Source organism: Fukomys damarensis, unplaced genomic scaffold (genome assembly GCF_012274545.1).
Source record: "Fukomys damarensis isolate Sample0158 unplaced genomic scaffold, DMR_v1.0_HiC HiC_scaffold_37, whole genome shotgun sequence".
In the NCBI taxonomy this organism is placed as follows: domain Eukaryota; kingdom Metazoa; phylum Chordata; class Mammalia; order Rodentia; family Bathyergidae; genus Fukomys; species Fukomys damarensis.
The window spans coordinates 71438458-71510546 of record NW_022900949.1 but is presented as its reverse complement, the minus strand read 5'-3'; the positions used below and the strand labels follow the sequence as shown (position 1 = coordinate 71510546).

At 35.1% G+C, this 72089-nt stretch overlaps 1 protein-coding gene and 1 pseudogene across 2 annotated transcripts; both read right to left on the bottom strand.

Annotated features, from left to right (window-relative positions):
* Window positions 1–18820: 18820 nt before the first annotated feature.
* Window positions 18821–40300, bottom strand: Plscr5 (phospholipid scramblase family member 5). Of its 2 annotated transcripts, none has more exons than XM_033759691.1 (9): window positions 40153–40300; window positions 36463–36590; window positions 34775–34960; window positions 31828–32009; window positions 26991–27033; window positions 25891–26111; window positions 23654–23815; window positions 21664–21825; window positions 18821–18883 (listed from the first exon to the last, which is right to left on the bottom strand). In XM_033759691.1, the coding sequence occupies exons 3-9, from the start codon at window positions 34785–34787 to the stop codon at window positions 18845–18847; spliced, it is 822 nt and encodes a 273-aa protein (XP_033615582.1). In that variant the 5' UTR covers window positions 34788–34960; window positions 36463–36590; window positions 40153–40300; the 3' UTR covers window positions 18821–18844. The 2 variants fall into 2 exon arrangements, with proteins under 2 accessions (XP_033615582.1, XP_019063177.1); XM_019207632.2 differs by having other exon boundaries at window positions 31864–32009.
* Window positions 40301–43717: 3417 nt separating this feature from the next.
* Window positions 43718–43877, bottom strand: LOC117284559 (annotated as a pseudogene).
* Window positions 43878–72089: the final 28212 nt, after the last annotated feature.

Genomic DNA, 72089 nt, shown 5'->3' with positions numbered 1-72089 from the left:
CCTTTCCAGTGAGCAGATGGGGAAACTGTTTTTTGGATTCTAAGGTGGAGCATTTTTATTTTGCTTTTGTTTGTTTGTTTGAAAGAGTCTTGCTGAAAGAGGCTTACTCACAGAGATTTTCCTGCCTCAGCGTCTAGAGTGCTGATATATTTTTTCTCATTAAGTTTATTGGTCCATTTTAGGTATACAGTACAGTTACATTCATCATTGGGATCTTGTACCTTTACATGACAGGTCTTGGTTCTCAAATTTTTCCCCTTATCCCTGACATCCCTTCACCCCCTCCTCCCTTCCCTATTTATAAATACTTTATTTCCATTTTTTCATTTTCTCATTTTTTTTCCTTTTCCACCTCACCCCATGAAGAATGGCTGCTATCAAGAAATCAACCAATAACAAATGTTGGTGGGGTTGTGGGGAGAAAGGAACCCTTCTCATTGTTGGTGGGAGTGCAGACTGGTGCAACCACTATGGAAATCAATATGGATATACCTCAAAGAACTAGATTTAGAGGTTCCATTTGACCCAGCCATCCCTCTCCTGTATCTTTCCAAAAGAATTAAAAGAATCATATCACAATGATATACACACCTATGTTTATAGCAGCACAGTTTGTAATAGCTAAAACTTGGAAACAGTCCATTTTCCCATCAGTTGGAGACTGGATAAAGAAGATGTGGTTTTTCTATAAAATGGAATACTACTCAGCCATACAGTGCTGATATTACAGATGTGCACTATCATACCTGGTAAAGTAGAGCTTTACTCAATATATACAATAAACATCACAATAATGCCACTTAACTCACCTCAAACAATTAATTAAATGGGCTTATTGCTCAAATAAAAATATGACAATTAAAATTAAAAATACAGAATATAGAAAATAGTTTATACATATCTATTTCTGTATCTATCAAATATATTTATTGTTCAGATTTTTAAAAAAGGCATATAAAGTAGTAAAAATGCATACAGATTACAAAATAGTGTTCTATATTATGCCTGATCCTACTTTGGAATAGTTAATATTCAAATTTTCATGTTTAGTCTTCCAGAATTTAAATTAAAAATAGCTTTTTTACTGTATAAGTAATTATTTTTGTTTTCTAAAAAATTCATAATAGCATTCTTTAAAAAAATTACCATGCTTCTGCCAGGAATTTCACAGTGTTGCTCCTGCCTGCCTACCTTGCAAGCACAAGGTCCTGAGTTTGATCCCCGGTAAAGAAAAAAAAATGCTTTTAATTTATATTCAGTATAATGTATAATATTGTCAACTTTTTTTTTGTAACAGAGATTGAACTCAGGACTTTGCACTTGCATGGCAGGTAGCTGCCCCACAGAGATAATACTCACCCCATATATTGTATTTTTTATCTTTTCTTCTTCCTTCCTAATCCTCATTTATTTGGCTATCTTGATTTCAAAAGAGAGAATTTCATTATTTTTTAAAAAAATTTTTATGTCAGATGGTTTTACTTTTTACTTTTAATTTTATTGGTATGACATAGATATACATAATGATGACATTCATCATAGGGAATTTGTACCTGTAAGTGAGGTATCTTGATTCCTCTTTTATATAAACAATTATCAATAATTCACAATTGATGGACATTTTGATTCTCCTTTTCGTTTATTGTGAATATTAAACCAATGGTGTGACAAGCACCCCAAACACACATCTTTCAAAGCTTTAGCTGTTGTGTCTACAAGATAAATTTTAGGAAACAAAATTGTTTGCTCAACATTTACGTATAATGCACTTTTAATTTTTCCATTTTTAGTGAACTTTTGTTCATGTGTTTTGTATGTTTTATTTTAAAAGTTATCCTGTGTATCTGTGGAAGCTTTTTCTTTATTATGCATGATCCCAGTGTCTTATTTCACGTTGCATCAGTTTTTGCCCAATTGTCTTAGTTTATGTTATGTTTTGCATAAGAAAGTATGTTGATTTTCCTGAGCATTATGGTTTTACTTTTATATTTTTGTGTTATGGATGGCTTGCAATCATATTTTACTTTTTAAGTGATTTTATTAAGTAACAATATTTTCTCACATTGCTATTTTCACCTGCTCAGTAGGGTTTTAAGAAGTAAAATAATTAATGATCACAGTAAAGAATACTGAAGATGCATAGTCACAAGTGTTAAAACTACTCCATGAAGTCATCACAGGCTCATTTTCCTTCTCTTTGTGAGTTGCCATACTTAGTGTATTGGCTTGTTGTTAAATCACTGCTATTTTTCCAGGTAGCAAATTATGTTGCCATGAAAAAGTGGGGAGAAAAATAGATCCAGAACATTTTTTTTTTCAGATAAGTAAAGGCTTTACTGGATGCCCCAGCAAATTAAAGATTATGTTTTATTGACAAGTCATGACTTACTTGGGGCCCTGTAAGTGCAACATAGTTATGAAAGCAATTAGTTTTAGAATAGACTTAGGTCTATTGAGTAGACCTATATTCTACCTGTCAGTCTTATAAACATGTATCTAAAAATATTTTATATAGCTTGTAGATGATTGGTTTCCTGTTTCTGCCATCACAAATGGGAAATTTAAACTTTTCATATTTTTCTTTTTTCTCTTTCTCTGTAATGTAGACAGAGACCACATATTTAGCTTGTGTATGGATAATATTGGCAGTGGGTAGCTAGGAAATATAAGTACCAAACTAAAGTGAATTGTCCACATTGCCCAACAATTTCATTATCAGTGTTTATTAAATTAACTACTCACTGAATAAATAAATATTCACTGAAGCAACACTTAGCATGTTGCTTTGAAAATACCCTTTTATCATAAACTAACTCACTGACTGGATAAAGAAGATGTGTTTTTTCTATAAAATGGAATACTACTCAGCCACAAAGAATGAGAAATTAGAGTCATTCGTAGGAAAATGGATACATATTGAGGATATACTCCTAAGTGAAATAAATAACTCACACATGTGTAAATACCGAATAGTTTCTCTGGTGTGAAAAACTATAATGGTATATAAGATTCTAATGATATAATTGACAAAAGTGTAGGGGAAGTGGGAAGGGTAGGGGAAAGGTAATAAAGGAAAAGAAAAAAAACATGAGAAAATTAAAAAAATGGAAATAAAGTATTTGTAAATAGGGAAGGGAGGAGGGGGTGAAGGGAGGGCAGGGATAACGGGAAAAAATGAGAACCAAGACCTGTCATGTAAAGGTACAAGATCCCAATGATGAATGTAACTGTACTGTATACCTAAAATCTACCAATAAACTCAATGAGAAAAAAACAAAACAAAACAAAATTAACTCTCCATACAGAATGAGTCATCATATCTCTGGACTTTACCCTCTAGAGTTTGTTTCTTTTAATTACTATTGAGAACTAAAATGTTTTAGTTCTTCCAGTTCTTTTATATGCATTCTGGGAAGTTTTGAAGCCAATAGCTCACCTGTGGTACTGGGACTTGGTTGCTAAGAATTATGAAGATATATATCCTTATACTTGATTGTATATCTATTTCTTCACTGGATTTTGTAAACTAAACCCCCTAGCTAGAACAGAGTATTTTAGGGCTTCCTGACTAACAAATTCAGAAAAAGCCCCAGGGAGGAGTTGTTTTGTTTTCAGAAGAAATGTAAGTTCTGCTCAGAATCGGGATCAATCACATGGTTTCCTCAGAGTTAGACTTAGGAACTTCATGTCTCCGTCAAATACTTGAAATTCTACTGTGAGGCACGTAAATTAGCACCTGCTTGTGAAAGTATACTTTATGCATTTAAAACATTTTGAAGTTGGCACGTATCCTACTGTCATACTTCTAAGTGGATATCTAAAGAAAATTAGTATGGCTTCTAGGTGATTTGCATACTTGTGCTTCTGCTATAGCAAATAAAAAATTATCTTTTTCTAATTTTCTTTCCTTCTGTCTCTCTGTCTCTGTCTCTCTCTCACACACTCACATGTGCCATGTAATTTTTGCTTTTACATGTGGATCATGGTTCTGAACACTTACTCAAATTCATTTGCTTTTCTTTTGCAGGTATGAAATCTCTCATCTTGTCTGATTTTCTATTCTATCTGCCATCTGACTAATTTTATTTTAAGAAGAGAGAATTCTCTTTTCTGGGTGAAACATAATTTATTAGGCAATTTGCCATTGCCAAACATTTTATACAGGTGTATAAAGTCATTTCATCAAAACTCTTGTAGAGTAAGAAAACCCCTGTGGACATAGAGTGAATCATATAATTTGTAATTTGTATATTTTTCATTTTCTAACCCTCCAGTACATGGAGGCTGTACCTAGTCATCTCCAACGTTAGGGATAACTGAAACCCTTTATTTTTCTTATGAGGGCTAACTTAGCTCAGTTTATGGAAGTGTTTTGATGTACTCTGAAGAATTCTAAAAATAGAAGATATTGTCACTATTGTTATTGTCTATTTGCAATCTTTCAGTTCATTTGAAACATGGGCTAAAGTGAATAAATTAGAGATATTCACACAGATCTCAGAGTGACATAAAATTACTGCAAATGGCTCAGGGTATTGGAAAGATTACACAAATAAACCAGAGCTCAATTATTGAAGTTTTAGAATGACAAATTTGGGATGCACACTCAATAATAAAATGTATGTTATTTTGTCAATATTAGAGAGTAAATTGTTAATGACATTGCTTCTACATTAGAATTAGTAGGCAAATATTTATAGGCAATTTTAAAATAAAGTAGACGAGGGAGGGCCCTAAAGATTTGGTTTGGAATGAATCTTGGAAGTTCATATTAAAAGTATTTACCCATGTGATTTAAAAATTTAACCTACTTTAAAAATCACCTATTCAGGAAAAAGTTGATTTCTCTACCTTTTATACCACTGTTCCTTTGTTATTACTCTGTACCATGATTTGTATATTCTATTTATCATGATTTTGTGTTCTTACAATATTATTGTCTTGAAAACCTATTTAAACATGGTGAGGTGTTTATATTCAAGGTCAGACCTGCTCAGTCTTGCTTGACGATCTTAGATCACCAAAACAAGACGAGATCTGACTCCATTGTGCCTGTCATCTTAGTGATCCAGCTCTGACACACAAATGAACAAAGTAATTTTCTGTGTAGTTTTACATAACTTTCAATTTTTAGTGAAGATTGTTTAGTTCTTCAAAGGCAGATAGGAAATCAGCTTTGGAAATCAGTTTTCAGTTATATTCTTGATTTTTATGATTGTTTTTATTTTGCTCATTGTTAAGCCAGTGTTGCTTGGCTTGTGTGGAAAAATAATGTATGTGTGCACTAAATTGATTGAGATTGCTTTGTATCTATTCATTAAAAAGTAATTACAAAACTTTTTGTGGAGTGCAGCAAAAAGAAGTCTCTTTCTTGATTGAAAAGAGAAATGACACAAATATTTCCTACGTATAAAATGAATCTATTTTCTCTCCTAAATTACAGCGAGGACAACGTGAATGCTCCATACAAATTTTATTTTCATGAATCTCTTGCTAAGAATATCCAGTGCTGGTCATAATGTGAGGTATTGCTGCCATCTGCAGCTTGAGAAGCTTATTAAAAAGCACATAGGACAGATGCAGCCCTGGATTTTAAACAACCCCCTTATGTAAAAATTAAAAAACTTGGAACTATGATCTAAGTGCTAAAATCCTGATATATTTATTAATTGGTTATGCTAAAATTATTTTTTGAGAAGATCATGAAAATGGTAGACTAAAATGGCCTTTATTTACATGCAGAATCAAGAAATATTTTCCAAATTGCTTTTTTTGGACTGCATTTTAAGAAGTTATTCCTATATAATTTAAGCTTTTTCAAGAGAATTTTTTAGATTTACATATGTCTGCTACTTGAATATTACAAAGATCTCCATAGAAATACTATAGAAAAACACTGTCAGAAGATGAAAGATTCTTAAATTAATGGATATGTGTTGCTTTTCCAATTGGAATGGTCTATAACACTGATGAGAATGCTAACCATTACAGGTCTCAAAGGAATGAAGACAAGACACCTCTTCCCTGGACCTTCATAGTCTCATTCTATATATTTTAAAGTTCTTTTCCCTCTTCCATTGCCTGCCCATTTATATTCTTATACTTGAAGGTAGATTAAAAAAAATCTAACAACTTCCTGCAAAACCAGGCAGGTTACATGATCTTTTTGAGCACCAATTTTTTACCTCATGCTTTTGACCTTATAAAAATAGTTTTGAGTGTTACTGTCTTAATTACTTTCTTCTCACTGAGATGCAATACCCAACACCCACAGTGGAAAGGAGGAAATTTTTATTGTGGCTTACAGTTTGTAAAGGTTTCAGTCCATAGCTGGCTGGCTTCAACACAGTGCAGCATGGAAGAAGGGCAGAGCATGCTCATGGCGTGGTAGGTGAAATGCAGAGAGAGATCAAAGGAGGAGGAAAAGAGGCGGACCCTTCCAGGGAACGCCCCCACTCACCCACCTGCTCCAACCAAGATTCACCTCCCATAGCGAAATCATTAGCTATAAATCATATTTAGCTATGAACTCATCAAGTGGACTAATCTACTAATAAGTGTCATACTCCCATAATTCAATAACCTCAAGAAAGCCTCACCAATGTGCACATGAGGTTTTTGAAGGGTATCTATGTATAAACTGTAAGTTACATTAAAATTAGATGAGAAATTTGTAAAACAAGTCTAGCCTGGAGTCTCGTGATGTTCATTAATGTTAGCTTTTGTATAGTTATAAAACAAATAATTTTATTATGTTGCAGGTGCTTCAAGAAAAACATCAATTTGTAATTGTCATCATCTTTTATAGTTCCATTGTAATTGATGTTTAAAATCCAGATATCTGTAATTAAATGGAAAATTCTGAGAAAATCCATTTTAATGTTGTTATTACAATGATGCTAATCTTTTTTTTTTTCAGGTCCTTGTGCAGGCAGCCAGCAGAACCACTGAGCTAAATCCCTGGCTATAATGATACTAATCTTGGAAGCTAGTTATAAAATAGTGTCTTCCTCAGAAAACCCATTTTATTTTTTTCCTTTAATAAGATATTAATCAACTTATTTTTTCTTTAAAAATATGTACACTGCATGAATATTTCAAATTCAATTATTTAAATCTCTAAAGTCTACATCTAATCTAGTCAGGAGAAATCACAACACACGTCACTACTTACAATATTTACTTGGTTTTAATGATTAAAAACATTACAGAATGTAAAGTACTCTAAGATTCCATTTGAATTTGTCTAAGAATTTTTATTAAAAAGGCTTGTTTTTCTGAACTAAGCCACAAATTCCAAAGCAAAATATAGTGAGAAAGGATAAAAGTCAAAATTTATGGAAAAGAAAAAATTGTTTAATGCCAGAAGTAAAAATATAATGAAAATATTTTCATTCCCACTTATTTTTATCAATTACAGACATTCTTATGTCTTAGAACTACAAAAAAGGAAAACATATAAGTTGTGAAGATAATCAAAGATTATGTGATTTTTAAATTCTCATTTTGCTAATACAATATAGCAAACCTAAAAATGTATGTACATAAATCTTGAGTCAGGGTTTGAGTGAACTTCTATATATTCTGTCTGGGCTATAATTTGATTCTTCAGATCTTCTTTTTTTGAGTTTTTTTTTTTGAGACAGGGTCTCACTATGTAGTTGAGACTGACCTGGAACTCACTATGTAGCCCAGGCTGGTCTTGAACCCACAGTGATCCTCCTGCCTCAGCCTCCTGAGTGCTGGGATTACAGGAGTGTGGCCCTATGCCTGGCTGATTCTTCTGATCTTCTATAAGAATCTTTTATATAGGAAATATTGGTGATTTAACTAATACATTTTAACTTCTTTCTTTCAAGATATTATAGATTGGGAAGGACATTTAGTTTTACCTCACCCAATACTTGTTGGTTCACTCATGCGCACTTTCTAATTTTCAAGCCAGTTTCTAAATTTCTGAAAGCTCCAGAGGATGCTTTGGTGAGGTACAAACAAAGCACATAAATACAGAAGATTATCATTTGAATAATGAGGTAACACTGTTAACTCTAGCATACTGGAAACACAGCTGAATAGGAAGGGATATTCTTCAAAGGTATGGTGTCCTTGGTCAAGAGGAGAGCCTAATTAATCTCTTAAGTATTTTTTAATGTCAGGGGGTCTTCATATTTTTGGTGCTAACTATTGTGTTTCTCACTTCCATGCCTTTTTTTTTTTCTGCTGTCCTCTTGAGGTGAAATATTCACCCTGACACATTTTTCACAAAGACACATTCAACTCATATGTTGTTGACCTACTCCATCAGGCTTCTAAAATCTCATTCTAAGTGGCATTGAATGCTTCCTCTTTTGTGCTTTTGTGGTATTTTTAAAAACATAGCACCTGTAATAAAGACCTGTTTTGCATCTGACACTGCAATCTTTCATTGCACCTCTTTGGTGAGTGGCATGGCTACAGCTTCAGTTTCCCGAACACATAATAGGACTGAATAGAAACTGGGGCTTTATCTTTGAGTGCTTAGTATCCCTTATGTACCACACTCAACCAAGTGCCAGCTATTTCCAGTCTTTTTCCTTAACTTCCCTTGGAGGACTCTATGTGATCTTGCTCCTGATGCTTTTCTTACTGTATTGCTTCTCTCTTCTCTCTTACTACAGTCACACAAGCTTCCCGTGTTTCTGATGTTTCTCAAACTTGTCCAGCACACTCTTGACTCAGACTTTGACCGCGGTTTTCCAATTGCCTAGACTATTCTTTTCCCAAATACTTTTTATGTCTTTCTTACTTCTTTTTTCTGGTTTATGCTTAAATGTAACAACAACTCTGTTTTTCTCTATTTCTTTATCCTGCATGATTTTTCTTCATGTGTTTGGGAATATAAAATTCTTAACCTCCCAGAAGAGAACTAATTGTTAACTCAGTGTAATAATTACACTTCTGTAATCAATCAATGATTGTTTGCATGAACACGTACTCTCCTAAAGATAAACAGCAACATTTTTTTCACAATTTTTTTCCTGAAAATTAAATAATCTGCAGCAGCTTCAGTGAAAGGAACAGATTTCTGAGAGTTGGCCAACCAAAAACAGTCTTACTCTGTTAAACATGTTTACATAGCTGAAGTCTGCCAAAGTCTACACTCTGGCTTATAAATGTCACATTTTCCCAAAATACTGTGTATGTTCTCACAAGCCCAGCTCTCCTTGGCTTGAGGAAGCAATAAATTCAGCTCAAGTGTGTCAGTACGTATGCTCGTATATGTTACATTATATCGTTCTGTTGTTTTATTATCTATCTCTATCAGATAGATATAAACTTCATAAAGTCAAGTATCTGTTGTTTTTTTTATTGCTGTGACCTAACGTTCATGTTGGTATGTGCCATGCATGCTGCATGCACTCCACAAATATTTGTTGAAAGAAGTATGAGAAAAGGAGCAATGTATTGCTGCATGTAGTATTTCCAGCCCCTAAAATAAATGATAGGTCTTAGAAGTAGTTCCATAAAGTATTAATTAAATAAAGGAATAGAAATACATGTAAGAGATCTATTGCACAACATGTGACTGTAGTGAAGGAATGCTTTGTATTCTTGAAAATTTCTGGCAATAGATTCTAGTATTGTCATCAAAAAAAATTATAAGTACACGACATATGTTCATATGCCTGAGTTAGGCATTTTACGATGTGTATTTGAAAACATCACATGTAGATGATAAATGCATAAAATATTTGTCACTTAAAAATGGATGATGGGCTAGGGATGCAGCTCAGTCACTGACAAAGTGTTTGTCTACCATATGTTTGATCCTCAGCACTACATATATAAATAAGCAAAAAATAAATCAACAATCCTTTGCTTATGTATTTAAATTATAGGTAACCTTGAAACAATGACAAATTATTTGAATCTCTATGGGCTCATGTAGTTCACATAAACTCATCTGTCTCTTTAGAAATATACTAGGTAAAGAGATGCCTACCTGTATTTTTAATATATCCTTTTTAAAGATCTAAATGTATTAAAAATGAGGGCTAGGGATTTAGTTCAGTGGCACTGTGCCTGCCTCACAAGTGCAAGGATCTGAGTTCAATCCCTGGTACCAAAAAACAAAAACAAAAAAACAAAAAATAAGAAAACAGGAATGTGTATAAAATTGGACGTTCTGATAATTTATTTAAATATTTTTTAAAAGCTCCAAAATAGTTGTCATATTAAAATGAACAGTTAGAAATGGTGTTTTGTTTTTATACTTCTTGCTCCACAGCGAATGTTCAAGCTAATTTTTCGGTGGGGGGAGTTGAAACAAGGTCTTACAATGTAGTCCAGGCTGGCCTTAAACTCACTATGTAGCCTAGGCTGGCTTTGATCTTGTGGCAATCCTCCTACCTCAGCCTCCTGAATGCTGGGATTACAGGTGTGTGCTACCAGTGTGCCTGGATGTTCAAGCTAATCTTTTTTTTTTTTTTTTTATTGAGTTTATTGGTACATTTAGGGATACAGTACAGTTACATTCATTGTTGGGATTCAAGCTAATCTTAATAGTCAACTCAGCTATCTATACTCAAAGATTCCTGGACAGATGTTAGTCTCATGGGCTGTTACACTCACCAGTGGATCAATCCATTGATGTTCCTATCCAAATGTGTTGCTGAGAGGAGGGCCCAGCTGGAGGTGGGTCTTGGAGGGTGCATCTCACACTGGCCTTCTTCTCGAGTACTCTGCTTCCTAGCTGCCATAAAGCAATCAGCTTTGCTCTGCAGTGCCCATCCACCATATTCTTTCTGCCTTGGAACAGGCCCACCATACACTGAACCCTCTGAAAGTATGAGCCAAACCAAATCACTCCTCCATTAAATTGTGGGTATAAGGTATTTGGTCCCAGCAGTGGGAAAGCTTATTTAATACAAAGCAGTTGTACCAGACAAGCGGGGTCATTTCTGTGACTGCATTTGACCATATTGTTCAGAAGCATTTGGAGCTGGTTCTACAAGAGGAACCTGAAAACCTCTGGGAGGTTTTCCTGGAGAAAGCCTAGAAAGCTGTAAGCAGAGCTTGTTGGGTGGCTGTGGTAGGACCTCAGAAGACCAGAAAGTTGATAGGAATGAGAATAGTTAAAGCCGTGCTCATGAGATCTCTAGGAACAAAGACTTTTGGGGATTGGACTAGAGATGTGAATGTAACTCTCTGGGAAAACATCTTACCTATCTCTGATTATGTCTTGTCTTAGAAAGAGTACAGTGGCTCACCAGTGCCCACGCAGTGGAGTGCAGACCCCTTGAGCCAGCACTGCATCATGATGATGATTTTTCTCCTCTCTATGTTTCCAGCATCGTGGTCCCCAGTGCCACCAGTCCCTAAGCATGCCCCTGTTTACCTCGTTCTTCTCTGCTCGTGAAGTTTCCTTCACCTTCATCTCTAGCAAGCACAGAGGTTCTTGACCTCTAAAGCCTGCATTCCCCATGTTCCTTAATCCTCAGAGTCATAATCTCTTTTCCTTTTCTACTTCTGTAGCTTCTCCCCCAAATTGGTCCAAATCTAACTTGTATCACAGGGAGCAGCATGCGCAGTGGAAATGAGCACAAGGAACACATCCAATTCAGGATGTGAGTTTGAATCGGAGCCTCACCAGAGGTGGTTACTTAAAGGCTCTACACATATAGTCTTCTCTCTGTGAAGTGGCTCTTAGAATATTAACCTCACACAATTGTGAGTAGTGCATGCAGTAATTGGACAAAGTATCTGGCAGATAGTAAGTCCTCAGAAAATACTGGTTTCACTTATTTCCTTGCCCAAGGTATTGTAAATGCCTTCAGAGCAGCTACTGTGTTTCATTCACCGTTGTGAATTTTCATACCCCTAACATAGTGAGTTACTCTAGATAAATATTCAATAAATTGAATTAAAAAACTTATCTAAATGTTATCCATGTACTAAAACTTTGTGTGAAGCTGAATTTAAAGGCAGCAGACTAATTGATCTGGTGGAGAAAATTTCAATACTTAATATTTTAGGTATGCGTATTGCTGTCTGCATTCAGTTAGATTTCGAGTGAGAATCATGAGCAAAAACAGTGGATCAGAAGTTTTGAAGAAAACTTGTTTTAGGACAGAAGCATCTGAAATATTTGAGCAAAAACAGATGAGGTTGCTAAAGACATTAACACCATTAAACAGCGTTTTGTTTTGGGTGTAGATGCCCTCCCAAAGCCTCTGTGGTCATAGGCTGGATCTAGAGTGTGTCAAGCTGGAATTGATTCATATGCAGTGCTAGGCTCAAGGGCACTAGGATTAAGGACGTGAGTTTCATCTGCCCTTAGTCTGAGTAAGATAAAAAGGGCAGAAAGATGCCGTTAAACTCCACTGTTGCTTCTGCTGCTTTGTATCTTATGCAGGCATTGTCCACAAGTGGACGGCTGCGGCATTACAGCCCCTTTCCAGGACATCCCTGAAGGACAGTGGTGAAGGGAGATCACCGTGGGCAGAACTTCGGGCAATGCACCTGGTAGCACATTTTGCCTGGAAGGAGAAATGGCCAGATGTGTGACTGTATACTGATATACGGGCTGTAGCCAATAGTCTGGCCAGATGGTAAGGAACTTGCAAGAAACATAATTGGAAAACTGGTGGCAAGGATATTTGGAGTAGAGGCATATGGGCATACCATGGAAAAATATATTTCCCACATGACTGCTCACCAAAAGGTGACCTCAGCAGAAGGCTATAACAATCAAGTAGATAAGAAAATTTGTTCTGTGGATAGTGTCCGACCTCCTTCTTCAGCCACCCCTGCCATTGCCCAATGGGCCAATGAACAGAGTGACCATGGTGGCGGGGATGGAGGTATGCCCGGACTCAGCAACACAGACTAACACTTACCAGAGCTGCTCTGGCTATAGCTGCTGCTGGATGCCCACTATGCCAGCAGCAGAGACCAACACTGAGTCCTTGATATGGCGCCACTGTCCAGGGTGAGCACCCTGTGACCTGGTGGCAAGTTGATTATAATGGACCCCTTTCATCACGGAAGGGACTGCGCTTTGTCCTGACTGGCATAGACATGCATTCCAGATATGGATTTGCCTTTCCTGCATGTAATGCGTCTGTGGACTGACAGAATGCCTTATCCACCATCATGGAATTCCACATAGCATTGTTTCTGACCAAGGAAAACATTTTACAGCTAAATAAGTGAGGCTCATGCTTGTGGAATTCACTCGTCTTACCATGTTCCTCTATCTAAAAGTGGCTGGATTAATAGAAAGGTGGAATGGTCTTTTGAAGCCACAGTTACAGTGCCAGTTAGGTGGCAACAGCTTGCAGGGATGAGGCAAAGTTCTTTAAAAAAGCTGTATATGCTTTGAATCAGCATCCACTATATGGTACTGTGTCTCCCATAACCAGGATTCATGGGTCCAGAAATTAAGGGGTGGAAATGGGAATGGTACCACTTCCCATTACCCCCAGTGACCAGCAAAATTTTTTCTTTCTGTCCCCAAAACCTTATGTTCTACTCGCTTGGAAGTCTTAGTTCCAGATGGGGAAAGATTTCCCCAGGAAGCACAACACTGACACCATTGAACCGGAAACTAAGACTTCCCCTGGTCCTTTTGAGCTCCTCATGCCTCTGAGGAAACAAGCTAAAAAGGGAGTCACAGTGTTGTCAGAGATGATTGACCCAGACTATTAGGTGAAATTGGACTCCACGATGAAGGAGAGGAAGAATATACTTGGAGTGCAGGAGACTCCTTAGGGCACCTCTTAGTATTACTATGCTCTGTTATTTATGTAAACGGAAAACTACAACCACCTAATCCAGGAAAAATAATAACTGGTCCAGACCCTTCACGAATGAGGGAATGGGTCACTCCAGCAGGGAAAGAACAAAGACAGGTGGAGGTGCTTCTGAAGGCCAAGGGAATACTGAATGGGTAGTAGAAGGTAGTGGTAAATACCAGCTATGACCCCATGATCAGCTACAGAAACAAGGATTGTAATTGTACTATTTCTCTTCTAATACTGGTTCTTAAGGACTGTTAAACCTGTTATCATGTTCAAGTTATGAGATGTTAGGAGTAAGCATTACCCAAAGAAACTTGCCTGCCATTCTTGGGAGGGAATTAGTGTGTTTCCATTTGTACACAGAATGGTTATAGCGCGTTAGGCATAATTGGGAACTCATCTTTGTTCTGGTTGCCAAGTTGACAAAGGGTGGATTGTGGTGGTTGAGCAATTGCATCAACTTGAGAGGTTTGGCTAAGAGAAGCTTAGCTAAATTGGCTTGGCAATTCCACACCTTAGGGTGTGGGAGACCCCTCCTTGCCCGATTGTTAAAGAGGGGAAATAAAGAAGGAGGCAGCTACTTTCGTTCCTTTGGAGGAACTCGTGTTTGCCTTGGATATCATCCGTGCCTTCTGCTTCAGACTCTCTAGCCTCCCTGCATAGAGGCTTCAACCTTCTAGCACAGACTCTTCAGCCCTCCAGCTTCCATCGCAGACCCACTGACCTCCTGATACAGAGCCCCACAGGACACTGCAGTCAGCTCCACACCTGAATCTTTTGGTCTCCAGTGTGCAGACAGAGCCCCTTGACTCTTCCTCATCCAAACCTATGGGTGGCTATTGTAAGCTAATCTTGTAAATTCTCATATATCTCTATATATCTTGTATTATATCTGTTTCTCTAATAAATACTGACTGATAGAAAAAGTAACCCATTCTTTAAACTGAGGCAAGAAGAAAGATGCCTTGAGGGCAACTCAGGAATCAGCAAATTCTTACCATCACAGGCCTCAAGGGAGCAAACATGTTAACCCTTCATTAGAGATGAGAGAGCTTTAACCCCTTGCTCACGGAGGGCCACTGAGAAATTGGTTCTCTAGGATTCATTTCTCCACACTCAGACATCCAGGAGTTCAGAGGCCACTGGAGCCATAGCTCTTGTTGGTGCGGCTTTTGCTCATGCTGGTAGCAGGACTTGGCATTATTCACATGATGCTAGTCATACAGGCAGGAAGAATGTGAGAGTTATAGAGTCAGCCGGGTGTGTTGGTACATAATTACAGTCTCAGCACTCTGAGAGGCTGAAGCTATAGGATTTTAAGTTCAAGTCCAGCCTGGGCAAACAAGCAACTTAGCAAGACCCTGTCTTAATGTAAAGTAAAATAAAATAATAAAATTAAATAAAGTGGATGGGGAATACAGCTCCATACAAATGGCTGGAGTTCAATCCCCAGTAGCACACACGTGAGTGTGCGTGTGCACACACACACACACACACACACACACACACCCCAGAAATAAGGTCAAAGGAAGTGCAGTGTTCCTCAAGAGGGAAGCGTATGAAGGTGTGGGAATGAAGCCAAAGGTGCAATGGAGACCCAAGGAATTCAAAGGTGCCAGGAACCTGGAACAATTTTATGGCTGCAGCCTATGAGCACAGCTAGCTCAAGAGAAGCTACCTGAATGGCTGCTGGCACGGCCATGGGGTGGGGTAGCCCCAGCCCCCTGGACCTCACACCTTACAAACACGTGCCCTGGGATTCTGAATATGCAGCTACAGGACTGAATGCTTTGCCCTGCTGGGTTTGGTCTTCTGTTGGTGTCTTTTCTATCCCCCTGTTTCTTTCTTTTGGAATAGGGATATTTATATTGTGCCATTATATCTGGGATATTTGTAACAAGTTTTTATTTTTATAGGTCATTCAATTTAGTTTGTCACTAGTCTCAGAGGAGACTTCAATGTAGAATTTTGAGCTATGTTTAACTGTTGAGACTTTTGGGAAGGCATCATCATCATATTTTTGGTTGTACTCTGGATAGTTATGTTAGGTGGAATTGTGACCTAGTTAACTTGTTTATTTCATAGTCTAGTACATTTTAACAAGATCTGATTAGTTATCAAGTCACCAAGGGTTGAACTTGTGTCAGTTAATCTTAATTGCCACCTTGACAAGAATAAGAGACCCTGGAAAAATGATTTGACCATGGAGCACTATACACATCAGTGGATTAATGTGGTGTTAAGAGGTTAGGCCTAATTGGAAGGGTCACTGGGGATATGCCTTCGTGGGGGTGCATCTCTCACTGGCTTTCTTTTCTTGTGCCCTGTTTTCTTGCTACCATGAAATGAATTTGCTCCACTGTGCCTTCCCATCATGATATTCCTGCCATAGAGTTAAACCTCAAAACCTGTCAGCCAAATTAAACCACTTCTCCTTTAAATTATGCATTTCAAGTTTTTTTTTTCCAGTATTGGGAAAGCTGACTAAAGTGAAAGTCTTAGCTGTAGCTGTTTTGACATTGGTTAGAGGAATCTTTCATGTTAGAAATAAAAAAATAAAAGACAATCAGGAGATACGAAAGCAGAATCAACTTTAGGAAAAAGAATTTGGGACATGAAGAAGAGGTACAGATTGAAGAGAGGAAAATAGTTTCCTAGGTAGTCTTCAACCAACTGCCTAATTTTCCTTTATCATTTCATTTTCATATTCTACCACAAGTTCTAAAAGCACAGTGCCTGGAATTTATTAAGTTACCCAGAAAAGTTAGTTATTGACTCAATCTGTTTGTGCTTATATAGCAAAGCATCCAAGAATGGGAAATTCAAAAAGAATAGAAATGTATTTCTCATGTTTTGCAAGATGGGAAGTCCAAAATCAAGGCACAGCAATATTGGTACCTGATAAGAAGCAAAGTCTCCACTTCCAAGATGATGCTGATTTTATAAGTACTACATACTCTTGAGGGGAAAACTGTACAAAAGTAGAAGGGGTTACAAGTACGATACAAGGTATTAAATCTGCACTCAAGAGTACCACTCAATGATCAAATCATTTGTAGAATTCCTATCTATACTGTTACAAGGTAATTAATTTTAGCATGAGTTTTAGAAGGAATCAAAACTCAAAGTATAGCAACAATTTTCCTCCATTTTATTAGTTAATACCCATCAGCTATAAAATGTCATTTCCTTAAATGGTTGCCAATGAGTATAAACCACACATACTTTCTTTGAAATAAACTAAAGAAACAGGGAAAAATTGCTGACTCCCTACAACAGTGTCCCTTAGTATAGATAGTATGGGAATCCTGAAAGACTACAAGTGTGAGGTTGCAGGGCCAGCAAACAGCAAAGCTGAACTCAAGATGGCATCTATTACACACAGGGCTTATGTTCCTTTCCATGGCTGCATGCTGGCATGCAGATCACTGAAGGGATCATAATATGACTTGGAGATAAGTTGTGTGATGTGTGTAACGTGGTTATTGTTGGTGGCCACTATCTAAACAATTTTGCCTAAGTGAAAGTTCTTTTATGGTTGACTGAGGTTACTCATATTTTCTACATTACAACGAATGAGGTTGTCATGAAAAAGTGAAGGCATAAAGTAAACACAAAGAATGTTTACGAAAGTGAACTAGAAAATAGGAAAGAGGCTCTGTTCTGTTCCACCTTTATACAGTATAAGATCCTTACATCAGAACCCAGAAGTAAACTGATCTTGTGGCCTACTTGGGGTAATATAATTACCACATGCAGTGTTATTTCCAGGAGATGATTGGTTCCTAATATCAAACAATTGACTTGTAGAGCCTAAATGACTGCTTAAAAGAGATCGTTTACCAAATTTTGAAAAAGGAAATAATTATTCTCATTCATGAAAAAGAACCTTCATCTTGTGTGAGCTTTGGAAACATGTAGACAACTAGGGTATAGTAACTGGGAGCACTCCCAAAATAGTAAAAGGTAGAGAGAATTAATTTAATTTGTTGTGCTGTTTTATTTCCACATTTCTCTCAGGGATTCAGGTTTTTGTTTGCTTGTTGTTAAGGCCTAGAATTTTTCAATTTTTTTTATCTTCAGAGTGTTAGATACCTTACTGGGCTAAAATTTCCTTATGATTAGGTAAAATTCTTTGTAAATAACACTGCTTTTACTAATTTAGAAGTCTGTGTATGATTATTGAAACCTCTGGCATGAGTGGCTATTTAAGTGCACTTTTCTTTGTAAATATTAATTAACTCAGACAAAACTACAGAATTAGGTTATAGACTTTCAAGATCAGTATAGGAGGTTACAAAAGAGAACAAACTATGAAATTTATACATGTACATAGGGAAGTAACTTTTCTTAAAAATGTGTGTGAGAAGTTGTTGCAAAATTACATTGACAAAAACCACAATTTTTTAATGTTATGATCTTTAAATAAAGAAGTGTGCTCCCTGACACTAGAATTAATTGAAAATATCAATCTTAACTCTCATAAACATACTATTTACTCAACCTTTAACTTTTCTAATATAAAGTGCAACATCTCACTACAATAAGAAAATTAATAAACAAATTCAGAAGGGACTGCTTTTGGAAAAAAGCATTTTAGAAATTCAGTCCTCTTGATTAGTAACCACCCTTAGTACCAGGAAAGCTTCAAAGTCTTCTCTACACATTGGATTTTCATCAGTGATACTGCAAGCCCTAGTTCTCATCTTTCATGCTTACCATTGCAATAACTTCAAAAGGATAAAATGAAAGGATGGTAATCTCTCAAAGAAACCTCGTGTTCAGGCCAGTAATTGTGTATTTAGCTGTCATGCATTCACAACTATATAATTACCTCATTATATTATGCTTTAATAAATATTATGATTAACATTTATTACAAAAACTAATACTCAAACTATTCAGAAATGAAATCCAGAGCCCAAGGGATATCTAGAAGAAAATGAAAAGGAATTAGATAGCGTCAAATATAGACATCTTGAAAGGGAAAGAGATCATTTAAATTTGCCTTTTACTTACTGAAACACGTTCTGCATATTTTATTATTTCTGGCATCTTCCTTGTTATAATCCAGCTAGTGAATGTTCAAAGAACATAAAGTCCTACAAATAAATAAACTGAATATGAGTGCATTTACAAAAAGGGAGCAATTAGGATCAAGAATCTGACATGTAAGCTTTGATTATATAAAGTAATTATATTTCCCAGTGGTGTTCCAGCAACATCTCATCAGTAGAAGAAAAAGTGAAAAATTTCAAGAGTTATGACATGTATGTGTTAAAATTTCTCAGTATTAGTAACTCAGTTATCTTACCTAAACAAGACCATGATTATTAATAAAAATTTGGGGTGATCAAAACTGCAGAATTAGGTTATAGACTTTCAAGATCAGTATAGGAGGTTATAATAGAGAATAAACTATAAAATTTATACACACACATAGGGAAGTAATTTTTCTTTAAAATGTATGTGAGAAGCTGTTGCAAAATTATATTGACAAAAACCACAATTTTTTAATGTCATGATCTTTAAATAAAGAAATGTGTGTGTGTCATTAATTATTCTCCATGTATATGCTTCTCCTTTAGGTCCTGAAGTTTAAAATTCATCCTCTAAAAGGACTGAGATGTGATTGGATCAGTATTTCTGAAATTTATGTGGCAGGTAGGACTCACTTAGACCTTTTGTTCACACACCGGCTCTGATGCCTCTTGCCCAGGGGCAGAGATTTTTGCCTTTGAACAAGATTCCAAGATAATTTACACCACACTATGAGCAGAACCTAAATCAACATTTATTAGACATAACATTTGTCAATCTTTCAGTGATTACAAATGAAAAACAGGGAAATATACTTGCTCAGGAGAATCCATATTTAGAAATCTTCTGGAAAGTCAGTAAATTTAGTAAATCTTAAAATTTACTACTAAAGAATTGGGTGTGGTGGCTCATGCCTGTAATCCCAACACTTGGGAGGCTGAGGCAGGATGATCACTGTGAGTTTGAGACGAGCCTGGGCTACACAGTGAGTTCCAGGTCAGTCTCAACTATATAATGAGACCCTGTCTCAAAAACAAAAACAAAACAAATCAAAAACAAAAACAAAAAAACTACTAAAGAAAAATAAATAAGGTTTGAGACACAGCAAATGTAGTACTGTTTTTGAGAGCATATGTTTGTCATCAAACTTTTACAAAAAGTAGGTGAGTAGATCACAGTAGATGATCTGTTTTTGACAATTTCTTTTGTTTTGAGACAAGGTCTCCCTGTAGCTCAGGCTGGCCTTGAACTCATTCTGTAGTCCAGGTTGTCTTCAAATTCTCAGTGATTCTAATAAGTGCTGGGATTACAGACATGCACCACTATGCCCGTGTAATTTTTAATATGAAAATTATATGTGAGCATTAACCAGAAAGTTCTAATGAAGGTCTTGGAAAAGGGCTGTGTGTGTGTGTGTGTGTGTGTGTGTGTGTGTGTGTGTGTATTTGGAGAGGTTGGTTGAAGTGCAGAATGATCAAAAGTGGGGAGAGTAATCAGGAAGTGATAAATTAAATTATGGATAGAGAAATGGATAGAGAAAATGAGAAAGAGAACAAATATTAGTTGACAGGTAAGGGTGACTGGTTTTATTTGTAAATTGGTTTTATTTATAAATGACAATAAAATTGAGCTGAGTAAATAATAAGTATAAAAATATAGCACTTTTTAACATTCACATATTAATTTTACCTTTTACCAATGATAGGGAATCAGGAAGCTAGGCTAATTCTTCTTAGCCCTGAAGAAATCATTATAGTAGGTGCAGGTCTCTATTTCTGTACTGAACTCTGAATGTTCATCAGTGAAATGATTAGGGCATTCTTTTCAGTTAATAATATTTTTCCACTGAGTCTTTAGAGGGGACTCAGTCAGCAGGTCTGAGTGTTCAACAGCAGAACCCATCAATATAACTGTAAGGCTTAAGACCCTGGAACCCTGAAGAGTAAAATATGAGGGAGAATGCGTAATTATTTAATAATTACACAAGTTTTTGTGAATGCATTTAAAAAGAAATGTTGGGGGGATTCGAACTAGGAGATAGCCAAGCGTTTTTACACATTTTTTTTTTTTTACTTTTTCACCAGTCTCCAGATACCAAAAGATGTTCTGAACAAAATTATAAGTTGGAAAGAAAGGACAGGATATGTCTTTGTAAAAATGGCAACCGGAAGGTATTAACTTATCTGTGATATCTAATGTATCACTATTCAGACTGGAAGGACAAGAAAGTTAATTCTTCATATTCTGAATGTAACCTGGCTCACCATTAAGCAATTAAGTAGCCCTGATCTTTACTCAAGATGAATCATGAATATTAACATTTAAATATTTTTCAGTTAAAGTGTCACTATGCTCCAAACCTACATTGACAGTGAAAGGGAAGCAAAACTCAGTTTTAGAGAAAATAATGAGAAGGATGTTATGGGGCCTCAGTCCTTGAAAAGGGCTGCCTATTAGAAATGTAGAGGGCTTTGGTTTTGTTTTTTGCAGTACTTGGGTTGGTGTCCAGGGTTTTTGCAATGAGCCTAAACTCTTTCTTATTTTTTTCTTGAGATAGGGTTATGATGATTTACTAAATTGCCAAGCCTGTTCTCAAACATACAGTCCTACTGCCTCAGACCCCCAGAGTGATGAGATTACAGGCATTTTTCACTATGCCTGGGAGATTTCTAAATTCTTATTTCTGAAGAATAGAAACAGAAACAGATAGGTCCTAAACTAGCCTTCTATGCATAAAATGTGCTCTGTGGGTCAAAAATCAGATCCATACTGGGAATAGCTGTATAGCAACTGACAAATGAGAAGTAGAAAAGTCACTCATACTCACTAAGACAATACTTACAAAGAGAAAACAAGTACCAATCATTGCTGCTTTAACTGTTACATCGAGATCTGCTGGAACATGGATTCCAAAATTGTCAGCATTTGTGAAAACATTATTTACAAATCCAGACCAGTACTTTGAAATCTTCCCAACTGTGAGCTTTTCATTAATGGTTTTCACCTTTGAAATGAAAACAAGAGCTGTTAAATCTGAAGGTAAAAAGAGATGGTTGTACATTTATTGGTATGTTTAACTCACAAGAGAAATGAGTTATTTTATTCATCATCACTAACAATTCCACATTACTCTTCTCTTTAAGAATAAGTGTAAATTTAACTTTCCAGTTCACTCTCCAAGAATTACGATTCTATGGCAGTTTTCTAACCCACCACAAACCCTCCTTTTTCCTCTCTCTCTCTATCCCTCTCTCTGCCTCCCTCCCCCCACCTCTCCGCTCTCGTATGCAGATTGAGAATGTAATGACAATAAATAATTAAGTCCAGGCAACCACAAGATGGCGGTAGGTACACAGTTCAATTATACAGTCTAAGCAAGAAAGAATTCCTTTACTTGGGATCTAGATTTTAAAACTGAATTCTCCAGTTATGTATATATCAACTAATACTTTATAATTATTAAATCATTAAGCAATATCACACATTGTTAAAACACATTTTTATGTTATACTGAAGACATTTCTCAAGTCATTTCTTTCTAAGCTTTAGTTCTATTTTGACGTTAAAAAATGTTCTGAGCTAATGGACGCTACAGGAAATCAGACCAATCTGACATGACAGTCTGTCAGTCTTTTTTCAGGAGTTTTATCAACTGAGCATTTCATTGCCCAGTTTCCCATTATAATGATGACAGTCATTTAAATTTTAACTTTTCATGCAGTGTTAAAGAAAAGAAATTGGAGAAAGTAATTTAGAACATTTCAATATCATAAACATTAAAACTTTTAAGGTTAAGTTTTACTTAATCATATTTCTCTTAAAATATTATGCCAAATTCTTTTAGAGTAGTTGCTATCAGTACATGTAACATTGCAAAATTTGTAATTTATTCTATGTAAATTATTTTCCTTGAAGTGTTGACGGTGGAATGTCCTAGGTGGGATAAATATATATATAAATTAATGAGTGAGAAGTAAATGTTTGCTTTAAATTAGGCTCTCTTCTGCCTAAAATTTATGTCTAGGGAAATCTGTTAAGATACTTTATATTATTGCAGGCTGAAATGGCAATTATTTATTTTAATATTCAGTTATAGAAAACTGAGTGGATTGTTTTACAAAACAAATTTGGCAAATCTTACAAATATAGCTTTTTAAATTAGTAATATTTTAATAGAGTGTACTTCTGAAATGAGATCTGGAGTAGACTATGTGACCACCCGGTTTACTGGAAATAAAATACATAATTTGATGATCTCAACTATACAAATACATTTTCTTTTTACAATGTTAATTTATCATCATTAAATTAAGCCATTAGAAACCACTAGTTTTGGAAAAAAAATGTTTTGGTTATCTGAAAAAGCCAAAACTATATGTACATGAAAATTTTGGCTTTCAAAGACTTAGATTTTAAAATAATGAGACATTTTCTATTTTAAGTAAGAAACTATAGTTTTATCCATTGTAGTTAACTAAATATATTTTTGAGAAAAAACATGTTTTGATAGCTGTCATTACTTTTGATTTTTAAAAATTGACTTTGAATAAAACTTGCAGTCTACAGCAGATATCTTGCCAAGGTGTCTATAACAGATACAATGGCCAAGATGGTAAATTTTGATACTATATTTTTAAATTCTTGAACTGAACATCTGGAATTATAAATTTATTTTATGAGTACAAAAATAAAAAAATGAGCTTACTTGATTATTTTACTATTATTTTCTAAACTTACTTAAGGGATATTTTGAATTTTGTAAAAATTGAGTTATGTTGCAAAAAAAAAAATTAAAACCTAAATGACAACTTTCTTCATTTTGTCAATCATACCTCAAAATCCACATCGCCAAAACAGCCACATGTTGTGCAAGGACCAACAATTTTCAAAACATCTTCTTTGTTTGCATTTCGAATTGTGAATTTAGGCTGAAAGGGGTCCCACTTCTGTGCAACATAAGCAACTATAGTACCAGGAGGGGCTTGTATTTCTAACTGAAAAATGAGACAAAAATAAAACAAGATTTTCTAAGGATATTATATATTTACTTGCATTATAGTGAAAATCTACCTCCAAACGGTACCCCATCGGGTTTGTATAAGTTATTCTAAATATCTACTTCCAGCAATTATAAAGCACTGTTGTTTTTACATTTATATACCACCTGTGTTAGAGATACAAATATACTGTTCAGATAATGTCTTGCATTATGCATAAGAATTTATTTTCCACTTCCTTTATGAGAACTGCCTCAGGACTATCATGTGCCCCTGGGACACTACAACTAGCTTCTCTGCCATATCATTCCAAGTACAACCTTGGTCAAGTACAGCTACCCCGACGCGGTAACTCATGATACTTCCTTGAAGATGCAACCAACACTTACATCTATCTATTTAAGCCCCTTTTACCATTTATTAAATGTTCCGTCTTTTTCTCTTCAGGTTGTCAACTTTCAGAGTCTTTGTATTTAATTAGAAATTCTTCTTACAGAGTTACAGTTATTAAGCAAACACCAATTAGATTGTTGGTTCACATCTTTTAAAGTATTAAAACTAGAAGTTTTCATTTTTTCACTTGTAGGCACGAGTTTAGTATTTGACCCTATTACTTAAATATTCATATAAGCCAAGTTAAATCATTTAGTAATATAATCAAGCAAGTGTTTGTTTTTAAACTAAAATAGATCCTCAGCATCTAAGCTTCTTTTCGCTTTTATTATCAAGTTCACAGTCATATGTTCATATCTGTAGTGCACTTGGATGAACAGAAGTGAGTTTACGTGATTGCTTAGAATTACATGTATTTGTCCTGAGATTTCTAAGGAAATTGGTTTAAGAGATTAAAAAATTAGTGGCTATCAAGATCAAGATAAATCTCATGTTTTTCTTTATATGACACTAGGATACTATGTAGATATAAAATATTGATTACCAGAAATTAAGAAATGGATGTGTACTTATTATTATTGATGACACTATCTCAGAGTATGTTAATCTTACATATATGCTCAGTAGGAGGATGAAAAATCCTTAGGCTTCATGACTGAGTTCTTGAGCCATTTCATCAGTTAATCAAGTGCTTACCTATAAATAGAGAATTAACTTCAATAGATATTGTGAGAAGCTTCCTCATACAATCAGCCTTGATATTAATATTTATTATCATGTCCTAAGGACATCATTTATACACAGATCTTCTACAGAGAAGCTTGGGGTTAAATTGGGACATCTAGATCAAGTTTCATCAATGGCATTTTCTGAATGTGTTATCATAGGAAAACCACCTCTTCTGGTTGCCTTGATTGCAAGATGTGGATTGGAATACCAGCTTTCTATCTCAGAGATGTCATATCAAAGTGAGCAAGACAAGTAAAAGTTCTGTGTCAATTTAATTACATAATTGCTTACATTCATGAAAATTATTGTCACCTCTCTTACATAATGATGAAAATCTATTTTAAAATAAGATAATTTATTATTGTCTCTAGAGCAATAACACTGCCTTTGCTAATCTCTACCTAGAGTTTGTCATAAATGGGCAGGTGGAGTGTGAAATCCTATGTTATTCTTAACACCTGATGGGGCCGGGGATTTAGCTCAGTGGTTCTGCCTCCTGCCTCACAAGTGCAAGGTCCAGAGTTTGATCCCCGGTACCCACAAACAACAACAACAACAACAACAACAACAAAACAAAACAGAAACACCTGATGAAGAGGAGTTTAGCATCATTACCACTGCTTGGACTGTGCTACTGTTAGGGAAGCCAGGGGTAGTTTTGCTGAATGGTGGAACTTGCAGACATTACAACTCTGTGGTTAATATGAAGCTTGAAGATGATGTGTCTCATTTACATGATGCATGAGCTGTCTTCGTCAAATAGCATCACAGAAGCTACAACAGTTTTTGGTTGAAAGGAAGACATTTTAGTGACTCACCAGATCCTCCAGCTGTTCTGATATTCAAACAATTGAAAAATTAATTGCTTCATAGCTTCAGACAAAAATCTTAAAGAAATAATGGCTAATCTTAAAAATAATAATAAAAGACACTCAGAGCCAACAACTCACCTCTTGTAGGTAACAAGGGCACCAGCAGCTGTTACACTTTAAGGGCCGGTTTACTGTAATCACCTCTCGACCTGAGTTGTCTGTGATCTTCAGGGTGCAGGATCGCAGTGTGGAACAGAATGTTCGATTAAAACAGATGCTTTCCTCCACTGCAAAGTAAATTCTTTGTCCCAAGCTGTTTTTGATCTCATATTTGTTGGTGGTCTCAGTGCCAAGAATCACTAACAGAGAAAGAACATTTTACGAAACAATGCATTGGCTAGTATCAACACTTAAGTAAAGGGGAGGTGTTAGTCATGAAAATAGAGTAACAAAAATCAATGATTTGTGTTCTATATGTGTGTGTATATATATATATATATATATATATATACATGTATGTATGTATGTATACTTTCATGCTTTATGTTTTGAGGAGTTAGCCATAAAAATTCAGTAAACTCTTGAAATAACGCTATATAATAAATTCATTTTGATTCAGAAATATGACCAAAAATATAATATCATTCAACTAAAGAACTAATACCACAAAGAAGAATCTATGACTCATTGTTATGCAAGTTATTGATACAATTTACAGTCATGAAATAATACCTATTTGGTTAATCACTGATAAAATGATAAAACAGTGGCATTTTGTTTGAATGAGTTTTTGTTAATCTCATCTCTGATTTCTAGAACTGTTAAGAAATTTAAATACTAACGTCCATGAGAATGATCAAGTACCTTCAGTTATTTTAGGAACAAATATAATTTTAATTAATTAATTAATTATTTATTTTGTTATTGGGGGTTGAATTCAGGACCTTGCACTTGTGAGGAAGGTAGTAGCACCACTGAGCTAAATCCTGGGCCCAGGGACAAATATAATTTTAGAATTTTACGTGCAATATCACCAAAGACAGTTCCGTATTTTTAGTTTTATTTAAATCATACTAATTATTTTATTTTCAGCTTTTATTAATAAGTAAGTCAAGTGTTCTTTTTGATCTAACTTTACACATTTAACATTATTTTATAATATATTTAGAAGTGAAGAAACTTCAGAAAACTAAAACATTTCTAACAGTTTTTATAAATGCAGAATATAACATACTTACTTTCAAGAAGCTCCACCTGCTGATGTATAATTATCAGGTCTAACTGTTAGAGGATGACATAAAGAAAGTAAAAAGTATTAAATCACAGTACATCATAAACCCTTGGAGATATTGCCGTAAACATACTTCTGATGCTATATTAAATTAGATCATTGCCATGTTCTCTCCTAAACTGTTTGAAAAGCCTTATACTTTATGATGCAAGCAAGGATAAAATGTGTTTTACTCAAGTAAAAATGTGCATTAATTTTTTAAAATTCCAAGGTAGAATTGTAAGGGATAATGTCTGTGGTTAACTTTGTGTTTCTTTGTGTGTGAAAATGGTGGGGGGCGGGGGAGAGGCAAAGGGAACAAGCCTAGATGTTTTCAAATTTCCCACAATTTATTTTTAAAGAAATGAAATCTAATATTGTTTTGAATGAATGTCTGGCCACCCTCCATATTCCCTAACTCAGTGTCAATCTGCAAGCCTGTAACTCGTTCCTCTCAGTGTTCAAACAGTTTTGATAAAAACTGAAAAGGTTTATTTAAAAAATATTTCTCAGTCACGCCTTCCTTTGGGCTAGAAAACAAATCTATAGATGCCAACAAAGTATCAGTATAAACCAAATAAGAGTTCTGCTACTGAGTATGTGACATTTATCTTCTGTAATTGAAAATAAGATTGCTTTGCAGAGATTAAGTGTCTATAGATAGTCCAAAATGACTATGAAAATATGCAATGCAAATTGATTTTTTAAAAGGAAATATAAATCATGTGCTCTTAGACTAACTTTGTGTATATTTTGTTTTTTAAAATTGATTAAGTTTATTACTCCAATGTAGGCATACAAAATTATCACGTGCATCATAGGGAATTTGCATCCGTACATGATTCATCTTGATTCTTATTTTTCTCTCATTCCCCTCCCCACCCTTCAACCCTTCTTCCCCTCTTTATTTACAAAAAGTTTGATTTCATTTCATCTTTCTTTTCTAATTTTTCCTTCTCCCTTCCTTCCCTTTCCACCTCTCCTGTGCCCCTTCTAATTTGAACATTTTTTTCCTATATCCCAATATCTATTATACATTTTGGCCTTTATTTACACTTTCTGTTTCGCATACCAGAGAAACAATGCTTTATTTCTTTGTGTATATTTGGAATGTGATCTTCACTACTTGAAGATCCACTAAAGTAAAATCCTGAACACTGCTACAACTGTTGATATTTCTAATGCTTCACTTTTTATTTCAACTTAAAATTTCATTCACTTTATTCTCTATATTAATAAACTCATTAGGAATTGTTAAACTGAGCAAATCATTACTAAAATTTCATATTGATTGGATACCACAAACACATAAAACTTAAAGCTACATTATTTCCCTCATTCTCTTTGAATATATTGATATAAGGGTAAGACTAATATTATTTCCTCTTTTTAAAACGTTAGTATTTATAAAAGAGTACATGTCATCTCTTTTTATTCAGATTCACAAATTTTTCTTCACAATTTTTAGATATTTGATCTGAGATATGCTAAATCTATATTCACAATTACGACAAAACACTTTTTAAAAATTAGAATAAGACTTTCACAGTGTATGGCTTTAGTTCTGATCTCTTTTGAGGACATGGAGGGTTGTACGTAAAAAAGAGCCGAGACTCACAGAAGCTCACATGATTATTTAGCAGTAGTCTCTATAGAAGTAACTTAGAAATGGAGACATAGGGAGTCAAGACTGTGACATTTGAGGTTAGGAGCTCCAAATACTGATGTTACAGAACTAATTTTAGCCTTAAAATTTTGAAATTATTAACTGATCTCTTCTCAACAATGAAAAGAGAAGTTTTACCTCTCTAATGTTAAAAAATAGCTGTTCATCAAGTGACTACCATCACTGCGCTGCATATTTGAACACAATGTCTGGTATAATCCTCACAAAAATTCAGAGGGGTGAATATTAATTTCACATGTACGGATACATTCCTAGAGAGATTAAGGAATCTACCAAGGTTATAAAGCAGGTAAATCGCAACCAGTTCTGATGTTATTTCTAAATTGTCATGTTACTGACTTTATTAAACTTGAGAATTAAATGAAATGATTTAAGTGACACTATGAAGTGTGAATGCCTTTATTTCCTATTTTCTTTAATACTTATGTTATATTCTATAATAAGATTGGATATGATTTATCTTTGTGGGCAAGTCTCCTGGATTTGAGGTTTTTGATTTTTGTTGTTTTCGTAGTTTCCTTTAAGTAGCCCTGAACCACTTACAAACCATTAAAACATTATCCAAATGAACCCTTTCCATCCTCTTTTTTTTTGTTTGTTTGTTTGCACCAGGGATCAAACTGGGGCCCTTGCGCTTATGAGGCAGGCAATGGAACCCCTGAGCCAAATCCCCAGCTGCTATTCTTTTCTATTGGTTGATGGACTAGGAATTGATGGAAATTTTAAATAGATTGAATTATATATTCAGATGTCAGGGGAAATAAAGTACTTCTTAAGCATGAAAGCTGTAGAAATGAAAATACAATGACAGCCTTGGATATATAGCTTAAGAATCCTTTTTTAAAAATCTGGTTTATGGGTATCATTGATTCCATTAATACTGTAAATATTTCAAAATAATTTAAATATTTACCTGTGACTTTAACTTCTCATTCCTATAGGTGACTAAATTTTAATGATTCATTATAGCATAATTATCATTAGTTATAATTAGTTATTATAGTTTTCTATATTCCTATTATAAGATAAAGTGTTATTGAGTATGTCAATTCAATCTAAAAAGATTCTATTTTTAGCCTTAGATTTAATTTACATTATATCTGTGTATATTTATTTTCAAATTAGTCATTGGTAGACTTCTACATAATGAAGTAAAATTTTAAATAATTGCCTAACTTTTTATATAGTAAGATTTTTACTGTATAATTTCATGTGTACTTATTGTAGAATGTATTATTTCCAAATGTTTATAATTTAATTTAATTTTTGGTTCAAAGTTAACATTAACAATTTATTTAAAGACTCGGTATAACATTTTAGAAATGCTCATTTTTATATGTACACTGCTTCAAACTAAATAAATGCTCTTTTTGCATAAAGTGACTAAGTTATTTCTCTTAGAAGGAAAATGTTCAACAATTTGTGGCACATTTTATTTTTGGAAGATTTGGGAAAGCCTATTTTTGTAAAATATACTAAATTTTTCATTGAATCCAATTTGTTCATATTTCTATTTACTGGGTGTTTAAAAAAAAAGTATTCCTGTCAAGCATCTGGCTCTGGGTGTGTCATCATTCATGGATGGAAGAAGAATATGGGATGACCATATGTGATCATCAAACCTCAGCCCTCTGGCACTGGTATATCACTTTTATACTCGGCAAAACCTTGTCTGACAACATTCCCAAACAGCTTGCAGCAGTTAATCAACTCTAGTCAGCTATTACAGCTGATCCTTCCTGCAGATGGAAGACAGTAGGTTAGCGTTTCCAGCTCTTTTACATATCTCCCTGAGCTAGCCAGTCTCTAAAGTATATTTGTCTGCCAGTGGGTTTCTGTAGAAGGCATCTGCAATTATAAACATTTTCCCGGGAACATATGCTGCATGCAGTTTAAACCCTATCAGGCATAACAGAAATCTCTTGTACCTTAAGGGAATTAACACAGAGATTTGATTTTGATAAAGGAGATAGATTTTATAGTTTGAAAGAATGCCAAACTAGCTGAAAATTGCAGCAGATGTGCTGACATCTCAATATTAGTGTAAGCACATTTCCAATCTTTGTAGAACAAATTAAAAAAGGAAGAATTTATTGGGAGAAAGAAAGTTTCTGTCTAAGAGAGACAGAAGGGAGTCTGGAAAGTGGGTTGCCTCTGTTAACTGAATTATTACAAGGCTTGAACTACCTCTTACTCTGCAATGACTAGAACAGTTACTGCACCTAGTAGCAATTTTCCTTTAGGAAAATTGACCAGAAGATGCACTAGTATCAGAAGACAATAATGTTGTTAACTTACTTTCACCTTCCTTTAGAGATATGATTGAACTCTCAGATCACTGTAAAAGTCTGCCTGAGTGTTTTAGGGCTTTAACAATCTTTTCTCCATATACGTGTATATATTAGAATTTGTGCTTACTTGGATTTGTTAGAGGGAGAGAAGACTGGAACCTTGGCCTCTCACATACTAGGCAAGCACTTTAGCATATGAGGCTATGTCCTGAGCCATTTTTAAAATTTTAGTTTGAGATGGGGTCTTGCTACGTTGCCTAGCTTGATATCCAACTTGCGACCTTTTGATCCTCTGGTCTGTGTCTTCCAAGATGTTGAGATTGCAGATATGTCCCACTACATATAGCATCCTGGCTTTTGTACAAATCCTTTCACCTTTATTAAACAATTTTTATTTTTCCAACTAGGTTGCAAGAAGTTTGGGAGAGAGAGGCTATATTTCATGCTTTTTATATCCTTTCAGTATAGCAAGTACAAAGTAAATATTCTTAACTAAATAGCTGTAGGTGACTAAGACATGTTAGACAATTCCTTGAGGGTAAGTTTGCCAACAGCACCTAAACAGAAGGTAGATAACTGTGCTCAATAGCTCTATCAAAAATATTTAGTTTCATCACTCCGTCAATTAAATGAGGAAGATAAAATTAGCAATAAAAGAAAACAGATTCTTCCTAAATAAAATCAATAGTTTTAAATTTCATGATTTATAAAGTCTTTCTTGCTCTGGTAAATTGTTGAAATCCTTCAACATTGGCTGCAAAACAAGAAACTGAGTTTGCATTCACTTTAAGGGGAAAACTTTTATGGAAATAAAAAGGTATAAACACCTGGCTTAAATACTCTAGACCAGGAGGGACACTGACTGTGGACAGGAACCTGCTTGGTGGATGGGGTCTTGGCTGCCGGGTTTGGTTTCCTGGACTGGAACAAGAGATAATATGACTTCGGCCTGGGTCTGGAACTCCAGGAAGAAAATGAGGTAGCCCTCTACCTTTTTGGTTCTGTGTATCTGCAAGAGAACGAAAATCTGAACACATTGTTAAATTTAAGCAATTTCATATAATCCTTCTTGACAAGTATGTCAATTCTTAATTTAGATGGTAGACTATCTTCTTCTACCTCTTATTTCAGGGCCTTTTCCTTTACTTGTAAAACTCATTGCCACATCATTGATCCTTAATTCGGAGAAAAATAAATGCTGAAGACTATTGGTAGTAATTTGAGAAAAAGCTAAATAATTTGACTGAAGTAATGACTTAAGTGTGTGTATGTTTTTAGCTGTGTATGATATAGGATCACCATAATACTTGGGGTATATTGTTGCCTACAATGCTAGTATATGATGCTTGACTATAATTCAATCTTTTCCAAAGACACATGAATTGGAGAGACAAGTAAACTGGATCTAGAGTCACAGAAAGATGAAATTTATAACAGCTACACAAATATTTGATTGTATACTCTCATTACACATATACTAAGATTGGACTGACACATACATCATTAACAATAGATTACAGTGGGTTTTCGGTTTTTGAGACAGGATCTCACTATGTAGTTGAGACTGACTATGTAGCCCAGGCTGGTTGTGAACTCACAGTGATCCTCCTGCCTCAGCCTTCTGAGTGCTGGGATTATAGACATGTGCCACCACGCCTGATTTAGATTACAGTGATTTTGCTTAAACCATAACACACAATTCATGAAACTTTGTGGAAGGGGAATTTTACTGTATCTTTTAAATCTGGGAATGTGTTAACTGACAATACAGTTTCAATGGGCTAAACAACATCAGAAAGTTATAAGTGATGCCTTTGAATATACTCGAAGAAACTATACTGAAAATGTTTCAGGTAATAACGATGACAATTAGACTTATCTTCTCAAACAAGAATGCTAATTCCAAAGGTAGCAACACTGTCACTTCAACTCTTTTAAAGAGCATAAGATCTGTAACAGACATTTTATGAACAGCACATGTTAAGCATTTTGAGTAGGTCTGAGAAGAAGTGTTAATTTTCCACCTAAAGTTTTGCCTCTAATTTTAGTCTTAAGGTCTCATCGTTACTGAATATCACTGCCTTTTTGGAAGATTAATCATAGTTTGATGATAATATTGCTTTCTAGTCACAAGTTTCTTCAGAGACCCAGACCACCAGATGAAGAAGGAACTCCTTTGAATTTCTATCTGGCTTTGAATTTCTATCTACTCTTTTAAAAATGTATAACTAGCTTATAAATATTTTACACACTCTGCAACTCTTTACCTTACAGGCTACTGTGTTTCTGTAACTCTTATGAAGTCATGAAGCATTTTGGACTAAGTGTTAATGCAGATAAATGAAAGAAAATACTAGTCAAGATTTTTGTTTGTCATCAAGTGTAAAATGTAAACATCTTAACATTTGTGATTTTGTTGTTTCTTGTATATATCAAATCTGTAAGATTTTCCAGAGACTCAGCCACATTAAATGTCGATGAAAAATCAAAAGATTACCTCATTTGTTTAATAGTAAATAGTGTTTAAAGTATGTTTTGATGAATGAAAGAATTATTTGAATGGCTCATCAATTTAATTTAGAATAATGTAAATTAAAAAAAAATCTTAAATTTTTTTATTGTTTTGGTACCGGGGATTGAACTTGGGTCCTTGTGCTTGCAAGGCAGGTCACCGAACCACTGAGGTAAATCCCCGGCCATTTTTTTTTTTTTGTAGGATAATGTAAATTTTTGAAATCATCCTCTAGTAATTAGATTAAATAGTTTTGCTAATTATGCAAATCATAATTTTTATATCAAACTTTTCATTATACTCTAGTGTTTAATGGGTCTGATAATGGAATAGCAGCATGCTATAATTTCATTCTTCTGCAAATTTCACAAGTATTTTTAGTGAAAATGCAACTTCTTATGCTTAAAAAGTACACTTCTTACCTTTTGATAATTTCTTTAAATTAAGAGAGCAGAGATGATATTTTCTTAGTATTAGGGATTTAGGAAAGATCTTATCAAGTTCCTGTCCCCAGCTGATCTGCTTGCTTAAATCGATATTTTCTGTTTGAATTCTTATATTTAATTTACTACCAAAAAATTTTGAAAGATTTTGTATTGATCAGCTAGAACGCATTTCTTTTTTCTTTTTTTTGGTACTGGGGATTGAACTTGGGTCCTTGCACTTGCAAGGCAGGCCACTGAACCGCTGAGCTAAATCCCCACCCCTAGAACAGTTATTTCTAATCCTTCAGATTTAAGGTCTAACATTAAATATGTTGTATTATTTATAACTGATTGATGTTATAGCAGTTTAAATAATGGATGAAAAAATAAGTCATTTGGATTATTCTTTAATACTTTCAAATTTAAATCTGAAAAGTTTCTTTAGATCTCTTTAAAATTGTAATTTTGTCCTTTTGTTTGACATTAAATATTACCACTCTTATTTGTCTATACAGCTTTTTATTATTAATGTACTAGGTTTATATCCATGACAACTAAAGTAGTTTATTTTTACATCTGAAATTATATATTCTCTGAGAGTGGGAGAGAGAGAGAGACAGAGAGAGAGAGAGAGAGAGAGAGAGAGAGAGAGACAGAGAGAGGGAGTTTATTAATGCAACATTCTCCTTAGAGTTAAAAAATTTAAATTCCAGTGTTCAAAAGAAATACATGGTAGCTTTTAAATTATTAATGTCACTGATTATAACTGCTCAACAACTATATACTTTTGCTCATAATTTAAGGTAACATTTATTAACTGGCTAGAATTTTTCTTACCTTTAGAGGCCATGAAGATGTCGGAGTCACTTCTTCAAAGGCAACCAGGTTAAAAGAAAAGGCTTTTCTTGCTGCAGCACAGAGAGAAAACAGCATGCATAAAACTTCAGAAGGTGTCTGCTTGCCTCGTCTCATGCCAGCTTACAAATAACAGTGCCTCACTTCCTCTGGAGCGCTGGATTTCATCTGTTTGGACAACAGGGGGAGATGAAGTTGTCACCAGAGGTAAACACTAATAGGAACCCATCCTGTCACTTGGTGGCCGAAGGAACTATTTAAAAATAACATGAGCCAGAAAGCAAAGCATATAATACTTATTTTAAGGATTTTATTTGCACTTGGTTATTTTATATGTCTCGGAAAATACATGCTTGTATTCATCCTTACACTGGAAACAGTTTGTTTTTAATATCTCAAAGTCTTCTGTGCCAGAAGCTCTGACTAAAATCCTGTAATATGTAAGATTGTCGCAGTAGTAAATACATTTCTTTACATGTTGAAAATATTTGAAAATAATTATTGTTTTTTTCTCTTGAAAGTTCTATACTCTTTCCTGAAAAAAACAAAAACAAACCAGAAAGATAATTTATTCCACACTCCTTTTCCATATAAATAAACCTGTATGTTCATTTTAAATGAAATTTAATTAATCAGAGGAATTGGGAAACAAACATTCAGTAATCTCCTGAACATTAAAAAGTCATACAAATATTTAGCTGCATTGAGTAGTAAAAAAAAAAAAATTCATCATATCCTTGACTAGTCCTCTGGAATTTCTAAATGTAGCTGCCACTGGAAATTTTGCTAACTATGTCAGTTGCCCTGGATGGATTGTTTTGCAGAGGTTGGACTTGCAGGCCATATTGTGTTATCAGTGACACTGTCTGCTTGTAAAAATAGTTAAGTGGCCTTAATCCAGCAATGAAAAACTAAATCTGTCTCATAAATGATAAATTGTCAAAAGCTTGTATTTATTTGCAAAAGAGAGTTTTAAAAGTTTGAGCTGGAATCACCTAAGTCATCATGTGGAAAAGATATGAACACACAATTTGTATTTTTAAATTAAATTTCTTACTGTAGGGGCTGGGGATTTAGCTCAGTGGTTTCGCTGCTTGTCTCACAAGCGCAAGGTCCCGAGTTCAGTCCCTGGTATCCCCCCCAAAATTCTTACTGTTTTCCTCAGGTATTTGCAAAAAGTTTAATACACAGCACTAAATTGCTTATCTATCAAGCAAGATATTTTAAGTTGTCTTCATAACTGACAACTTCATTTTGACAGTTCTGCAGAGTGCCATCCAACTTTGAAGTTAAAATAAAAATCTAAGTAAAGGAAACATTTTCCCTATAGAAGGTAGATCACTCCTGTACCTAGACGTGGCCATGGGATGACACATGGAGACTTTCCAGGCCACCTGGTAATGACGGTGGGCAGGTGTAGTTGTTGCACATTTCTACTTTGCGCGTTCTTCTTTTCTGCCCTGCTACAGACAGCCCCAACACTGCTTTTTTAAATTTTATTTTGTAATTTTAAAGGCTTAGCATTTGCTTTCCTGAGGCCTCTCTTCTCTCTGTTCCTTTCTGTTTTTAGGCTTTCTCAAAAGGAGTCTTAGAGACCCTTCTTAATCTAAAAAATGTCTCATGGGCCCTAACCCTGTGTGCTCACACAGACAGGAGGTGCTGCTCCGTACCACATCAGCCGGCCACATCTTCTGTCCTGCTGCTGTTGCCACTGCAGTCCTAGTTCACCTTCACAATACTCGGTGCTCATCATGTACTGCCAGCTGCCTCCTCAGAACGCTTGATACAGAAAATGATACTGGAGATGAAATAGGAAATATTATATCTCACAACCTGTCCGATGTCTGATACTCTGAGCGCGTGTTCTCTAAAAATCAAAGAATGAATTCTAGGAACAACTGAGGCTAAGAGTAGGAATTTATTGATAGCATAGCTGCTGAGAGGCAAGAGGGAACTTGAACAGTAGCCAGGGACCCCCTTTATCGGCGAGTTCTATAGAGCAAAACCCGTGTGGTACAGTGTGGGCCACAGCCATGGTCAGCCAATAAGGTTACAGGTATAGTTATTTAGGTAGTAGCGATCCAACTGGGAAACAAGTCACCTAACAAGTGTGAAGGAAAAGAAAAAGACTTCTTTTAGGAAATGGTGGGTCCAGAGGTCCTGGTCACCTACCCAATAAAGTCTGGCTAGACCTTATTAGGCCCAGGGTTTGTCCTTTGAAGGAGTAAACAGATTTTCCTAGTATCTTTCTTCCATTCTGTGAAATTGAGTCAATATAAGGCAGGAATGATGTAATTGGGATAATGAAAGTTTAAAAATTTCACAATGGGACTGCACTATGAAGACAAGAAGCTTGAATGTTAGAACACAGAATCTGTGGTCTTGTCCATTCCTCGGAAACTCCTCATTGGCCACTTTTCTCACACTAACCTCTGATCTGCTGCTTTGCTGAGCATACCTGCAGGATGTTCTCTCTCTCTTACCCGTGGCCAGTGGCACAATCCTGTAATCCCAGCACTGACAGGATGATCACAGTGAGTTCAAGGCCAGCCTGAACTACATGTGGAGACCCAGAGTCCATAAAAAAAGAAAAGAGAGAGAGCGAGAGCATGCTACTTGGATGTCCCTGTGCTCAGCACTAGGCAAAAGTAAATGAAAACAAATTGCAACACAAATGCCTGAACAATTATTCTCTAGCAATGGCATTTTTACAGAGCATAACTCAGCTGTTTCTGAAGCTAAATTTTCTCAGCTGCCCATTCATGATTTTATTATTGTGCCTAATTTTACCCATTACTTCATGGTTAAGTATTTGAGTTACATTTTCATGGCACAGATGCTCCTCAAAACAGGCCTTCAGTAGTAGGGGAGAGACTATCAGTTTATTTAAATCTGTATGGTAACAGAAAAGAAATGGTGCCTTTATTAAAACAAAATGAAACCAAACCAAAACGAAAACAGCAGCATGCTCCAGATAACATCCTGGGAAAGAGATGGGGTGGAGCAATATCTGAGCCTACAGGCTTGGAGCAGAACAAGGATTAGAAGAGTTGGATCTAGGAACACTTCACAAGGGTTATGGGCTTTGTACTTCAGCTTCTAATAGAAAAATTATGTGATCATAAAACTATATACATATATACAGATAGTTTATGAACATTCATACATATATTTGCAAATACACATAAAGCGAAAGAATTATTTTTCTTTATTTATAGAATACTATTTTGGGTGAAGTTCTAAAACATCTTATTCACTTAAAATTATGTTCCTTAAAAAATCCATAATAATGCAAAACATATTTATTTTCAAAAATTTCGTGTTGCTCTATTTTATAAAAATAATAGACACAAGTGTTGGCCATTTTAATGGGTAGCTATACTATTTTATGTAAGGCAATGTTTCTCATGCAAATGTGTAGATGTCCTTTGAAGCTGCATGTCCAGAAATGAAATTCCTGGTTTATGGAGTATGAAGATCTTCCTCCTCACTAGCTATCACTAAGTTGATTTCCAACACAACTGTACAAATTTAAGTTCCCTGTAATAGTGTATGAAATTTCTCATTTCCACTATACTGGGTCAGTGTAGTAGGAAATTAACTAGGGGGCTCTTAAACATTAATTTATGAGGAGGCAGCATTCAGAGATCTTTATATTATAATCTGAGTGCTATTTACTCCTTGTTGTACATTTATGCTTTAATCGATTCTTACTTATTACAGTGTTTCATGTAATAATAATTACAGCAAACTTTATGAATAGCCAACTATAAAAGAGACTACTAGAGATGGGAAATCCTAAAGAGTCTATCTTTCAGTGATAAAACAGCACCTTTCACTCATGGTTTAATCTTTTAAAATATGAATCCACGTAAGAATCCAATCATGCACCGCCTAAGGCAAATGTCTTATCCCTGTACTTACAATTTCTCATATTAAAGCTCACTGTGAAATAATACAGGATGTATAAATACATGTAGAGAGGAAGTAAAGCAAATATATAGAGAAATAAAATTAGTATTGATTTTTCTAGATTCACCTGAATAATGCTACCTTATTAAATATAAAAAATTCAATATTTTATTGTAAATGGAAGTGTTTCTTCAATGATTCCATCAGCCATTTATTTACATGCATGAATAAACCTTGTATCCAATTGCATTTCTTTACTCAAATCTGCTCTTTTCATATGTTGCTTCATTAATTTATTTATTAGATAAACACTCGCTTCAATATGTTCCTAGCACTGGTGAGCGTACTGAGAGGTAAGGCCTCCACTCTTGGGAGCATGTATATTCTAGTGGAGTATCATGACATAAGATTCAATATTCTATTTCTTTTTAAAAAAACTGTAAGACCTGAAAATAAAATGACACAATTTATCTTCTCTTTGAAAAGCAAAACTAATTAGAATCAATACTGTGACATTCACTTGACTGTTGAGTTTTTTCACTTATACAGTACATGTTAAATTTTTCCTCTCTCTGCTACTTTATTGAAATATCCATTGTTGAGGAATAAGCAAAATAAACTGAATTGCCCTCCTTGGTTGATAGTAAGAAATACATTTGGTATCTCCCCTCTGTCTACATAAAGAAAGTCATCAATTGAAAGGCCCAAAAAGAAGATTCCTGAATCCACAGTAAAATCTGCCTGAAGCTGAGAGACATAGACATAGTTTTAGAGCAAATATATCTAGAAGGTCACCATTCACCAAAATGATGTGAAAAGACATAATTTGGAGTTCTATGCACGAATATTTCATGGGACAAATGGTATTCTGTAATCAGAAGATTGTGAAGCCCAAGGCAGAAACAAAAGTTTAGTTGGTATATGTATATTCTTTTCAAATTTTCTTCAAGTAAGATGAAGTTGAAGCATTATCTGTTTGCAAAATATCTTTGTCTTCTGTGATTTACCTGGTATGCTATGAACAATTAAAATTTTTAATAGTTTCTAATGGCATTTCCCTGTAAAGACTATTTAAAAGAGAGAGAATGAATATTGTGAGTAGTTCTCATTAATGTAAATATTATATGCATTCCTTTATATGAATGAGAGCAAGAGAGACATAGGGAGGCAGAGAAACAGACAGGTAGGCAGAGAAATTACAAGCAGAAAACTGCACCCTACAGGGTTGTGTTTATGCATGTGTTTGATAGAGATGAAAGAAAGGAAAGAAGAGACACAGAATTAAAATGAGAGAGAGAGACAGAGAAATAATTTGGAGCTATTAATTAAGATGAAGGAGAATTAAAAGAAAGACATTAATCTTCAGAGACTGCAATACAACCCTGAAAGAACTTCTTATACCGTTTTGGTAATTGCTTTATTTCTACCACTAATCAGATAATACTTACCCTGTGCTTTATTCAGTGTGGTCCTCTTCCCCTCCCAACATCTGTCTTCATCTTCAGGTCAGTATCATCAACATACAGCGAGGAGCTTTTCAGTAGCTGCAGTCGGCAGCCCAACAGTGTTCTGTGCACAACTGCTGTTCTCCACAGCAGCCATATCGTGCATGGCCAGGGCAGCTGCAGTTCAGTGTCAGCTAGAGGACGCCAGTTGTTTTCTGCAGCACACTTTCCTCACATTTCCATCTCTGAAAATAAGCTTCCCTGAGATTCTATTCCCCCAGAGCAAGATTCCCAAGAAACTGAGATAATTATTGTAATAAATATGCATTCAATAAGTAGGCGAAAATGCATTAGAGTTAATTTATGCTTACTAGTGTATGCTTAGTGTTTATTTCTGTTATTACCTATCAGCTAAATCATTGAAAAAAATGTTACTGCAATTGAAGAAATGCTTTGCTAAATGGTGGCTAAAAGAAGGAAATGAATCCTATGAACCACATAGAATGGTGCTTAACTGAACAAGAGGCTAAAGTTTGGTGGAAAAACAAAATGTGTATCTGCAGTTTGTGCATATTCCTTTTCTTGTTGTTGATGTTATTGTTGCCTAAAAAAATATTAATATAGGTATTGACGTGTGATTTGATTTCATGAAGTGTTCAGTGAAAGAACGATGAAGCAGCAATCTAGTTGAAAAAGTGCTTTATTAACAAATATTTTAACAAATAATTATGATGCAAAGCACAAAGTGTAAAAAAGCCCTTTAGTTAAAGTATGCTTAACATAAAGAGTGTGTTGTATAAAGAAGACAGTAATAATTCTCACTGACTTTGGTGTTTTAAATACATTTAAATATGAAACATTGTCCCTTGTTTCTAAATGCTAAACTTGGCTTGCAAACAGTAAAAGAAATTACAGGGTAGATGAATTGTATTGCTGAGTAAAAGGGATTCCTTCCACAACCCTGGGATTCTTATATTTTGGGCCTTTCTGCTAACTGTTCCCGTCCTCTAGAATGCTAGTGTGAAAGATACTTGTAGTTAATCCTTTCTTCTTAAATTTTGGGCTAAACGCCACCATTTAAATGAGGTCTATCCTATTCACTTTATTTAACACTCATATACAACACTCTCTTAGGCCCTTTTAGAGGCTTCCTTGATTCTTCTTATCCTACTCAGTTTTTCCTTCTTTTATTATACTCTATCACTGTCAACACACCATACACTTAGTTTATTTATATGTTGGGTCTCTTTCTTCTCAAGAATGTGAGATCCTACAAAGCAGGAATTTTCTTCATTATTTATTGATACATCCTAAACATCTAAATAGTACCTGTCTCATAGCTAGGAACTCAAATATTTACTGACTGAAAAAAGTGTGGAATAATATTATTTAATGTGTCACTTAAGGCACACTGTAACACAGCTCTAAGGTTTTTCAAGGCAAATATATATCAAGCATATTAGCCTAAGTCAATATAGGAGTAAACTTGGTGGGCCTGATAGTGTTAAACTAGTTTGTGATGATAGCAACTGTTCAATCATGAGTCCGTAAATGTTGAAAAATGAACATGGCTTTTTCAAAATCTCCCGCTGTGGTTCAGTAGTGCATGTGCTGAAAGTTTGGACTGTAGTGTTAACAGTGCTAATTGGTGATAGGGCCTGAAGGAAGGTACATAGGTTACCAGACCCTGTTGGTTCTCACAAGAGAGTTGTGATGAAAGAACAAACTTTGGCTTCTGGTCTAGTAGTAAGATCTCTTCCTCGTGCATGGGATGCACGTGGTACCGACATTGTGATTCCAAAAGCCACAAGGTCTTCAGGAGAGTTTAGCTGACATCAATGCAATGCCCTTGACATTCCTGAACTGTGAGCTAAATAAACCTCTTTTCTTTGTAATACCCTAGCCTAAGCTATTTCATTAAAATAACATTGAGTAAAGTGATAGATGCACACCTATGTTTATAGCCACACAGTTTGTAATAGCTAAAATTTTGAAACTGCCCAATTGCCCCAGTAGGAGACTGGATAAAGATGTGGTTTTTCTGTAAAATGGAATACTACTCAGCCAGAAAGCATGAGAAACTAGAATCATTCATAGGAAAATGGATGCATATTGAGACCATACTCGTAAATGAAATAAATAAGACACACATGTGTAAATACCGAATAGTTTGGTGTGAAAAACTAAAAGTGTAAATAAGATACAAGTTGTATAACTGACAATGTGAAACAGGAAGAAAAGGGCTAAAGGTATAGGGGAAGTGGAAAGGGCAGGGGAAAGAAAATAAAGGAAGAGAAAAAATATGAGAAAAGGAAAAAATAGAAACAAAGTCTTTGTAAATAGGGGAGGGAGGAGGGGGTGAAGGGAGGGCAGGGATAAGGGGAAAAAATGAGAGCCAAGACCTGTCATATAAAGGTATAAGATCCCAATGATAAATGTAACTGTACTGTACACCTAAAATGTACCAATAAACTCAATGAGAAAAAAATAACATTAAGTGGACTAAAACACAATCTAATCTGATAATATCTGTATTTCACTAAGCTTTTGCTTTATATTAGTTTAAATTTCTGTTTATATGAGTTTATTTTTACTATCTTATTTCCTACATTATTTGTGATTTTCTGCTTTTTAAAGTTATTTTTGTCTGCTACTAAATATATAAAGATTTTCATTTCTTCTCTCCTTAATTTCTTTTTCTCTCTGGGCCTAGAATAGATTCTATTTCTATTCATATAGAGCCTAACTGTGTATACTGAACATGATGGTAACTCTGAAGTTATTTTCTACAGCCATGTGTATTAATAATATTTCAATATTTAAATACTAGCTTTTTAATAAAAACTTCATCATGTCATGGGTTGTACTAAGGTTTTGTTTTCCAAAAAGGCTCATCAACTTATGTTTCCTTAATTCAGGCACATCATATCAAAGTTTTGTCATCTTCATACTGCTAGACTTGTGAGCTGGGTGTAAATAATATTCCTAGATTACCTTTCATTTTCTTTCAGATCTCAGTATACCCTGCTCCTTTTGTCTTTGAGCATTTATGTGAATTTCTCAAGACAACAGGCATTTTCCACTTCATAAATGTCATTCTTTCCTTGCTTATATGGTGGGAGAAGTCTTTCTTTATCCCTTGTTATGCAAGAAGTTTCCTATAATATAGGTGATTGTTTTGTAACTCATTTTATATGAAGGAATTTTTCTTTAATATTTTTTTTCTTATTAGTTGTATCCTGGTTGCTGTTTTTAGAGTGCTTTGTCACATAGCTGTGAATTTTACCTCCAGTTTACCTCCCTTTCTTCTGAGAGGATTTGCTGTTATTTTTTCATTTCTTTATCTTCAGCTGCTTTGGTTTCCAAGTGGAAACAGTTAATTGAGAAATTATTTATTCCTTCCTTTAAACATCCTTCCTTCTGGAAAATCTAAATGAAGAGCCCTTGATTTTCCTTTTACTATTTTTTTTCCATCTTCTGAGACTATTACACGAGGTAGAGGATTACTATCTAAAGCTTTGTGCAAATTTTTCTAGCCTGCTTACATATCTTTTTACTTTATTTCATATCTGGGAAAAACATTTTAAACTCACAGAATTCAAAACATAAAAAGAGATCCTTAAATCATGTGTTACAGTTCTTTCTGACTTATGAGAAAAGTTTTCAATTAGCAATAATCGCGCCTCGGATAAACCTCATTGGCTACGATACTGCCACTGCGCAAAGCTTCTTTCTGACTTATGAAAGTTTGTTATGATTTTTAACTTATTGAGAAGCTGATAAGCATCCAAAAATGTTTTTAAAAATATGATTTTTCCTGGGCTTATGATATGCGTATTGTACTCATTTGAGATGATGGGCCATAGTAGCAGACAACTGGAACCACTGCAGTTCCTTTTAGGCCATGTGGTGATGAGAGTAAACAACTGAACCTCTGCTGTGCTGCTAAGCAATGGTATTTGTTAGGTTTAGTGGGTTAAATTATTTTCAACTTACGCTAGGTATTATCCTGGATACCCTAGGTAGGTACTCAGATTCTGACCAATAGTTTAGGTCAGTGGTGGTGAACCTATGGCACTGCCTGCCACAGCAGGCATGCAGAGCCCTTTCTGGTGACATACAAGCCAAGTGTATGAGCTGTTCTCTCTAAACTAAAACAACAGTATTCAATTTTAATTGCAGTGTTGGCACTTTGCGGTAAAATAAATGCATTTGGGGTTGTAGTTTGGTTACTTGGTCTCTAAAAGGTTTACCATCACTGGTTTAGGTAGTTATGCAGATTCTGACAAATAGCTTAGGTAGTTATTCACATTCGGTATTACTTTTGATAGTAACTTCTGATAGTTACTTAGTGAAAAGAAAAGCAACTAGCAAATAAATGATATTCTCGTACTAACATCAGCAACCATGGAGATATCCTGACTCAGAATTCTTAGTGCTTTTCTCACTACATTTTCCATTTTATCATGTTTCCTTCTCCTACAAATCCCACAAAGCAATAGAGATACATCAAAAGATATATTTTTTAGTTTGTTCACAATTTGTCAACTAATGAGCTTTTAAGCTAATCTTTATGAGTACATTATAAACAGTCTAATATATATATACTTAATCTAGTCAATCAGGAGCAGGGATTTTTAGTCTGCAGATTCATGCTGTTATAAATTGAGATACTCTACTCAATTTTTTGTGAAGAAAAGGGAGGTTTCAATGAATTTCAAAGGCCTGTCCTGTGTCCGACCATCAATGTGTTATTATTATACTTAATGCCTCATACCTCATGAGGGAAATCTTTTTATTTTTTAAAATCCCCTGTCACTTTCTAAATCATAATTTTTTGAAAATCACCAATCAAAGAAAATTGTGATTCTTTGAGCCTCTCAGTTGTACTCTTTATAACCATGGAAACCAAGCCAAACTGTTAGCAAGGTTATGTTCTTGAAGCCATTATTTCAGTCTCATTATCAGTTTTTCCAAGAATTAATAAATTCATTGAAATAATAAAAAATGTTATTTTATATATAATTTATAGATTAGTGTAATTTAAAAAATTCTGTCCCAAATTAAATTATGTATAATTGCATGTACAGTTCAAGATAAAAAAAAGAACATTTGTGGTATTTTGAACAATTGATTGTTTGACAGGAGAATTAGACCTTTAATGCATATTTGGTAGCTTAAATTTACCTATTTTCCTTTTGTGTGTATGTGTGTGCATTTGTGTGTGTGTTTTCTTTACATTACTTCATTCTCCAGTATTGTATGTCATAATATTATAATGATACTATCAGTCTTCAGTTTTTGTAAACAACCTATGGGTAGAATAAAGAGGAGTTGGCTTTAGATGAACAATAGAAGGTAGATCATAGAAACCATGAAAACATAAAAGCAATTATATATTTATATATTTTCAAGTATTTTATATATTCATATATTTTTAAGTATGACAAAAAGAAATGTGATTTCATAGAATAGTTAATATAACATTCAGAGTTACAATATACTGTTTAAAACAATAAATCAGGAATCTCAAGTATACTTTAGAATGACTTAGGTATTTTATAATATATAAGATATTTATAATATATAAGTACTTGAATATTTAAAAAATATCTGCTGGCATCCAAAGGAGGAAAATGTAAATGATTTAAAAAGACAATGGAACCAGGGGTAGGAGATTTGGATATGACTCATATTTTATAGCTTTGTATGATTTGACACATTTTGAGTATTAAGCTCTTGAAACAAACTTTAAATCGATAGTTTTGTTGTTATATAATGTCAAGTGATGTTTATCACAGAAAGTGAATGTGTAAGATTATTTTTTCTCTCCTGGTTGAAGGAAAACATAAGCTCATGTGACAGTTTTCTGAGAGGATTTCATTCCCTACAGACGTTTCCTTTCATATTGTCCTTAGTGTCCTTCTTCCTTTTAGGAATACATATCAGTCAGACAGAGGCCCTTAGTATGGAGCCTGAGCACAGAGAGCGGAGACAGCACCTGAGTGTGAATGAGGTATGGCCTTGTACCAATCAAAACCAGAAAACACCTTCAAAGAGATCAAGAATGTTATTCGCAAAGGAATTACTTATGAATTTGTTAGTGTGGGATCGAAGATGAACACCCTTCAGTCTACTGTAGAAGTCAGTCTCACAGAGACAAATCTGTGAATTACAATAGGGAACCAGAAGAAAAGAGAGAGTCACAGAGACTGGCTTCTTTGAGAGGGTAAAATAGAGAAATAGCTGCCTTGGCCTCACGATGCTCTCAACTTCGCATTTTCCAGGTCCTCAGTGGTTGACATCCAGCAGGAAGCCAGAGATTCTCTTATAGAGGAAAGAACTCAGCTCCTCTGGGCAGAGAGCAGAGTGAGGACAGGTAGAGACGGGAGGACGATGAATGTTTAGAAACAAAAGGAAGACTGTTTAACGATTTTGTTAGAACTATAATATCTCATCTGCCAGGAAGACTAGCTAACACACAAATCCGCCATGTTTACAATGTAAATGGCCTCCTACTAGCTGTGGCAAAACTATACTGCATCATCTGCAAAGCCATGCCTTATATGTGAGCAAAAACTCAGAATGAGGAAACTTGCCTGACCCGTAGTATGGCGTGTCTTTCAGGGAAAATGCTGTGCTGACTAGGAAGATGAAGCTGCTGTGGATTTAAATTTCCTTGAATCAAAGTCGCACTCTGATGTCATTCAGAGGTGGGGAACTAACCACATACAGGTGCTGCAGTTCTAATTCCACAGTTGGATAATTCGTTTGAATTGCTTTTTTTTTTTTAAATAGCCTTTATTTAGGTTGCATAGATCTCTGGCTTGTGAAACACAAAAACGGGTGTTCTAAATATGGAATGAGTGATTTTCAAGACTTTTTTTTTTAAAGAAAGGCAGCTGTAGAGGCCTTGCTTCATATTAGGAAGGAGGTGCTTGAAGAAGAGGAAGAAAATTCACATGTACTTTATATCTTTTGAGTCAGCTCTTGATTATAGGGTTGGATATATATACTTTCAATTTAATTTAATCTGTCAGTTAATCAGTTTAGTTAGCCAATGGCCAAGGTGAGTGACCTTTTCTTTGTTTTATAATTGTAGTGCAGTTTTTGGTAAAACTGGCTTCAGTTAAATTTGTTGATTGCTCCTCAGTTGAAGGCGATTATGAGCCATATAGTAAAACAAGTTGGGAGACAAAAGAAATGTAATAGACTTGACCAGTAAATTTGCAAATGCATTTTGAGAAATCCTGATGCTCCAAGGAAGGCCCCAGAGGCCTCTGTGGGGTAACAGGCTGAGCAAGACTGGGGCTCAAAGGAGGCTGAGTGCATGAGACTAAAATATGGTCTCTCTCTTCCCTCTTTACACAGAGAAGCTTTGATTTGATCTGCTTTCAAAGTTTTCTTTAAAATGAAAACCAGCATACAAAACCTAAAACTCCTATGGTCAATTTCTTCATAATTATTTCAAGTTTCCTCTAATCATATCAGTAGCACAAAGCTTTCAAATATTGCATTTAAATAGAAACGGAGCCATAATTGTCTTGCTGCTCACATAAAAGCTAGTATTGCCTATTTTGTGCCACACAGGTTCATTAATTCATGTAAAGCCAGACAGTTCATTAAACAAAGGTAATCTGATTGAAGCAGTACTTTTAGAAAGTGAAAGTGAGAAACAATACAATGCGACCTCCAGGGCTAAGGGTTATTTTCATGTTCCTTCTTAAGACCCAGCACTTATCTATTCTTTTGAAGCTCTTGTGTTGATTGCTCTATTACATTTATCAAGAGAACATTGTTGAGAAATTTATTCAATTAATACGCAATCATAATCTCTTCATGGATTGTATGAATACTGCCTTTTGAAACTGGTGCTGCATTTAGAAGCAATGTGTAGTTTTAGCCAAGCAGGTAGAAGTAAGAAAACTGCCTGTCCATGTACACAAAGTGCCCTGTGATGGTTCCACCAAGACACTTTGAGGAAGGAGTAAAAGGACAATAATTCTAAACAATTTCATCTTTCGTTTATACTGAAAATGTGATCATTGAAGTGGGAGGCCATGAGATCTCACAGAAGCCAACCATATTCCTCATTTCATCAGCGCTAGAAACAAAGGACATATCAGATAGGACAGTAGTTTAAAGTAAACAGAAATCTACATTTGAGTTTTCAATTTTTAAAATTATACCTAACAGAAAATCCCATCACTTTTAATCTTATTTATTTTTGTTTTTTAAATTTATTTGTGTATATTAGTGATAGGAGAACTCATAGAAAGATATCTTTTTTATATCAAGTAGAAACAAAACAACAACAAAGAAAAAATGTCACAATTGTAGATTATATAATATATATATATATATATATATATATATGTATGCATTTTTTTTTTGGTACTGGGGGGATTCAACTTGGGACCTTGTACATGCAAGTCAGGCTTCAGAACCACTGAGCTAAATCCCCAGCCCTGTAGATGATATTTGTTGCATGTATTTTTAGATGCAGCCGATGAGATAAAGGTTTATATATTATTTGTGTTTAATATTTTTCCACATGTTTTATCTTCCTGATGACCAGGAAGACTCTGTAAAATATTGCACTGGCATTTCTAAGTTGTCCCTCAGAAGGCTGATTAAAGTAGAAAGAGACTCAAATGACAGTGCTGTGGGACTGTATCTCATTACCCTCAAGCATGTTTAACAAGTAACTTGAACAGAAGAGCCTAGAGAGCAGGTGATTACACAAACCATTTTTAGTAATTCATTGTAATGTTTAATTGACCTCCTCTTAATGGCAGGAAGTTCATAAATCTGTATAAAATGCTCTTTTGCAAGAAATTAAATACCACATGAAACAAAACACGAAGCAGTATTTCTTTCACATCCCTGTCAATTGTAATGCCAGGTACTTTGTTTTATTTGAATAGAAACTGCCTAAAATATGTCAGTATTGCCCTCTTAATTTCCTTTCTCTACACTCTATGCCCCCCACACTCCTTAAAACAAGTACAATCTGGCTTTCACTTCCTAGTTCAAAGGCCTGTCACTTCTCAAAAACTACCATTTCCAAGGTAACATATGGCCTTTGGGTACCAAAACTATATATACTTTGGAAATCCTTGACTTCTTTTGGGACTTGAGTTGACAACTTCTTTGTTTCACTTTGGAAACACTTGCCTTATTTGACCTTATTTCCTACGGTTTTTCATTATGGCCCCAATGGCTCTCTTGACCTTTAATTTTGGTGTTACTTTTTATTGTGGTGTTTTTGCTATGACCTTAATGTTTAAATTTTTGACATAATGTACGGTAATGCTTTGGTTCACTAACAGTTCTGTGGGCGAACAATTCAATTGGAGCCCAGAAATGTTGTGCAAAATTTGGCTTCCATTTATGAATTCCTTATTGGTGACAAACAGGACCTTGGCAGTCTTCCCCAGAATCGTGAAATAAATTAAGTTCGTGAACTGAGACAACACTGCATTATCTCCCTGAACAATCTTATCTTTGTATTGGCTCTGAATTTGATCAGCTCCAAAATCCGTAAAGTTAATTCTGTTTTTCTTCTGGTCTTCAGATTTGTATAAACATTTTAAATTGAAATGTATGTAATATTATTCATACTGATAACTCAGAGAACTACACATCACTATCAACAAACACAACAATAATTCCATGATTAATTGCATTTTCAACAACGTGGCACTTGATTATATGCCTTTCAGTCACGATGCTGGACTTGGAATCAGATGAAGTATATGCGTGATCTTCCAGGAGCTTTGAGTCCAGAGACTAAGCTCTCCATCCCGTCCTTCCGCATCATCACGTCACCATGTTACAGTCTCACTGCCTATTTCCTTATGCACTCTGCTACACAGAGAATTAAAGTAACAGGAGCTACTTTTATTCTGTTTATGTCTCGTTCTAACTCAATATTCACTTAATGAGTGGATTTTCACCAAGTAACACACAGTCACTGTTTTAGTTTGATTTGCTATTAAAAATATCTTAATCTTGGTAGTTTATTAACAACAGAAATTTACATCTCAAAGTTCTAAAGGCTTAGAAATCCAAGATCAAGCAGGGTGTTGAAAGATTTCATGGGTGGTTAGAGTCTGCTTTCTTGTTCATAGATAGTACTTTCTTTCTGGAGCTGAACATAGGAAGATGGTGGAAAAGACCAGAGGCTTCTAGGTCCTTTTTTTTTTTGTACTGGGGATTGAACTCAGGTTCTTGCACTTGCCAGGCAGGCTACCGAACCACTGAGCTAAATCCCCGGCCCTCTAGGTCCTTTTTTGATAAGGGTACTCATTACATTCATGAGGATTCAATCCTCATTGATCTAATTATGGTACACAGTTCCTCTTTATAACATCATTTTCAAGGTTAGGGCCTCTTTAACATGTGGATTTATATATAGCACCCACTTATTAAATATATTTGATGTGAAAGGAAAATTATTTTCTCTCCGGAGTTTCATTTTTGTATTTCTGAAATTATTTTTCTAGCAGATGAAATATATTTTATATGGTGATTCAAGTATAGCTACATAATGGAAGTAAGACTACGTGTGGAAATATTGAAGAACTGGTGTAAGATATAAGTGGCTTTAGCAAATGTATGGCTTATGTGATCAAAACCAAAAAAAAAAAATCTCCTTTGTTAAAAAATCTGCCAACTTTGAGGGCCAGGGGTTTACCTCAGTGGCACCATGCCAGCCTTACAAGCTCAAGGTCCTGAGTTAAATTCCTAGTACCAACAAAACAACAAAACAAAAAACGAAAGACTACCAACTTTGAAAATGCCTGGAATAATTTGTGTGTATGTGTTGCCATTCCAACAAATATATGAAAGAAATAACATAGAATTTATTGACTCTTTCATTTTAAGAATTCTTGCCATGAAAACCCTGAGTACCAACTGGGGGAAAAAAAGATAAAGAAAAAGAAAAAGAATTCTTGCCATGTACCTTTATTGGTATTAGCCATCTTGTCCTTCACATTTTCACAGTAAATATATTGATCATATTTCACATTGGTTTTACCTATTCAAGACTAAAGGTATTCTGTATAGTGTCTGATATATACAAATATTGGTGAGCATATCTAAATTAATCCTACAGCAGAAGCTCTGCAGCTCATATTACATTTTGACAGAGATCTGTTTTCTTCTGGTGTTAGTGACACTATTGTTTGCTCTTATTAGATTTTAAAATATTACTGAAGAAGAAAAAATTTCAAGAAAGATGCCACTTAAATTCCTCAAGCCCCTCCACCCCCTGGCCATTTTTTAAAAACTTTATACTACACGGAAATGCAAGCTCTCTGGATGCTGACCTCACAAGGGCTTTTCTATTTGTATTTGAATAGACTCATTCTCAAATTTGGAGGGTAGCCCATGTTCCATTATCATGCAGCCCACAACATGCTTGATATTGTTAATTAGGGTGCAAATTGTGGTGGTTTTTCTGGTGACCTGGACATGTGTTCAATAGAAACAGAAATGAGCCCCTCAACTAATTTCACATAGGCCAGAGAACATCGGCCAGATGGTTACAGCTTTCAGTAACTATTAAACTGGATAGCATTTGAACAAATGACTGAGATATATAGTGTTTGAAGCTTATTGTGAAAATTCTAACATATCCATGGAGATTAGTCTTAATGAAAAACTACATTAATCTACCTCATGCATTGTGATTAGCCTAAAATGGATAATTCTCTCACACTTTTGCCAAAGTCATGCTAAAAATGCCTTTATCCACTTTAATATAATGCTGACAAAACATCTGGGAGATTTATTGATACAAGGGTATCTACTAGGACATCAAAATTAATTTCAATTCCTTGTGGTATCTTCTTTTGATTAACAAATCCATGATCCTGCTCTATTAATTAGCATGCTAAAGGAGTAAGTGTCATATGAATTTAATTCTAACAAAGCATTTATCTCCTACCATAACAAAGGAACATTAACAATCACAATCTAATTTATTTTATACATTTAATAAGTCTTGAAATTCCATTCAGAAGAGTAATATAAGTAATATTCATTATTTTTAATTTAAAGATGTAATTTGGCTGTGAATATTTTTAAAAAGCCTCATTATTAGTAATACTATAGTTCTAACACTGTATCTTTTAAATATTATTAATGCAAGCATGATTTAATTTAATATATTATGTTATTAAGCTTTCTGATGCACTGCTTTGTATAACTAGAAAGCAACACGTATAAAATCTGCAAAGCAGTACCTGCTCTGTTCAAATGTATCATGGCCATATGTTGTTTTCATAGATTGCTATTTTGAATCTTTTATTGAATGTAGATTAAATATTCTTAGACAACAACATAATTAATAGACTGGATTAACAGATTAGATATGCTGAAAGTACGAAGGTAGCAGAAAATGGTGAGCCATTTCAAACGATTTTGTCTTGTGTCTAGCCACAAATAATGGTTTTAGAGTTCACAATTTAGAGGAACTGGGTTTTGAAGAACTAAATAGTAGTGCTGAAAGTTCTCACTGAACTTTTGTACTTATATTTTGATTAATGTCAGTGTATTTGTATTCAAATATATCATAAAATCAATCTCAATAAACTCTGTTATTCAATCAGTGTCAAATATAAAAAAATCAAGACATTATGTATGGTTTAATTTTTAAATCTGTTATTATGATAACTGATGCTGTATATTATTATAGATAAAGGATCAGGCAGGAAATATCTTGGCTTTGAGGTCCAAGAGGCAGAATCAAATTTTATGTAGTTAATTATGTTATTCATTCAGAAAGTAGACTTTCAAAAATATTATTGATGTAATAGTGAGACATCAATAATTGCAAATAATTTTGGTAATACTAATAATGCTAGTCTACTAATAAGAATGAAATTTTCATTAGAATTAATATTTATTTAATTGAGGCTCCCTGTCATTAAAATCAATTGTAAGTGTTCATTGTTCAATACTGACTTGTAATGAGATTTTATGTATTTCACCTTTGAAGATACATTTTCAAATAGGTACCGTCAAGTATTGATATGAACTCATGGACATACGGAAGGCACTTACAGAATTCTGGTAAGAGAGTCTTCAGATGTTTGCCTTTTAGCGTTTCAGATTATTTGTTTCGAATTGAAGGTTAAACAAAAATCCTTGCTGTCATAAAATTTCAATCTTAGGCCCCTCAGTTTAAAAAATTCTAAATGTGGTCACAGCTAAGCTTCAGAATTGCTGTGTTTTAGAGAAAACTAGAGTGTTTGGCTGATTTTCGGACACCAAGTCACAGAACTGATGACAATTTCATCCATAAGAGCCTTTGAAGATCACAGGGAAATAGTGACATTTACCAGTGATTTATCTAATATAAAGTCATTATTCTTGTTGCACTTAATGACAAGTCATTCAAGTCTTCTTAGAGTCAGACGCCATGATGGAATCAGAAATGCAAAAGTATCTTGGAAATCATCTGAAAGGGACAAAGTGAGAAGGAGCTGGAGGAGTGGAAAGAACCTTCAGACTAAAAGGCAGAACTGACCCATGTGAAAGAGAAGGAAGAAAGGACTTGTAGTGTTGTCTTTTCTTTCCCCCATTACTGAAAATTGAACCCAGATCTTTGTGTATGGTAGGCAAGCCCTGTACCACTGAGGTACACCTCAGCCCTTTTTATTTTATTTTATTTATTGGTACCGGGGATCAACTCTGGCCCCTGTGCTTGCGAGCCAGGCGGTGGAACCACTGAGCCAAGTCCCCGGTGACCCTTTTTATTTTATTTTTGAGTCAGGTCTTACTAAGTTACACACGATGGCCTCAAACGTGTGACCCTCCATCCTCCTGAGCAGCTGAGATTATGGTCCTTTGCTACCAACCAAGCCCAGCTGCAATGAAGGCGGGGGTCATGGGGGGGGCACCTGGGATCGAACTCGGGTCCTGGCTCTTGCGAGGCAGGCAGCAGAACCACTGAGCTAAATCCCCGGCCCGCATGTGATATCTTAATACAGTTTGAAGAAAGTTTCAGCCAAACCAATTGGGAGTCTTAAACCAGTCACCCATCAGAGAAGTCCCTGCTGTCCTCGAATGTGGCTTCAGCACCATCATGCTAGTAGGTTTGTGTGCAAAAGCTAGGCCCATACATCAATTGTACACCCTTCAGCAAGATGTCTGAATGGGTTTTCATGGCTGCTACAGTGTACCACCTCCTCTAAATACTTATTTATCTGCCTTGGACTGGGGAGAAGCTTCTCCATAGTTCTTATTGGCTTCTTCATTTGAGAGGAAATTCAGAAAAGGAAAATATATGGAATGAACTGCAACCTCAGTCACTGCAGCTTACCGCAGGCTGCTATAAGCATTCATCACTGTCCTCCTACACAACCCACCCAAACACCTTATGTTCAGCTGTCACCTTAGAACACACCTCTATTGTTGCCTGATGGTGTGACACAACCTTTTTTTCCTGAGGATCTGATTGCTTCATGATAACACAATTCTCAGGCCTGAGTTGCTGCAAATAACTGTTCAGTGAGGCAAGAGAGTATAGGTGGGGCCAACTTGGCTTATTTGTGAAAGCATCCCTACCTTGTTTTGCTTCGCAGTACAAACTTCCCCTGTTACCGTGGTGATAGACAAAGTGCCTTGGTGGCAGCTATATTTTATAATTGAATAGAATCATTGTTGTTCTGCTTGGAAAGAGCATACCTCTTTGTGTTTCAGGACCTCCATTCCTGCATAGCCCATACTTGTGCAAAATCCCCCAGGGGATCACTATGTAGCCCAGGCTGGGTCTCGAACTCACCGCGATCCTCCTGCTTCAGCCTCCCGAGTGCTGGGATTACAGGCGTGAGCACCACACCTGGCCCCACTTATTCTTACTTCTACCCCTTCAAAATTATGTATTTTTATTACTGGAGACACAAATGGCATACCAAGGACTCTGATTTAATGACTGTAATACAAACGAAGGAACTATATCTCATCCATTAAGGGAATTGTCACTAGACTGATTCTGAAGCTGTACAAACCTGTTTCAACATTTCATGAAATTAGATACATTGGAACAGCTGGTATGTAATTTAGCGAGTGGATTCTGTGATCATAAGTCTACTCCGAAAGCTTTTACACTGCAAAAACTGTGATCTTTGTTCAGAGGCAATGCTATGTGAAATTCTTGCTTTGGATTAGGAATTTAATAAACCTTTATAATGCAGTGCTGATTGAAGATGTACAGGTAAGAAAGGCAAAACCGTACACCCCGAATAGTCATCTATCCTTTGAAATTTATGCATTGATGGTCTTTCCAGTATGAAAAGAACAAATGTTGTCATGCTGCTTCTAAGTGGTCACTTGATCTTAACTAATATTGCCATATTGATGTGAAGAATTGTGAAGGATTTAACATTCTACCTTACTTGCAATCTAATAGAATCACTTGTAGTTTCCATATGATTTGGTAGATAACAGGAGATCCTCAGATTAGAGACAATGAGTATTTATTACTTACTGCAATAGTAGCAGCCGGAATGTCTTCATTTTTACAAAGTTATTTTTTAGTGAGAAAATCATAACTGTGTTACATTTATGAAGTACACTACTGCAGTATTTTGTGATGTGTACACCTTGGGGAATGGTTCAATCTAGGTAATGAACATATTCATTGCACTTGTCACTTACATGGTGGTGATACATTGAAATACTCTCTTAGTTATCTTAAAATACAAAATATCTTATTGTATTTATCCAGTTGTGTAATGAGTTTTGAAACAGACTTCTTGTCTGACTGAAATTGTGCGTGCTCTGAGCATGAATACCCCATTCCTTTGCTCTCTTCCGTTTCTTCTCTCAGCACAAGAGTTGTCGTCATTCTACCCTCTAATTCTTAGCACATCATTGTTGTTCCTCTGCTTTCCTTATTCCCCAATTTCCACTGGGCTTTATGAAAAATACTCAATCAGTTAATTAAGTGACAGGATTATCTCACAGAACCCAGATATTTAATAATGGGACAGAAGCTTTTATCTTTCCTTTGAGGGAGATATCATCATTATTACACCGAACAATATGCAAACGTGCCTTTTCTTCCAATAGAAGATAAAATCCATTAAGAGTTTGCTCTAAAGCCACCCTAAAAAAGAAAATGCTGGTAGTTGATCAAGTAACTCTTTTTGTTGTCCAGTCTTTTTTCTGTGATATATGCTTTCTGATGAATATTAAAATGGATTCAAAAGCATACACAGATTCTCTCCATCCCATAGATCCAAACTATGACTATATAACTGTTTTTTGGTCTCAGATCTTTCAGTCTCTTCCCTCCTGGCCTTCCGAAGGAAAGACAGACAGTTGGCCACTGCTGAGGAATCTGTACTATTCTCACCTTTGGCTACTTCTGAGGCAGGAGATGAAGATGTGGCCAAACTGGCTGGGAAAGTAGGTATGACTTGTTAATTACAAAATTCCACTATGTATGCGCAGCACAGCTACCAAAACCTCGCACGTGGACTTCTCTCAAGAACTCAAGCAGGTTTTTGATAGGATGGCCTAGAGCTGAGGTCATCCACATCATATTTTTGCTACTGTGTTCTCTTAAAGCAGCTCACTTTGCAGTGTAGAGTGTACTTATTTTCCTGCTTTAACTTGGCCCAAACTCACTCTGAGAACCTGCTTGTTATGGCTTGTTTCTAGATGTCCCCTCAAGGCCTCACAGTCATAAGGGAGCTTTTTATAGGTGGCTAAATCTAGAGTGTGTGATGCTAGAATTGATTTATGGTGTAATGCTAGGCTCAAGAGCACTAGGATTAAGGGACAGTTTCACCTGCTTTAAGTAACCTGCATAAGATATAAGGGATAGACAGAGCTGTGGTCATCCCTTGTTGCTTTGATACCTTCTGCCCACTATGAACCGTTTGTCCTCCGTGATGCTATCCTGCCTTGGAGCCAGCTAATTATGGACCGAAACCTCTTCAAACTGTGAGCCAAATAAACCTTTCCTCCTTTAGCTTTGAGTGTCAGCAGTGAGAAAAGTAATTAAGACACTGCTTCTTTTCCTACCGTTGATAAATGCAAAACTGCTACCTTTTGAACTTATCTGGCCAATTCTTTCTTCAGGACAGAAAGAACCTGGAAACCACTTCTAGAAGGAGACTCTGGTTCCCCAAAACTCAGTATACTTCCACACAAAATTGCCAGTCAAGTGCACTGTTTGTAGCTTAGTCCACTGGAAATATTTTTCTGCTCTAATGTCTTTTGAGGCCACTTTTGAATGTGCCTATGATATAGTCACTCTCCACGTTCAATTTACATTGACCTGCTGAACTAATTATCATTAAACCAAGTTCCTGTTCTTTCTTTGCCCTTAGGATAATCTATGGAACCTTGCTCATGAGACATTCACAGGTGTCATAAAGTATGACATTTGCCACAGTGGGTGGCTGGAGATTAGTAGAAAGGTAAAACCTCAACTGAATCTTAGGTCATTTAAGGCTGATCTGTGTTTCTACATGTTGCAATGTAGTGCTTCCTTCAGATGGATTCATTAATAGGTAAAACTGCCAAAGTTTGTATCCTTTGATCTTGATATAATTTTGGAATTGAATTCCTATAATCTGTCAAATGAAGCTTCTGCAGTAATTCAAAATAGTAACGCTAATGAAAAAAAGTAATAGCTACGACTTCCCATGTCTTCTAACTGGTATAGATGAGTACGTACAACAACAAATAACAACAAGAAATAAAAGTCCTGCTTTTTTTTTTTTCAGCTCCAGGTGCACATTTGGATATTGACATTGTTCTTGTTTTCTTCAAAGAAGAAATGGATAAGAGTATTGGCAGCATACTGAATTGTCTGGGTGCACTGACATTAGAATGAAAGCCACAGGAAATAATGCATGAAGGGGCATAGCGGGATACATAAATTAGTTGACAGGGTGCGTATGAAAGCAAGAGTTGCTGGGTGACACACGCCTGCAATCATGGATTTCTGGGAGGGTGAAGCAGGATCATAATTTTGAGGCTAACTTGGGCAAACCTGTCTCAAAATATAAAGAAAAAGGAAGAAAAGGAGGAGTGGGAGAGGGAGGGAAGGGAGGAAGAAGGGACCAAAGAAAGAAAGGCAGAGAGGGGATAAATAAAACAACAGTGCCCAACATACAAAGAAAAGCAAAGGCTCCATAATTTCAGTGTTGAAGAGATCTGGAGATCAGCAAGGTGCACAGTCTGTACCTCAGCATAAGTCACTCCAAGTGCTTGTGAACACGGGTTAGCATAGCTTAAGTTTATCAGTCTTCTAATCTTTAAGAGCAGGTAGAAATATATTTTAAAATAATAATACCAATCTTTAATGATTAGAAGTTAATTTACATGTTATTTAACAAAAGAAATTAAATGTGGTTCCTATATCCTACTATAGACAGCTGATTTGTAACTTCTTCAGGTAGACAAACCTAGCCTTCAGCCCTGGTTGGTAAAGTAGCTGTGTGATTCTGGGGCATGTTTTTAACCTGTTAAAACGTATATTTCCATGTCTTTAAGGTGGCACTAATAAACGATTCTTCTCAGAGTTGATTTAATGATTATGAAAAGACTGTTGTACGGTGCAGTTTCTGGTACGTGGTAAGGCCTCAGCACAAATAACTACTAATAGTGATAGATCTAGTGTAAATTTTTATTTAAGATTTTTTTATTGTAGCTAGATTGGCAAAATGTAACTACTTCAGTCTTTGGAGAAACAGAATTTATACAATTTTCCCAAAGCAAATAAAAAAGTAAAGCAAACAAGAAAATGATAAATTTTAAAATCATCTGTACTAATAAGGATAATAATAAAACAACCTGTCTTGCCCTGAAAAATCATAGACAGGTATTTTCTTTTAATATAACAGATATTTTATAAAATTTAGAATATCCTTCTTTTATTATAAACCTGGAATTTACTAAAACAGAGGACTTGAATTATTGCTAATGGGGTGCTGCAATATGAGCCCATCTGATTGCAAATGAATTTGACTATAGATATCTGAAAAGAAAACAGTCCAGAAGACAACACACTATTTAACTTTCAGCCATAATTAGGTTATGTCTAATGTGAAGTCAAGTTATACATTTAGCGAGCTAATGATGTGGTTTTTAAAATCTTTTGTGGATTCTGTAAAACTAAATGATTTTCAGGATTCTCATTGATCACAAGATCATTTTACCATTCTTTCTTTTTAGACATTTACAATTATTACATTTTCCTTGGATGTTTTGAAATGGTCTAAAATATTAAATATATGCACTTGGACTCGCACTATCTTATATAAAATATATCATCAGCTTTTGTTCATAGAAACCTGTTCTGTTATATCTTGCTAACTCTAATTGGCTGTATCAATCTGTTCTAGGAAATTACTTTAAATTTTAGGCTTCAGGGCAAGCAAAAGACATATTTCCTGAGCACAAATGATCTTCCTAAAAGATATAGTGGTACCATGGGCTCACAAACATTTGTTGCATGATTCTGAGGAAGATAGCTGTGGTCATGGTCATTACCGGATGCAAAGTTCAGGAATGGAAGCAAAATTTTGTGGAACACTTCTATTCACAAACCAAATTCTTTGCAAACAGAAGTGTTCATGAGCGGAGGTATTACTGTATCTGCTTTTGCACTTCGTGCAATAACCACCTCTCTGGATTTTTCTTCTTCAGTTTGCACAGACTTAGACAAATCCAAATTTACATTGTGTCAATTTGTTTTCAGCTTTAATTGAGTTTATTGGTACCAATTTTAACCTTTAAACTCTTTAATAGCTTGTGGCTACAAAGCCTTACAGATTTTATTCACTGCTTAGATACCAGACTCAACTCATACCCTTCTCTTAGTCTCTATCTAAAGTCTAGCCACTGTTTTTCAAGTCACAAAGCTGGACATAACCAAGTATTTATCAAAGGAATTATTTAGATAAATATCTTGTCTGCACAATGTGTACCTACATACGCATTACACACATATAGATATATCATGGCTTATATACAGATGTACCTGCCAAACCTTATGAACTCATAGGTGAGATGTTTGAGAGTAGATTGGATCAAGAGGGACCAACGGATTCCATTCATGAGTTTACAGCAAAATGTGATGCTGGGAGGTGGGACCTAGAGGGAAGAGACACATCACTGTGGCTGTGGCCTGGAAAGATGTGTCTTCCTCCACAGCTCCTCCCTTTACTCTGCTTCTTGTCTGTCAAGAAGTGAATTTTTGTTTTTTTTTTTTTAAACACAGTCCCTTCCAATGTGCCTTGACCATATAAGGACAGAAACCTCTAAAATGTGAGCCAAACAAAGCTTTTCTTTTAAGTTGCAGGTGTCTGGTGTTTTGTTTCAGTGACCAGAAATGAAGACAACGTACAAAAGAGCAACTCACACACACACACACACACACACACACACTCAGGTGCACACACTCAACAGTCACCTGTTGGTGCATAGGGAGCAAAGTGGAAGGGTAGGGCTGAAGAAAGAGGACGGCATTAGATTTCACTGCACATGCATTGTTACATAGATATGTTTTTTCAACTACCTATATATTTCAGTAACTGCAAAGGTAATAGAATTCTGAAATATTCAATAACCAAAAGTCAAAGTAAAACATCTACTAAATGAATCTTTGTATTTATTAGTGGCATAGCCTCACAGAATGGAAAGACAGGAGGTGGAGCCTGGGTGGTGATATAACCATGAGGCTCAGTACCTAAAAGGGCAGGACTTGTGGCCTTCGGGACCCCTGAGCTAAGGTATCTGCCTATTTTTGTCTCATCATTTAGCAAGTTTAGCTCAGCTTTTGGTTTCTTTTTTAATGACAGGGAATTTTTTTTTATTTTCTCAGATGTGGAGATTTGATTGAAAGTAAATGTTACATGTGCAATAATTGAGTGACCCTGGATAAATTTGAAGAGGGGGAGTTTTTAAAGGAGATTCATAGCAATGTATCTCTTACTGTAATGGTTTTAAAATTTTTAAATAGTCAACATATTTTTCTATTATCCCTCATAAAAGTGTGTCTCATAACTACTATATATACAGTGAAATAACTATAGATATTTATAATTTAAAAAGTAAGAGAAATTTTTATTGTAGAACCACCTAGTGAGAATGTGCCATGAAAACAAAAAATTATTGATTTCACAGGTAAGATATTTATGAAACAATATTTAAAACTCAAGTGATAATTATTAACTTGCAACGATTTCATCTACCCTCATTAAATAGAAAATGAAAAATGTAAATGCATACTTATTTGAATTATTTGAATATTGTATAAGTAAGTGATGTGACTACCAATGTTTTTGAGTGTATGCTTGTTACTGCTAAGGAATAAAATTTCCCTGTACAAATTTTGCTGTACAAAATTTTCTGTACAGTGATATTTCTCTCTTTTCTCTGAAATGGAACAGTAGAACAAAATTTAATCCTTAGGTTTTCAAACCTCAGTTGTCCAAATAAAAATTTCCTGATATTTCAATAGATCCTTGATCTATGAAACAGCATTGGCCCAGCATCCTAAAGTTGTGTGTTAACGATAAACTAAAATGAGGTTATTAACCCAAATTTTCCTTATGAAGTAAATTATTTTTTAGGAATGTTCTGCCACAAAACTGGATCAAAGTAATAACTTTATTTCATAAATATGTACAGTGGCCTTTTGATATGATTGAATTCCTGCACTATTTTTTTCATCTTTTTTAGGAGATAGCAGGTTCCAGGGTTTTGAGGAGAAACAGAAATGTTTAAGAATAATTCAGTATGTTTTCTTTCATCTTTGCTCTGTAATTTCAGCTACGCATATGTAGATGTGTGCACATGCACAGAAACATTTGTGAATTTGCGGTAACTTCAGTGTCATAAATACTTTATATAGAGTTGATTTTTTTGAAGAGTTCATTATTGCTATCTTTTTGAGATATTACTAACCTGTCATGCAAATGGTTTTATACATATGTATATATCTATATCTATCTATCTATATATATATCACTTATATTGTATATATCACTTATAGTTGAATGATATGACATGTGTGTTTTGAACTAAAATGTTGCTATTACTCAATTTTTGAAATGCAACATTTGGATTATTCTTTCAGTAGTGCTGTTTTACAGACATTACTATTTTTCTTGCTTGACTCTTTCCCACAAGGTACCCACTTGTTAAAGACTAGGGACCCTGTCCTCTGATCATAAAATGACTGAGCAATGTTAGGCAGTTTCTAAGATGATAGTATGTTTGATCTCGACTATGTGCTAATGAATACTGAGGTTCCACCACCAACGCTTTACAAATATGTGAATGAATTATTAATACATGTATTAGGCAACTTCAGAAAGTAGGCCTTTTAGCCTCCAGTACAGGTACAGTTAAAGATCTGACATTTATATCTACTCTGCAGAAAAATATGTTGCTTATTTTTATCTTCATCACAGTAAATAGTCAAATTTAACTCAGTTATTATAAGTGGTGTGGATTTAATTATTTCATTGTCAACAATACCATAAATAATGGAAGATTTTCTTAGGAGAGCACTTTGGGTCCAGCGGTCAGGAGAACCTGGAATGTCTTATTTCCCCACTTTAGGCACTTCTACAAGAGCATAATCAGATTTTCTCCAACCCTCCAACCTCTAGCTATCTGCAGTTTTGCCGCCAGTAACAGATGTGGAGTCCAGAAGGTGTTCAGGATTCTGCTACTATGAAGGGGATTCAGTGGGGAGTGGGGCAGAGTGGGTGGCAACAGTTTGGAATATGTTTAAGAGGGAGCACAGCTCTGCAAAACAATATGCAGTAATTCCTAACTATTCAAGGAGTCAACAAATCCCACAGCCACCGAAATGTTAAATAGAATAGAATATTGTAAAAGGTTAAAATAAGATACATATTGCACAAAACTACAGCATATACAGAAATTGACATACTTGGCCACAAAATAAAATTGATAACAAGAGTATATTTATTCATACTAAAGTGTAGGAATATTTTCTCTATTATTAAAAAATAGGTCTTTATTTCATATGTTAAGCCGTGTCTCTGGAGATTTCCAATCTAAATTCTGGTTTATTTGCATTTATATGGTGAAATGTTGCCATCATGTGGCCACCTAGTCTACCACAATTTCTCATTTTCTTTGGGAGAGACTATTTTGCCTGTTTTTAGATGGCTTGAGTGTTTGCAGCAGGTCTGGTGTCAATTAGGGGCATTATTTAATGGAGCAACAAATATTTAAGCATTATTAATTAAAAATAGATATGAAAATAAGTTTACCGTCATTGTCCTGATGGGATTTTAATCTGTATCTTCTGGAGTCTTAGAATTTCTCCTTTTTATGGGCAAATCATTCAAGTTACCAATCTTAAGCATTTTTGAAATGTTCTTTTTAAGAGCCTAGGACTCTTAAAAATGTTTAAATCTGTTCTGAGTATCATAATACATTACCAAATTTCCTTTTATTTGTATGCGATTTGAAAATTATTTTAATGCATGCCTCATTTTAAACAGTAGGGGGCATTGGGATGTCATGTTTTGGTTTTTCTCTGAAGAAGTCATTTCATAGTAAAAACTTAGTATTTGTTCTTGATAAAAATACTTCTCTAAGAATATTACTCTAAAGCACGTGTTATATTTTTATTGTACTGGCAGTGTCTATAAACTTCATTGTATAATCTGGGTAGATTTAATTTCTTAGGTGAAAGACAGTTTACAGCTATTTCAAAACATGTTCACTTTGCTAATTTGATAAAAAAATCCAAAAAGCTATACTTAATTATGAGATATTATATTCAAATTATAATTTGACTTGTGTCCTCACTAAACTGAGATTTTTCCCCTTCCCAAGTATTTTTAAATAAATCTCAATCTTTTTATTATATATTATCATGAATACCAAATACTGTACTTTAGAGTTAATCTTTAAGATAAAAAATCATTGTAAAACTTATCTGTCATATTGTTGGCCTGTTTATTGATATGGTCACAATATTAAAAGACCAAAACCAGTAACCCAGTTAGAAGCTATGGGTCAGTCTGCTATTTGTCAACCAATAGCCTTTATGTTTAAATTATAACATTATACTTCAGGTACCCTCTGTACTCCAGAGCTGTAGTACCCAGTATGAAATCCACTAGCCACATATCACACTGAACAGTTGAATGAAGGACAATGTAATTGAGGAACTGGATTTTTAAATAAATCAGGAAATGCTGCAAGAGTAAAACATGCATTAGACTTACTCCAAATTTAAAGAAAACTCAAAAATATCTCATCAACAATTATTTATTTTAATACAATATTGAAATTAAAATATTTAGATATATTAGCTTACATAAAATATATGACAATATAATTTAATTTCACACATATTTCTTATTTTTAAGGCAGCCACTAAAATATTTAAAATTTCACATGCAGCTCACATTGTAGTTCCACTAGACAGTGTTTTCGATAACAATAATCTTTTTTTTTTTTTATTCCAAGATCCTACAGTTCTGGTATTCTTAATGTCATTTCAGGTGTTAGGTAGTCAGCAACTGGGACATGGTTAATTCAGAGACTCTTTCATCATTTCAGTGAAGGTTACATGACCCAATTTCAGTGGAGAAGAGTGAGGTACAGGATGTTAGCTTAAATGCTTGGGAAAGAATCGGTCTCATTTTTGTTGGCTTTTAAGTTGTAAATTAGATAGCTATTATTGGTAGCAGTCATATTACTGCTTTGAGGACACTACCAGTCTGAAGATGAAGCCAACAAAAGAACTCAGAGCCAAGAGGTAAAGACAAATGGACTCATACAGTCAATTCTACGTTTAGGTAATTCACTTACCTTTGTGGGTAGAGACTTTGGAGGCTCATACATGTTGGGGTGGAGATTTTCTTCTACTTAACTAGGTATGGTGCCATATGCCTGTCATCCCAGCTACTCAGGAGGTTGAGGTAGGAAGAGTGCAAGTACAAGGCTAGTCTGGTTGATTTAGCAAGAATGTGTTTCCAACTACAAAACAGATAGAGCTGGGGAAGTATCTTAGCGGTAGAAAATCCCTGGGCTCAATTCCTGGAACTGTGAGAAAGAAAAGAAGGAAGGAAGTGAGGAAGAAAGGGAGGAAAGGGAAAAATTTTCCACTGTTCAAAAAGTAAAAACTCTTTTTTCAGCACAGGGGCTATGACACTAACAAAGGCATAAGATATTTCGGGATTAGGGTTAAGGGAGTGACATTGGGACTTAAGAATATAAATCTAAGGCACATCCCAATGAATATGACCCTGTTTGGACTTGACAAATGCAAGTGAAAACACAAAAAGTTAAATTTTACCTAAAATTTATGAATGATTTCATATTAACAAATGATAGCTACTATGTTTGTGTAGATATCATTCAGCGAATGATAAACCTTGATTAAGCCAGTCTGAAGCAGTTTGGAGCAGTTTAGTACCATATATTGTACAATGTAAAAGATAATGAAAGTCAGACAGACATTGATGGAAATTCCATCTTGTCCAATAATTATTTATTTGGTTGGTGCCCATTACTTAAGGTCTGTGACCCACACTGACATCCTCTGAAAAGAGAGGGTACAAAATATTTATATTATTTGGTTGTTATAGGAATTAAGTTACTGAGGACTGGGGATTAACACCATATCCAATATATTGAGAATTTTATGGTCATTATAATGATTCAATCATATTTTAAAAGAAAGGTACTATTACCTTCTGAGAAGAATTTTAAAGTTCTCAGTCCTAAATCTATAGCACTCTTCTCTGAAATATTATACAAGAGTGCCTTATAATAAAGAAGCATCATTTAAAAATATATTTTGTAGAGTTTGTTATTTTGCCAGATTAAGAAATTTTACAAGTTTGGAATTTTCAATGTTTTGAAATTATTTTTCTATCATACAAACAAAACTCAATGTAGTAATTTTAATGAAAATGTTATCACGAAGAGAGAGGCTTATTGCAATGGAACAGTTTAATTTTAAACTTGTATTCCAGTTTTAATTTTGTGTGTCCTTCGTAGGTACTAAGAATGATGTCGTCTTACTGATGTCATGCAATCATAACTATGTGGATGATAATAAACGCCAGTTTTATAGTCATGTAATATTGAACTTCTTTGAAATTTACTTTTTCTAATAATATACTAAATACAAATTCCTCAATACCTAGTCCTCATTTCAAAGTGACTCTTCCTAGTTTTTTTGTGTAACACCTAAATAGTCTTTACTTAGCACTGGGAAGTACATTCTAGTGTGTAATTAATAAAATGAAAAATTATATATGTATTTTAGGTTCTAAACTAGAAATACATTGATAGCAGTTACAACATATGCCAGTGTTACTGAAGACCACCTTATGTAAACAACTCTGCTTTTCTTATAAAGAGGCTCCTTTATGGCTCAGCCTCCATGGGGAGCTCTTATCAAGTCACTTTGAGCTAGATGAAAGTATGTATCTTTTCAGTTAAGTGCCTTTATGTAGAGGTAAATGTTTACTAGGTCTCAAATTTTTTATTTTTGAAAATTCATAGCTTACTTTGGATAATCTAAGTCTCTATTATATATCCACTCCTCAGTGTTCTTGAAATACTTCCATTCTAATTTATTTATTTATATTTATTTATTTATTTATTTATTTGAGACAGGGTCTCACTATGTAGTTGACACTGACCTGGATCTCACTATGTAGGCCAGTCTGGTCTCGAACTCACAGCGATCCTCCTGCCTCAGCCTCCTGAGTGCTGGAATTACAGGAGTCTGCCACAACAAGCGGCTGAAATACTTCCATTTTTAAAGGTTTATGAACCCCTAGATTTTTTAAATCTATTTTTTAAATTATACAAGTAACACAGAAAAAACTATTTAGGGATTATGTTTTATTATTTTCTTCTGTCCTCTGATCTAAGATATTGAAAGTTTTCCAATGTGTTTGGTCGTCCCATATTGATAGGGTCCAACAGCATCTATATGATGAAGGCGTTATAAGTTGACTTTCTTTTTATAAGTGTTAACTGGAATAAGGCCAGCTTTCTTACTATGATTGTAATTTCTCACAGGACACAAAAACTGATGCTGAAAAAAAAATGAGTTCTTTGTAATGTACTAGCTGTGTTCAAGTCAGACACAAGTGATTGAACAAGTAGAGATAGTTCCGTGCTCTTGACATCAACAAAAACATTATCTAGTGCAAAAAAGAAAGATAGGCCCTTCTAATTGTATAATAGTGGAAGGATACTTGCATAATTACAGGGCTACAGTGACAGCTGCGTACAATGTCCGCTATCACACACTGCAGGCGGTAATTTACCCATGTGCCTCCCATTCATTTGAATGGAAAACAGCAGGGGGTGGCCCTTCCAAGTCCTATATAATTGCAGACATTTTAAGCAACTATCATTGAAGATTTCTCGTTTTAATAGCGTATAAAATATGGCTTTTTTAATACTGGACTTTCCTACCCAACAGAACTTTTAAGCACTAAGCTTAAATTACATGTCTCTTTACTTTTCTTCTGAAAAATATTCCTTTATTGTTTTCATATTACAGGGCATATGTGAGGGGTAACAACCACAAATTATCTTTGGAGATTTGGGCTAATAAAAACATTCCATAAAATTTTGGCTTTTTTCATTAATATTCTCAAATTTAGTAAATACAGTTTCATCAAAAAGCTAGATGTCAAATATAATTTGTGCTCAATTGTGATGTTGTAATACTTATGTATGCTGATATTCATTTTATTGGAAAACATTTTCCAAATGCTTTAGGAATCTGATTACTTACCTGAAAGTCCCTGGCTCTCTAGTTTCAGCCTAAGGACCAAAGAGAGGATGGGGGAGTTGATGAAGTGGCCCCTATACCACAGTAGTTCCTGATGGCCGATCTCTAGGTCAAATTTGCACAGTCTTCAGGACAAGACCTAGTTTGTGGTCAGAGGTGTATTTGTCTTATTTAGTTTACCATTCTTAAAGATAAATAAATAAAGTAACAACTGTATTTCCCAATATAGAGGCACTTCAAAACATCAAAGATCAAAGGATTATATAAGAGGCAAAGTTTTTATTTTTGTCATGCAATAACTCAACCCACGATTCAGTTGCTTTCTACAGGCTACTCAAATTTTCATAGTTGGAATTGACCTCATCTTCTGGTTGCCCAGAACAAGTTCTCCAGATGAATGCATATGGCGATCAAATATGATATTAGAAATATTTAATAACTGGCACACCTGCTAGTGAGGTGCAGGAGCGAAGGCTTGGAGCTCCTCCCCTGTGGTGCCATTGACTGTATAGCTGCTGGATTTGGGAGACTTTCCAGCATTCCAGTTCCTTGGCTGCTGGGGTGACTGGAAAGTGTTCAGAGAGCAAGGACAGAACTTGTTTCATTACATAAAGGACACTTTAGAATGTTTTAGGGTCATGTTTTCTTTGAGTCAAATAGGTTTTCTTTTCATTTACCTCATCTCCTTGCTAGTGGGTGTCCTATTTAATGGAAGAAATGAATAAAAGTTTTTGGAAGAAATTAAGAGTTGAGAGAGGAAAAACAATCAATTATAATAAAGTCTACAGAATATTGAAAGTTTTTGCTTATTGTTATTTTTAATTTATAATCCATCCATTCAGATAATAATCTCTAAATAAGACAGGCTATGTATAATATCATATAATAAGAATTATTGAAGGGGCTGGGGATTTAACTCAGCGGCTAGGTGGCCTGCCTTGCAAGCTCAAGGACCCGAGTTCGATTCCCAGTACCCCCCCAAAAAAAAGAATTATTGGGCATAGTTTTTCAAGAAACTGAATTATATCATGTGGTATTATTTGTATTTTAGAGTTGAAAGTGAGGAATATATGGAAAATTTACATTTGAATTACAGTTGTGGTAGGTAAGGTTCTTTCTTATTGGTATGTGTTTGTAGTATATAATGATTATATTCATCATGGGGAGTTGGTATGTGTACATACTATTTCTTAATTCTCTTTTAAATCCCTTTCCTCTCTCTTCTTCCCTTTCCCTGAATCTCTTAGACCCCTTGTAAGGACTTGTATAAGCACAACAATTCACAATTTCCCCCTTTACCATTTAATTTTTATTTTAAAGCTAATGAAGTTGGTGGGCAGAACTCAAATCGTCATATACTTTCCAATTCATTAAAAATGCAGAGTTCATTGATATGAATTTCTACTGATCTTTCCTTAAAGTACAAACGCATCTTGTCTACCAGCCCCATTTGTTTGTCTGCCATATAAATGATGTCAACAGAAGCGGGCTGAAGCAGAAGGATCACAAGTTTGAGTCCTACTTGGGCAACTTACTAAGATCCTGACTGAAAAACAAAAACTAAAAATAAAAAGGACTGGAATGTTACTCTGTTCCAGGCACAGGAGTGTGGAAATCAGGATTTGTTTATGCCTCTGTGTGCATGTGTTTCTGAGAGAATATAATCAAAATAGGAATAATATTTCATTGCTTGACATCTGATTTTATATCTATAAAGTTAAAAAAAATAATTATAAATTTATATTAATGAGAAGAAGAATAAAAGAACTTGGCCTGGAAAATGAGACACTTAGAAGGGTGGTTATTATTATTAGTATAAAACATTGGCATTCAAGGCGGGCGATTTAGCTCAGTGGTTCTCCCATCTGCCTCAGAAGCACAGGTTCCAAGTTCGATTCCTGGTACCAAAAAACAAATAAACAAACACAAACAATAAAACATTTGCATTCAATGATTTTTGAATAGAAATGTACAGATATCTCCCATCCCAATTCTACTTGCCCTTTAGAAAATGCATATTGATTTTTTGAACTCTGGAAGCTATAGCTTTATCTGGTCAAGAAAATCTCTGGGATTGGCAGGCTATTGAGTTAGCTGCCTGGAAGCAGCCAGGAGAGGGTCGCTTCTGATTAGAACTGACATCTAACACTTTTTAAAATGAGTTTCTTCTCAGTCTGCTCATGTACTCCACTTTATTGTTTATAGAATTGCAAACCCTGTTACTTAAAATGGCACAGACACTACACTTACTTTCTGCTGACAATCAATGCAATTAAGAATAATTAAAAGTTCAGGCCCTACTAATTTCCTCACAAAGTACCCTGGAAGCTGATAGAATTAAAAGGATTTCAAGTCATGCTAATTTCACATGGTTTGCTACTGGTACCCTATCCTTGATGTGACTTCCATGAGAAGATAAGAGGTTAGGAGTCATGACATGAGAATGTGTGAGCTCATATTTACCAAAGGTATTGCTCTGGTGGAGACTGAAAGGGAGTCCCTGGCTGTTCATAACAGTGATTTCCAAAGCACCGATTTCACAAGAAATCTTTGTGCATAAGCAGGTGATAATTTATATAGGTTTTGACTTCTTGAGACCCTAATTACTCCCATATCTGTCCCCGACCACCTGTTCTAAAATCTGATTTTATCACTACAATTTAATTCCTTAGGGTTTTAGATCTCCAAGAGATCAAAATTTAAGATATTTTTTTCCAGTAGTGTGAATATTTCTGATAAGGAAGTAATGAAGTAACATTTGTTGAACAAGCAGTAACTGATTATTTACATTTACCGTTACATTTATTGTTAAAATTTTGAAACTTAGTAGCTTGATGTGTTTAAAGATTTTAGTTACCCTGAAGGCCACTTAGAGGTGTAGTGAGCAAATGTTGACAGATAATAGATGGGTCCTGAGGTGAGTGTGTGTGTGTGTGTGTGTTTGTGTGTGTGTGTGTGTGTGTGTGTGTGTGTGTGTGTGTGTGGGTGTGTGTGCGTGTGTGTGTGTGTGTGTGTGTGTGTGTGTGTTGGGTGGGGATTAGTTAGGGAATTCCAAATCAGAACTGAAGTGGCTTCCTGGGTTTGTCCTGGGTGTAACTCCCCAGATGTTTTGCCTATTTGAGCACACGGGACAGTGATCTAAAATTTCTGTATCTTTTTGCAGGTTCCGTACTCCACAAACCTGGGGGGAGCAGACTCAGTGGTGGTCACACTGTGTTCTAATCCCTGGCCTCTGTGGATGGAGGTGAGCATCTCCTTATTGATCCTCACCAGTAGTTCACTGGGGAAAGCTTGGGGATATTTTCACTTCGTGCATGTTTTAGTTCCTGAATTCTGTGTGCAAATGTACTGAACTCGCAGAATAGCAAAAGAAGTAATATATTCGGATGAGCTGTTTTTGTTCAAATATTACATTACTTCCTATTTTCTCTTGAGAATGTTTTCATGATGTTTGAAGCAGAATTTCAAGAACAGAGAAAACAAACAACCTCATGATTCTCCAAACAGGGATGTCTTTCAGTGAAATTTTAATTTAGAATTTCTTTTTCATAAATATACACTGAACAGCTAGATCAGAGCATTCTTCTTAAATTTTATTTCTCATTCATTTTAATTATAGTATTGTTATTTATTGGATTTAGGAATATTTTAATAAATTAATAATAAATGGAATCCTTGGTACAAGGCTCCAGGCATCTGATGGGGTCAGAATGACAGTTACCTGGGTGAAGATATTGATGTCCATGTTCTGTGAAGGTTTCGTGCAGTGCATGAGCTGCTGAGGCCTTTACTCACTAGCGTAGACCAGGTGGCATGTTCTCAATATGCAGATTTAATGCTCTGTTCATTCTCTCTGAATGATAAAGCATTTAAATTATATTTTATACATCTACTGGGGAATGTGCCTTTAATTGAAGATTTTCTTTGGAAGAAAAATATTAAGACAGCAAGTTACTGGATTGAGTAAAGCATTCAGCTTTTGAAAACTAGCCTTTCATAAAGGTAATTTGTATCCCATGCTGATTCTTATGCTGGTGCATCTTGAACTCATTTGGTTTTGGAAATAAAGAAAGAATCTCTCTTTGGGATCCAGGCCCTTTCGTCATGGGGTCATAGACTCTGAATCTGTTTGAAATGTATAAAGTAC

Coding starts and splice junctions, on each gene's coding strand:
- Plscr5 (XM_033759691.1), bottom strand. Junction 27,034..31,827: donor GTCTAGAGTATTTAAGCCAG/GTGTTTATACCT, acceptor ATCCTCTAACAG/TTAGACCTGATAATTATACA. Junction 18,884..21,663: donor TTGGTACTTGTTTTCTCTTT/GTAAGTATTGTC, acceptor ATTTATTTGTAG/GACTTTATGTTCTTTGAACA.